The 68622-nt window shown below is 41.7% G+C and overlaps 9 protein-coding genes across 16 annotated transcripts in view; 5 read left to right on the forward strand and 4 right to left on the reverse strand.

The window, feature by feature from the left end:
* faxca (failed axon connections homolog, metaxin like GST domain containing a) overlaps positions 1-2616 on the reverse strand; it is a 9858-nt gene extending 7242 nt beyond the window's left edge. The window contains exon 1 of the mRNA XM_083528609.1: positions 1995-2616. Coding sequence (XP_083384735.1) covers positions 1995-2263 — 269 coding nt within the window. The 5' untranslated portion in view covers positions 2264-2616. The remainder of the gene's footprint in view (positions 1-1994) is intronic.
* A 1566-nt stretch (positions 2617-4182) lies between these two features.
* ccnc (cyclin C) lies at positions 4183-11541 on the reverse strand. 3 transcript variants are annotated; one of them, XR_014531379.1, is made up of 13 exons: positions 11368-11540; positions 9669-9775; positions 8973-9057; positions 8753-8822; positions 8287-8338; positions 8138-8193; positions 7348-7383; positions 7175-7266; positions 6333-6400; positions 5818-5897; positions 5099-5217; positions 4523-4958; positions 4183-4480 (listed from the first exon to the last, which is right to left on the reverse strand). XR_014531379.1 is itself a non-coding variant. In XM_083528638.1 (12 exons), the coding sequence occupies exons 1-12, from the start codon at positions 11397-11399 to the stop codon at positions 4956-4958; spliced, it is 849 nt and encodes a 282-aa protein (XP_083384764.1). In that variant the 5' UTR covers positions 11400-11541; the 3' UTR covers positions 4183-4955. The 3 variants fall into 3 exon arrangements, 2 of the variants coding, with proteins under 2 accessions (XP_083384764.1, XP_083384763.1); XM_083528638.1 differs by having other exon boundaries at positions 4183-5007; positions 11368-11541; XM_083528637.1 differs by having other exon boundaries at positions 4183-4958.
* Positions 11542-14263: 2722 nt separating this feature from the next.
* On the forward strand, positions 14264-20618 carry ngs (notochord granular surface). 2 transcript variants are annotated; one of them, XM_083528562.1, is made up of 11 exons: positions 14264-14744; positions 17016-17175; positions 17262-17411; positions 17488-17607; positions 17837-17932; positions 18799-18933; positions 19028-19138; positions 19238-19348; positions 19416-19540; positions 19946-20176; positions 20259-20618. In XM_083528562.1, exons 1-11 carry the CDS (start codon positions 14551-14553, stop codon positions 20347-20349), a joined length of 1524 nt encoding a protein of 507 aa, XP_083384688.1. In that variant the 5' UTR covers positions 14264-14550; the 3' UTR covers positions 20350-20618. The 2 variants fall into 2 exon arrangements, with proteins under 2 accessions (XP_083384688.1, XP_083384689.1); XM_083528563.1 differs by having other exon boundaries at positions 20264-20618.
* A 414-nt stretch (positions 20619-21032) lies between these two features.
* pgm3 (phosphoglucomutase 3) lies at positions 21033-26510 on the reverse strand. 2 transcript variants are annotated; one of them, XM_083528477.1, is made up of 13 exons: positions 26317-26510; positions 25229-25437; positions 24809-24993; positions 24645-24712; positions 24373-24506; positions 23820-24015; positions 23140-23297; positions 22648-22731; positions 22457-22555; positions 22251-22370; positions 22001-22123; positions 21501-21674; positions 21033-21308 (listed from the first exon to the last, which is right to left on the reverse strand). In XM_083528477.1, exons 2-13 carry the CDS (start codon positions 25433-25435, stop codon positions 21219-21221), a joined length of 1638 nt encoding a protein of 545 aa, XP_083384603.1. In that variant the 5' UTR covers positions 25436-25437; positions 26317-26510; the 3' UTR covers positions 21033-21218. The 2 variants fall into 2 exon arrangements, with proteins under 2 accessions (XP_083384603.1, XP_083384602.1); XM_083528476.1 differs by having other exon boundaries at positions 26313-26510.
* Positions 26511-28698: 2188 nt separating this feature from the next.
* Positions 28699-35724, forward strand: LOC310719126 (cystine/glutamate transporter; the record flags this gene model as incomplete). The annotated part of the gene is made up of 12 exons (XM_083528555.1): positions 28699-29026; positions 29360-29486; positions 29635-29750; positions 30678-30803; positions 30887-30986; positions 31476-31520; positions 31599-31722; positions 32115-32218; positions 32337-32433; positions 33252-33401; positions 33810-33987; positions 34362-35724. The coding sequence occupies 12 exons, from the start codon at positions 28699-28701 to the stop codon at positions 34424-34426; spliced, it is 1560 nt and encodes a 519-aa protein (XP_083384681.1). The 3' UTR covers positions 34427-35724.
* On the reverse strand, positions 35387-41396 carry foxm1 (forkhead box M1). 2 transcript variants are annotated; one of them, XM_083528466.1, is made up of 9 exons: positions 41259-41396; positions 40269-40655; positions 40034-40185; positions 39766-39957; positions 39559-39687; positions 39398-39454; positions 38510-38561; positions 36823-37007; positions 35387-36750 (listed from the first exon to the last, which is right to left on the reverse strand). In XM_083528466.1, the coding sequence occupies exons 2-9, from the start codon at positions 40630-40632 to the stop codon at positions 36103-36105; spliced, it is 1779 nt and encodes a 592-aa protein (XP_083384592.1). In that variant the 5' UTR covers positions 40633-40655; positions 41259-41396; the 3' UTR covers positions 35387-36102. The 2 variants fall into 2 exon arrangements, with proteins under 2 accessions (XP_083384592.1, XP_083384593.1); XM_083528467.1 differs by lacking the exon at positions 41259-41396 and adding an exon at positions 40774-40971.
* Positions 41397-41659: 263 nt separating this feature from the next.
* rhno1 (RAD9-HUS1-RAD1 interacting nuclear orphan 1) lies at positions 41660-43355 on the forward strand (the record flags this gene model as incomplete). Of its 2 annotated transcripts, none has more annotated exons than XM_083528641.1 (2): positions 41660-41836; positions 42553-43355. In XM_083528641.1, the coding sequence occupies 2 exons, from the start codon at positions 41660-41662 to the stop codon at positions 43195-43197; spliced, it is 822 nt and encodes a 273-aa protein (XP_083384767.1). In that variant the 3' UTR covers positions 43198-43355. The 2 variants fall into 2 exon arrangements, with proteins under 2 accessions (XP_083384767.1, XP_083384768.1); XM_083528642.1 differs by lacking the exon at positions 41660-41836 and adding an exon at positions 42172-42309.
* An 826-nt stretch (positions 43356-44181) lies between these two features.
* On the forward strand, positions 44182-47357 carry pex26 (peroxisomal biogenesis factor 26). The gene is made up of 5 exons (XM_083528635.1): positions 44182-44502; positions 45253-45399; positions 45829-46145; positions 46592-46738; positions 46891-47357. The coding sequence occupies exons 1-5, from the start codon at positions 44309-44311 to the stop codon at positions 46986-46988; spliced, it is 903 nt and encodes a 300-aa protein (XP_083384761.1). The 5' UTR covers positions 44182-44308; the 3' UTR covers positions 46989-47357.
* Positions 47358-47442: 85 nt separating this feature from the next.
* usp18 (ubiquitin specific peptidase 18) lies at positions 47443-54802 on the forward strand. Of its 2 annotated transcripts, none has more exons than XM_083528621.1 (11): positions 47443-48544; positions 49194-49321; positions 50328-50424; positions 50818-50954; positions 51068-51147; positions 51747-51881; positions 52342-52437; positions 52537-52689; positions 53097-53222; positions 54361-54410; positions 54497-54802. In XM_083528621.1, the coding sequence occupies exons 2-11, from the start codon at positions 49267-49269 to the stop codon at positions 54558-54560; spliced, it is 993 nt and encodes a 330-aa protein (XP_083384747.1). In that variant the 5' UTR covers positions 47443-48544; positions 49194-49266; the 3' UTR covers positions 54561-54802. The 2 variants fall into 2 exon arrangements, with proteins under 2 accessions (XP_083384747.1, XP_083384748.1); XM_083528622.1 differs by having other exon boundaries at positions 54361-54402; positions 54501-54802.
* The last annotated feature ends 13820 nt before the right edge of the window (positions 54803-68622 follow it).

Below are 68622 nucleotides of genomic sequence, written 5' to 3' on the forward strand. Positions count from 1 at the left end.
ACACTTTCCAAACCATGAATTTAAAAAAAAGGGAGGGGGGGTGTTTAGATGGTACCCAGCGGAGTACCCGCAAGTACCCACAAGTCTGTTAGAAGATTCTTTCATGATGCTGATACAGGAGGTCTGACCTTCCTATTGGCCAAACAATTTACACTTAGGGACTATAATAAAGTGGAGGTCAGAGCTCTTTTGCAGGCCATTCAAGATCTTTCACTCCAACCTATGAAACACGTATCTTCATGGAGCTGGCTTTGTGTATAGGGACACTGCAACAGTTTTGGGTCTATTAGTCCAAGATAAGGGAAAACTTCATGCCAGGTGAGGAGGTCAGGGCTTTGTGCAGGACACTAGACTTCTTCTGGAGTATTCATGGAGCTAATCAGTAGCTCATCAGAAGACTGTTTGAACCTTGTAGTTCTTGCAATGTTACAGTAGACAGAGATGTTCTAGATACAACTGTTTCCTTCATTCTGTGGTTCTAAAAAGAAACCAGATATGAAATTGTTGGTGGGGGGGGGGGGCAAATACTTTTGTTTTTATAGTGTATCGATATACATATATGAATTATATATGAACACACTTTCCATCTTTCGTCCTTCTTCTTTCGGCTTCTCTCATTAGGGGTCGTCACAGCGGATCATCCGTCTCCATACCCCCCTGTCCTCTACATCTGCCTTTTTCACCCCAACTACCTGCATGTCTTCCCTCACCACATCCATAAACCTCCTCCATGGTCTTCCTCTTTTCCTCCTTCCTGGTGGCTCCATCCTCAGCATATCCTACTGATATACCCCATGTCCCTCCTCTGCACATGTCCAAACCATCTCAATCTCGCCTCCCTCACCTTGTCTCTAAAACGTCCTACATGCGCTGTCCCTCTAATAAACTTGTTTCTAATTCTGTTCATCGTCGTTACTCCCAACGAAAACCTCAACATCTTCAGCTCCACTACCTCCAGCTCCTGCACCACTCCACTGCCCTCCCTCTCATTCACACACATGTACTTAATTCTACTGATTTTTTTTCCCCTTCTTTCCAGCACATTCCTCCACCTCTCCAGGCTCTTCTCCACCTGCTCCCTACTCTCACCACAAATCACAATATCATCCGCAAACATCATAGTCCACGGAAACTTCTGTCTGACCTCGTCCGTCAACCTGTCCATCACTACTGAAAACAGGAAAGGGCTCAGAGCCGATCCTTGATGCAGTACAACCTCTGACACACCTGACTTTCTCGTACAGTACCACAACTCCTCTCTCCACCCTGTCTATGCTTTCTCTAAATCCACAAACACACAATGCAACCCCTTCTGACCTTCTCTATACTTCTCCATCAACATTCTTAAAGCAAATAATGCGTCTGTGGTGCTCCTCCTCGTCCTAAATCCTTCCTCCTCTATAATCCAAACACCGCGACATAGTCGCTGTCCATCCCGCCCTGGTGCTGAAATGCGCACGTACCGGAAAAACATGATTATGAATCAACTTTATGTGATCTGTGTGACAAAAAAAAAGAGGAGAAGATCTCTTTTCGGATCTACCCAAGATTCTTTCCTGAACAGCAATCAGAGAAAAGGTCAGTGAAAGGTCACGCTGACAACAACAACGGGAGACATTTTCCTCTAAGGGACGCCATTGGAAAGATGTTGTCCTCGGAGCAAACCATTATATGAGCAGAAATGGGGGGGGGGTAGACACTATAAAAGCTGTGCATTCACCATGCATTACTATTTTATCACATTTTTCTCTCTTCCGGTATCAGGTATCGTGTCCTAGCATCATGATTATGCACGTCATCATTTGCTCAAAACAAGCGCTGATCCGCTCTACCCCTGGTCCATCTGTTCACCGTGTTCTCTCAAACCTCACTATTACGTAATAATGTATGTTAAAATGCGTTCCCCGAAAACAATCCAAACACACACACACACACACACACACACACACACACACACCGAACGTGCCGCATGCAAGCAGCACCGCGCATCTTACCTGACGACAAGCAGCTCGTGCAGCAGATAGGCGGCGGCGGCGAGCAGCGCGCCCCCGGTGATGTACAAAGTCTTCCGCCACCACGAGTCCGAGCCCAATGCCGCCATGATGCCGCCGTAGTCCTGCAGCGGATACGCGACCACGTAGCCATAAAACGAGAGCTGCTCGTCGTGGCTATTGCAGAGGCCGAGGGGCAGGAGGCTCTTGTTGCGGCCGAGGTCGAGCGCGCACGAGCGGCTCCACGCCAGGCCCACGCGCCAGTACACCATCCCCGCGCTCCTCGTTCCGCGCTCCGGCGCCGGTCCGCGTCGCCTCTCGGGGCGTCATGGGCGCTGCTCGGGGGCCTCGGTCATGGCTTTCTTGCGGAACGGATTAGAGAGGGACATCACTTCCCTTCAATCCGGGTCCGTCCCCTGCCCCAGGACCAGCACCAGCACCGCGTCCCTGTCCTTCTCCTGCTCACCGCTGCTGATGTTGCTGGAAGGGCGTGACGTCACCACGCAGAGGAGGCTGCGCCCTTCTGTGTGTAGCGTCAAGGATCGGGCTTGCTGAGTCAAGTCTTCAGAAAGATCCTTTTCACCCGATCACAACAAAAGCCGATTCGTTCTCCACAAACACAAGGAAATCTGTTTCCATGATTCCTGATCCGGGGGGGGGGTTTGTACAGCGTTGTTTACAATGGAAATTGTCTCAGTTTTAAACAGATAAAGTGGTAATAAAAAGCGGTATATAAAATAATAAACGAATATTGCCTCAAAAACCTTGCTGCATAATGTTCTCAATGGAGAAGGACTCCATCGAGGTAAGTCAGGATGTACCAGGAAGATCCGAAGAGAAGAAACACTGGAACCTCAAGGGCATGTTTACACGAGTAAATGAGTGAGTGAGTGAGTGAGAGAGAGAGAGAGAGAGAGAGAGAGAGAGAGAGAGAGAGAAAGAAAGAAAGAAAGAAAGAAAGAAAGAGGGGTAACAAAGAGAAACATTTCAGGTTGTTAAGCACTCTCTCTAAGAAGGACCTAGAGACAAAATGCTTGACTAAATAAATGTCTAAACTTGAACACTGAGACTGTCCGAGCCCCAAAATCTAATTGGAAGGCTGTTGTATAACTGTGGGTCTTTGTATGAGAAATCCCCTTCCTGTAGTCTTCATTTTAGGTACCAACAAATAGCCTGCACCTTTTGTGGTCATGGGGGACATATTTCCTCGTTATAGTAAGGACCCTTGCTACTGCATTCTGGACTCTCTCAAGTTATTTATGCACTTACTAAAACATCCAGAAAGGAAAGTGTTACAGGAGTCTTTCTCAATCGAAGAAAAGCATGGAGTAATTTTTCTGCAAGGTTACACACTAAAACAGAAAGAGATGCTACGAAATCTGAAATTTTACTTCTAGCTGCATGTGGACTTAGTAAACGTACCTTACGTCTTATCCGAGTTGAGCAGAAGGAAGTTATCAAGCATCCACTGGCTAATGACCTTTACACACTCCTCAACATTGTTCTCTCTCTCATCTGGATTTGCTGAAATATACAACTGTGCATCATCATAGCAAAGGAGGCGAATAATTTTTATGAAATTTAATGGAAAAAAAAGAAAACTGTCTAAAATTCTGTCGGTTTTTAAAGAAAATCATAAGCCCAGATTCTTTGGACATAATAGGGAACCCATTTATTTGTGCTAAGATTTACTTTTGGGGCCCCTTAACCCCTCAGTGCTCCATGGGCACTGCATCATGTCTGACCCCAGCTTCCTAACATCGCTGGTATGTGTGGAGAAAACATTTCTCTCTGCTGTAAAGTTCATAATAGAAATATAAAGCACATTTCTTTTCTTTAACATTTGTCAGTATGTTTCTGGAGTCTGAACCTCCTGGTAGAGGCAACCCAGAATTGGGACTCAATTATGCAGATGCTTAAGAGAATCAATTGCACTAATTCTCCTTTCCAGAACTTGAGATTTTTCACCATAAAGCAGCCCTGAACATCAAATATCCTAGTAGTTCACAGCAATGCAATGGAGGAACCGTTTTGTTTTACCAAAGAACAAAAAAAAAAAAGAAAAAAAGAAAAAAAATGAAAAGACAGTTAACTAAATCTTACAGTAACAAACAAGGTCGCAGAAAGCCATATACGGAATATGAAACAGTTGGGTGTCCGAATACTTTTGCTCACGTCGTGAAATGAACAATTGGGTTTAAAGGTTTTTATTTATATATACATTTACAAAGCATATGTACAATGGCAGGTTTGTGAGAAAAGGATGGTGGAAACAACTTGTATGCTGGTGTTCACGGGGTGCACACACGTGACGAACCACAGGTAGGTGTGTGTGTGTGTGTGTGTGTGTGAGAGAGCAGGAGGACACAACGAGAGGTCCAAGAGGATCGGTCTTAGACTAGAGCCGTTTCCCTGAGGAATGCAAACTGTGATGTGGTTGACAAAAGGCATGTGCACACACACAAACACACACACGCTCATACACATTCCTGCAGTTCCAAGCTCTCCCTCACACAAACACACACTCATACACATTCCTGCAGTTACAAGCTCGCTCACATGCACTTCATCACACAAACACACACGAAAATGCAAAACATGATCAAGTTTCCTTTTTTCCTCTCCAAGATGGTCAGAAGCCCTAAATGCAACGCAACTGAATACTTTTCAGACACGTGTGTGTGTGTGTGTGTGTGTGGGGCGACAAACCAGCACTTCGCTTCACACAGTGTGGGATCACACCTGCTTTCCCAGACCACGCCTCTTCCTCAGTCTTTAAAACAAACGGATTTGAGCAGAGCCTCTTGGTGTGTAGAGTGTGTGTGTGTGTGTGTGTGTGTGTGTGTGTGTGTGTGGTGTCTGGGATCTCCATTGCGTGTCCACCACGTGTCTTTGTTCCACCAGGGGGAGCTCTAGGACTGGCTGTAGGAGCTGCTCTGACTCCCGTTGGCGCTCTGCTCGTTCTCACTGCGAGAGAAGAGAAAGTGCGATAGTGAGGTCCGTTTCGTCTCCGTTCCTGATGGACATCAAGGGAATTTCACAGCATGAACGAACAACACACGCTACACAGACAAAAGTACGTAGTGCCAACATCGGGTGTTTCGTACCTGTTGGGTGGCGGCTTGGGCTTCGGCACCTTATTCAGCACGGTGGGCATTTCTTTGCGGTCGTCAAAGTTCTTCCACTGATCGTACAGCTTCAGGATCACGCGGATGATCTCCAGGATCTGCCCAAAAAAAACGCAGGATCAGGGAAAAAGCCGGGTTTAAATCAACACCATGACTGCACTTCATTAAAATGCATTTCGAATGATCACAAAATTCAAGATATGGGGCCAGAAATTGTGTACATTTATATCCCTTCATATAATCAAGATCACACGAAAAGTGCATTTGTCATGCTAAAACAGATTTTGGTCCCTGGGTTCAAGCAAAAATAAAATTTCATGCCATCAGCAAAAATCCATATTGATGGTTTCGGGATGCGTTATACAGCACGAAAGCGGCCTCTAGAGGTGAATCACTGACACTGTGAGCGGTTTATTTGAATTGTCTACTAATACTATATAATTAATAATAATATATTAATATTTTCCTCAATGTTTATTAATTTACCTTTTTTTCCTATTTAGCACATTTTCTTTATTCAGTACTGCTTTTTTTATTTGCATAATAAAGTGCAGTACTAATTTACATGGAGGGTTTTTTTTTTTTTTTTTTTTTAAACAGTATCCATATCCACAAAAAAAATTAGGACCACACACACACACACACACACACACACACACACACACACACACACACACACACACAATATACACTCCTACCTTATCCATATCCACTGAGAGCTCGGCAAACCACTGCCGGGCGTCCTTCTGCTGCACCACGCACGCCACATGCAAACAGGCTAAAGCAGAAAATAACATTTTGATGCTCCTGTGTGGTTTTTTTTATTTACACACCACCAAACTACGCTAAAAATACCTCATCAGACACACGGTGTGCGCGCTGAGAACACGATCGCTGAGCAGCCAAAAGAATAAAACTGCGAGAGGTGGTGAATAATCCGTTTTTGAAATCGACGTGTTGAAAGTGGGGGAAAATGGGCAAGCATGACAAAAATTGGGCCGTCTAGACGCGCAGGTTAGAGCGTCTCTAAAACAGATCTTGTGCGTTTGTGCGTTTTATGACTCCTGTAGTTAATATGTAAACACCCTATAGATGGCACTGCATGCCTTTCAGAGAACAAAGCTGTATTTTTTTTTTATTTTATGCAATGGCTGAAATTATATATGGAGAATAGTACGTAAGAAGTGTGTTTGATGCGCAAAAGAGAACTTACCCAGAGCGATCATGAAGGGAGGGTAGAGAAGGCAAAGGTCTGTCCTGTACGTGTCGTTTACGATCCTCCTGCAAAAGAAAAGGAAAAGACAGATGTCTGTCCACTTTAATACTTTATATACACCGAATATCATCATCATCATCATCATCTTTCGGCCTCCCCCCCATAGGGGGCGCCACAGCGGCTCATCCGTCTCCACACCACCCCTGTCCTCTACATCTGCCTCTTTCAAATTAGCCACCTGCATGTCTTCCCTCACCACATCCATAAACCTTCTCCTTGGTCTTCCTCTTTTCCTTCTTCCTGGTGTCTTCATCCTCAGCATTCTTCTACTGATATACCCCATTTTCCTCCTCTGAACATGTCCATCTCCACCCTGCCTGCACTCTTTTCTTCACTTCTCTAACACACTCTCCATTACTTTGCACTGTTGACCCCAGGTACCTGAACTCCTCCACCTTCTCCACCTCTTCTCCTTGCAACCGCACCCCTCCACTGCCCTCCCTCTCATTCACACACATGTACTGTGTCTTAATCCTACTGACTTTCATTCCCCTTCTCTCCAGCACGTACCTCCACCTCTCCAGGATCTTCTCAACCTGCTCCCTACTCTCACCACAATTCACAATATCATCTGCAAACATCATAGTCCAGGGAGACTCCTGTCTGACCTCGTCCGTCAATACAAAAAAATATATATATATATAATATATATATACACACACACACACACACACACACACACACACACACACACACACACACACACACTGTACACTTTATATATGTAACCAGAAAAAAGCCACTTTAAAATCAACTTAAGCTCAGTCCAAAGATCTTACCATGCCAGTGGGAGGAGCATGTCCTCCTGCCCCATGTCCTGCACATACTGCAGTAACGGTCTGTACGGGTGATACACGATCAAACAGCAATCCTGAAAACACACCCATGTACTTGGATTAGCATCACTGACTGATTCTAGAAGCACAGCTGAGAGAGAGAGAGAAACACTAACCATCAGCTCCAGAAGGTAGAACTCACATTCCAGGATCTAGAAGTTAAGAGAGGAGAGAAAGTGAGTGTGTTACTACAAAAAAAAAAAAATATATATATATATATATATTTTTTTTTTTCTTTAATCCGATTCTCACTCAGTGGGCGCGTTTAGTTTCGCACAATCATCCGGGTGCTGATAACGAACCTGAAATTTAGACTTCTCTAAAGGAAAAGGAGGTCGTGTGATCCCCATTGTCCGTGGTGCGTTTCCAGGTGGGCGGAGTCAGCGGGTGCCAAAATTAATGAGTGTCAGGATTAGGAGGGTGTGAGCTCACTGCTCATCGCAAAACACTTCGCATGAGCATGTGAGAGGAGGGAGGAGCTCGATTTCCAGGCGGACACCACTTCACCAGGGCAATGAGATTTTCACACCGGGGCAATGAGAGGTGTGTGTGTGTGTGTGTGTGTGTGTGTGTGTGTGCGCGCACACAGAACTCATTACAAAATAAATGATGATGCACGGTGTATGAATAAAGAATGACCCATCAGCGAACACACTCTCACACACACACACACACACACACACACACACACACACACACACACACACACACACACACACACACACACACACACACACACACACACACACACACACACACACACACACTCACTCCCTCGTGCGCGCGCGCACACACACACACACACACACACACACACACACACACACACACACGATCAGGACGTCCAATCACACGATCCGAACGGGAATCGGGAGATCCCTCGCCCGCGACCCCTGGGTTACTTACATGGTTCATTCGGTAGGGAAACTCCTTCGGAAAGGCGTATGAGAAGCGCGTTTTCACTGCGGAGATAATCGTAAAACGGTTTTTAGCACCAAAAATGCAGCATGAAACGTTATCGAGTGCAAAAAACGTTTTCCAGCTTCTTCACTTACGCACGGATGTCGCTGCCGAAATGAGGCGGGTGTTCGAAACGACGCCGAACTCCTGCAACAGAGTATGGAGAAAAAAAAAAGGAAATAAAACTCTGAAATCAATCCTGAACAAAGCATTAGCTCCCAAAACACTTTGTGGTTCTTCCTGAAAATGTTCCTACAAGCTTGTATTCGCAAAATGGTATAAAGCGTCTAGACAATTGTTCTTGCTGCTCTAGAGCTAGAAACCGTGTTGAACACATTTCGGGATGAATTTTTCATGCTGGCTGAACCCCTGGGCCTCAAATGCTAACTAATTGTGTCTGAATGAACCGTCACAGTGGAACATCTCCCCAGAAGAATAGATGTTTATTATAGGAGCAAATGGAGACTAAATGTGAAATAAGAAGTTCTAATGTCTTATACTCGAGTGTCCGCAAACTTTTGGCCATATGGTGTATGTATTAGCGCGTATTTATTTGGTTACCTCGACTTTAGAAGCGAGAAACACGCAGGTAGGAGCCATCAAGACCGGATCAATACTTTTCAAAGAGTACCTGCAATCAATCAAATCAATTCATCAATCAATCAAAAGTACTATTTATGTATTAATGCAACAAATGTTGCTGCTTGGACTCGTATTTTTTCACTCAGAATCGCATCACACACACACACACACACACACACACACAAGCACTACAACTCACCTGGCATAAAAGCGTTTGAAGTACACCGTTGCCGTGGCGATGACCTGCTGGCGGAGTTTCAGGTGCTCTCCCAAAGCCTGGATCACTGAAACGTCATGTCACGCTCGATTACGAGATCGTCTCGACCATACCTGACGCATCGATCAATCGTCGCACTTATACACTAACGACCAAAAGGATCAGTGAACCAGGAGATTTGGACCTGTGATGGTGCTCCTTGTGCACAAATCCAGCTCCATGACCGTATGGGTTGGAGTGGAAGACCATGGAGAAGCCTGCTATGGAGCTCTAAACCTTATTCAGATGAATTTCTCTACATCATCTCACCTCGCCCTGATTTTTAACCAACAGCTGAACAAGATGGAATGGGAACTACACATAGAACGAGATGATTGAAAAAAAAGTGATGGTTGGGTGTCCACAAACTTTTGGCCGTTTCCTGTAAACTAGGAGCTCCTCCTTCAGCTCAGGATCTACTGGAATTGGGGACTGAGAGGGACGAATGTAATAAAGTGAGAAAGCGGTCCACAGCTTCGAGTGGGTTCCCCGAAGCCCACTAGAAGCTGTGGAATGTGAAGAAAAAAACAAACAAACAGATTTACAACAAACAGTGTTCGAATCTCTTATTCACATTCCCTTAATAAAATATAGGATAAACATTTTTAGAACGAGGGGGAAAAAAAAAATTTATTTTACCGTTCGCAAAAAAGATCTGCAGCTTCCAGTACTCCTCCTCGGTGAGGAACTTTAGGTCTTTCTGACGTTCTTTCAGGAGATCCTGCTTATCCAGCACCCACTGCAGGCTAGGAACAGAGTGAGAGAGCATTACTAAACCTGGGGTATATGTAATAAATAAATAAATAAATAAATAAACAACAATAAAAACTCTAGCGCCCTCACCCTGATTCGGTGCTGCATTTTAAACAAGCCCATTAATCTGATGATTTAGAGTTTAAAATGCACTGTGTGGCCAAAATTTTGTGGACACCCGAACGTACGATTGCCCCTTTTTGCACATCCCATAACTCCTTTCGTCCCGATTTACTCTTATAATAACCTGAAAAATTCATCCCAGAGATGCTCAAAAGGGTTTACAGCTCTACAGAAGACCACACAAGATCTCTAGCTCATATCTTCATCTTCAAAGTCTCCGAAATCAAGTGAAGGGAAAACCTAATGTGTGCCTCGTACCTTTTTTGGGGAGGAACCACATACGGCAAAAGTCGGGTGTCCTAATAAATTTGGTCCTAGAGAGCGTATTGGTACTGTAGATGTCTTTCTGAACGTTCCGTGGCGAGTTTCGATCTGTAGCAGAACGAGCACAAAACCTCCACCATGATCTAGTGGAAGATCTTTCACAGAAGAGGGTGGGACGGGAATCTTTGTTGTACGCTCGGGCGTCCATAAACTTTTGACCCTAGTGTCTGGGGCGCGATTTGCGCTAACATTTTGAGCCCAACCTTGACCACGCCTGTATCCATGAAACCACGCCTGTATCCATGAAACCACGCCTGTATCCTTACAACCACGCCCACATCCATAAAACCACAAAAACCACGTCCACGTCCATAAAAACCACGCCCACGTCCATAAATACCACGCCCACGTCCATAAAAACCACGCCCACGTCCATAAAAACCACGTCCATAAAAACCACGCCCACGTCCATAAAAACCACGCCCACCAGATTTTTTTTTGGGGGGGGGGGTTAATTTATTTTTTTTTCTAAAATCAGGGTTCACTCCATTTTTACGGCGTTTTATATATTATACAGATTCACATAAACAAGCAGGAAAGGTACTTTTTAATTAAATTTTAAATAAGAATTGACTTGAACTGTACTTTTTTTGTGATTTACATTAAGACATTGTTTTACTTTTTTTTTTTTTGGTACTATGAACAAAACTCTGACAAGAAATATGACTCTCTATTGCAAATTCATTGATAAAGACTTACGATGTTTTTGGAGGTTTTTCACCTGAGAAACAATAAGAAAGTATTTCTTTTCTTTGCGATTGAATTATTCTGCTTGCAAAATATTAAATTCGTAAATGTATCCATCAAAACTATGAATGGATGATCACATTTTGTTGTTTTGTTTGTGTCGTTTTCTTCTTCATTTCTTTCTGTATGTCTGTGTGTACACGCATAGTAGCTTTGTGGGGGAGAACTGATACCTTTTAACCTTTAACTATTTAATTCTTCCAATTTATTCATTTATTATTAATGTCTTTAAATCTCATTATTTACCTTTCTTACTATAACTCGCGATATTCCCTGAACTATTAAAATAAATGTGTCCTTTTTACTGATTTTCACGGATTAGCCCTAACAACAACAAGCTAATCCAGGAAACCGAAGTGGAAATAAATAAGACGAAATAAATAATACTTACTAGTGTGAACTCTGCCAAAAGTTCCCTGCCATTGCGGTTAAAACTGAGGTAGAGATTTATCTTTAAATTATTTTATATTTCTAAAAAAAATACAACTTCAGTGCTAAGTACCTCATAAAACCCTCTGATTATTCCTTGTCCGACCGTATTAGTTGTCCGGGGAAACAACGTGAGACCTATCAATGGTTCCGCAAGGATTTGTACGCTAAATACTACGTATTTGAGATTAAATATAACGTAATATAAATAATAAGTATAATAAAAAACAATCAATCAAATAATACAGAGTTTAGCATTTTTATGCTGCTTTAAGCCTATATTGTACGCTATATACAGCTCTATTCTTCTCATTAGTCATTGGCACCAACTGAATAGTAGTCACTTCTTAAAATTGATGTATTGAGGAAAAATTGGATTGTATAGAAATAAAGGGGCGTTTATTTCATCACCTATCACAGCTTAACGAAGGAAACCACTCATGATACACCGCAACTGAAGCTAAGGGCCTTTCTTAAGGACCCAACAGTAGCAGTATTGCATGCAAGGCTCAACCCCTGATCAGTAACCCAGAACCTTAACCGTTGACCCGTCACTTCCATTCTTACCATGAAGCTACTTTGAAAAGTGGCAAATGGTGATATCTTGATGTCTGGGTTGAAACTTCTTTAAAACAGCAGATCTTGAGATGTTTATACTACAGTTTATGTCAGTCGCTTTGGAGCGTTTCTCGGAAATGAAATTCCCAACACGACTCGTTCGACCCCCCACATCGAGTTCAAATCAATAAAAGCAATTTTCCGTAACTTCGTAACTCGTAAAATCGCGAATGCTTCTGTACATTTATGTGATTGATTGTGTACAATTGTCTGCTGTTTTTCATACAGTTTTTTTCTGTTGCTATGGAGGACTTTTCCGAATCCTCCTTGATATTTACATATTTGCCAAAAAAAATGTACTTTTCTTAAAATCATTCGTTCATCTCTTCAAACTTAGTCATTGTTCATAAACGAGATTGTCGAAAAGTTTAGCCGTGTTGCACGCTTATAGTATTTCCTGATGTAAACTACAGTTTGGATCCCAATAATTGAAAATGAAAGTCAAGTCAAGTTTATTTCTATTGCGCTTTTCACAACGGACATTGTCTCAAAGCAGCTTTACAGAAATTAACAGTCAAGGTGAATGGTGTGCATTTATCCCTGATAAACAGCCGTGGTGACTGTGGCAAAGAAAAAACCCCTTAGATGTCATGAGGAAGAAACCTTGAGAGGAACCGGACTCAAAAGGGGAACCCATCCTCATTTGGGTGACATCAAGAGTTTGATCATAAATCTTTCAACAATACAGAACACTGAAGAGTGAGAACTAACATGATTACTGGAGTATGTGATTATAAGTAATGTTCTTTCTACAGTCTTATACAGTCTTCATGTTTATAAAACTAGGAGCTACTGAGCTCAACATTTGTGATCATCACAGATCCAGCACCAGCTTCTCAATGCCAAAGCCTTTAAACACAAGGCTGAAGGCATATATGAATTTCAACAACACAAATGTACACATTACTGTACTGTATATTGTTTGCAAGAGACCAAACAGGATTCACACTTTTTCTCTACTGTACTAGTGTTCGTTCGTTTGCCTGTTTGTTCGTTTTTCAGAAATTATAATTCTGTGTTTTGCTTTGTCTGTATACGTTCACCAACCGAGGCTTCACGAGTTGATCTGATGCCGTACGTTAGATCGGAATCATCCCTGATATTTGCAAACCAGTGCATTCTTCAAAACAGTGTGTACAAACAGCACAAAACATTGGATTTCAAATCCTGGCAAAAACCTGAACTTTTCTCAAATCCTCAGTTTATCTCTAAAAAAGTAAGTATTTGTGTCAATGCCCCTTTGTCATTATTCAAAAACAACATCATCAAAATGTTTAGGCATGTCGTCAGTGTGATGGCGCACACTTTCAGAATTTCTTGATATAAACTATCAGCGACTGAAAATGCTTGAATTTCTTCTGTCTGGCATCCAGAATTTTAACACAAATTTATTTATTTGATTGCCTATTTGATTTATATTGATTGCAAGAGACCCGAAAGGATTCGCACTTTTACTGCACTGTATTAGTGTTTGTTCATTTCTGGGTTGTTGTTCGTACATTTTTAGAAATTGTAATTCTGTGTTTTACTCTGTTGCCAATTGAAGGTTCACGAGATTCACCTTTGACCTGTTTTAAAGAACTGGTTGATCATCGGTTGATCTGATGCCGTTCACTCGCCTTCATCAGTGACATTCAAGATTCAACTGCACATTTAATCAATTCAACACGTTTACACAACAAAAGTTTAATAGAAATTTTAGATGACAGATTCTGCCAACTGTTTGCAATTTGATCAAAGCAACAAAGAAATGTTCTTCTGATGTACAAGTGACTAAATGACGTGGAGGTTGAACAAGGAGTTTTGAGAATTTCATTTCTGATTTGAGAAAAAGCTCCAAAGCAACTGAGAAAAACTGTCTTACATCTGGTTGTAATGATATCGAGATGTTTTGGGGGTTAAGACTATTCAGGTGAGAACCAGTAGGCGAGAAATTGCTTTTATGACGCGAACGACATGACGACATGATGTGGAGGATGAACAAGTCGTTTTGAGAATTTAATTTCTGGTCTGAGAAACACTCCAAAGCAACAGTAAAAAAAAATTGTAAGAGGTGGATTGGTTCAGGTGGGACACCACTGAAGGTCTAGGAATGAATGATCACTAATACCCACAGTCACATCCCCAAAGTCTAGTGGAAAGCTCTTTCCAGAAGATTGAAGGTTATGATAATAGTAAACACAGCAGGTGGAAGGTGTGTCATTATTTATTACTAGATTATGAAGAACACATATAGGTGTGATGATGAGGGGTGCACATACTTTTTGCTCTGAGGGAACGTTTTATGAACAGCACAATTCTCATACTGATGCCAGTTATTCCGTCTATTTGGAGCAGGGAAAATCTTCTTCACAGAGGAGCGCCAGATGGCTGAGTGATTCGCCTTCGTGTTAAACTGAGACTCGACATTCCTCAGGGCGACTCGGGAGGGTGGATATAAAGAGGCACCGTGACTGAGGATCGACACAAACCAATTCCAGTTCGTTCTCTCCAGCGCAGCAGAGTGAAAGGAAACTCCAGCCTCAACATGAGTCGCAGCCCGGAACGCATCTCCTCGTACAGAAGGCACTTTGAAGGAGCTCTTGCCTCCTCCTCATCCACCTGCCACATCCGGGTGTCCAGTCCGAGTCCACGCAGACGCGAAACCCGTCACCGGTCCGCCAGCTACACCCGCAGCACCCGCAGGACCCGCTCCGGCTCCCGCAGCGCTCGTCTCACCGGGTAACACCACGGCCCTTTTTATCTTATTAACACGTCTCATGGTTTAGGAAACCCACAGGAACCTGACATCTCCTCAAAACTTCTAATCTGATAATCAAACAGGTTTAGAATATCCCAAAGAACGTTCATCGATCTCTACTCTACTCTACTCTACTCTACTCTACTCTACTGTACACTATTACTCTATTTTGCTGTACTTTTACTCTACTCTACTCTACTCTCACTGTATTCTACTCTACACTATTACTCTACTCTACTCTACTCTATTCTACTCTATTCTGCTGTACTCTACTCTATTCTACTCTATTCTGCTGTACTCTACACTATTACTCTACTCTACTCTACTCTATTCTACTCTATTCTGCTGTACTCTACTCTATTCTACTCTATTCTGCTGTACTCTACTCTATTCTACTCTACTCTATTGTACACTACACTATTACTCTACTCTGCTGTACTCTACTCTATTCTACTCTACTCTATTCTACTCTACTCTGCTGTACTCTACTCTATTCTACTCTACTTTATTGTACTTTACACTATTACTCTACTCTGCTGTACTCTACTCTACTCTACTCTGCTGTACTCTACTCTATTCTACTCTACTTTATTCTACTCTACTCTGTTGTACTCTACTCTATTCTACTCTACTTTATTCTACTCTACTCTGCTGTACTCTACTCTATTCTACTCTACTTTATTGTACTCTACACTATTACTCTACTCTGCTGTACTCTACTCTATTCTACTCTATTGTACTCTACACTATTACTCTACTCTGCTGTACTCTACTCTATTCTACTCTACTCTATTCTACTCTACTCTGCTGTACTCTACTCTACTCTACTCTGCTGTACTCTACTCTATTCTACTCTACTTTATTGTACTCTACACTATTACTCTACTCTGCTGTACTCTACTCTATTCTACTCTATTGTACTCTACACTATTACTCTACTCTGCTGTACTCTACTCTATTCTACTCTACTCTACTCTACTCTGCTGTACTCTACTCTACTCTACTCTGCTGTACTCTACTCTATTCTACTCTACTCTACTCTATTGTACTTTACACTATTACTCTACTCTGCTGTACTCTACTCTATTCTACTCTACTTTATTCTACTCTACACTATTACTCTACTCTATTCTACTCTACACCATTACTCTACTCTGCTGTACTCTACTCTATTCTACTCTACTCTATTCTACTCGACACTATTACTCTACTCTACTCTACTCTACTCTAGTCTAGTGTACTCTCACTGTATTCTACTCTACACTATTACTCTGCTGTACTCTATTCTATTCAACTGTTCTCTACGATACTATATTCTAATCTACTCTACTCTCACTGTGTTTTACTATATTCTACTCTACTCTACTCTGCTGTACTCTTCTCAAATTGTATTCTACTCTATTCTACTCTACATTACTCTCACTGTATTCTAATGTACACTATTACTCTACTCTGCTATACTCTACTTTATTCTATTCTACATTTCTCTCACTGTATTCTATTCTACTGTTCTCTACGATACTATACTCTACTCTTCTCTCACTGTATCCTACTGTAAACTATTACTCTACTCTGCTGTACTCTACTCTACTCTACTCTACTCTACTCTCATTCTACTATACATTACTCTGACTGTATTCTATTCTACTGTTCTCTACGATACTAATCTACTCTACTCTCACCCTGTTTTACTATATTTTACTTTACTCTACTTTGCTGTACTCTTCTCATATTGTATTCTACTCTATTCTATTCTACTCTACTCTACATTACTCTTAATGTACTCTACTCTACTCTACATTATTCTCACTGTACTCTACCCTAAATTACTCTACATTACTCTCACTCTACTCCAATCTACATTACTCTTACTGTACTGTACTTTACTGTACTGTTCATTGTTCTCTACTCTACATTTATCTTACTGTAATCTACTCTACTCTACTCTACTCTACTCTACTCTACTCTACTCTATATTATTCTCTCTCTATTGTACAATGCTATACTTTTACTTCACTCTAGTAGTTGTATTACTCTCTCTCGACTCTACGGTATTATGTATTACTCTACATTATTCTTCACTCTACTCTCCATGGCTCTCACTTTGCATTATACTCTATAATATTGTATAATCTCTACTACTTTTACTTCACATTAGTTTCACTCTACATTATTCTACTCTGCTCTACTCTCACCTGTCGGTCTACCATTCACTGTATGTTGCTTATTTTCTTTTGCTATAACTCTTACAGCAGCGTGAGCATGAGCGCTCTGTGTGTTGGTATGGGTCTCGGAGGAGCCCTGGACCTGGAAGCTGCTTCTGCTGCCAACCAAGACTACCTAAACACGCGCACAAGCGAGAGAAAGGAGATGATCACCCTCAACGACCGCCTGGCTGTCTACATCGAGAAGGTACGTCTGTGTCGTCTGTGTTTACTCGCCGTTCCCTGGTGCACTCTGCTGTACACCTGTAATTAAGTTGAGCAATGTATGTGTAGGTGCGCTCGCTGGAGCAGCAGAACAAGCTGCTCGAGACCGAGATCGAAGCGCTGAAGGGCCGCTACGTGAAGCCATCTGGCTTGCGCATGATGTATGAGGAGCAGCTGAGGGAACTCAGGAGGGTCTCCGATCAGATGAGGGTCCAGAGGGTAAGCAAATGAGACAAAATAAATCAAGTTGTTTATTTAAACAGTTGTCACAATAACACAGAACTCTTCCCTGAAGGACATTGCTTTAGCTGCCAAAGACGCCATGGTTGCGCAGCTGGAGATGATCAAGACCAAGTATGAGGAGGCGCTGGAAACCAGGAAAAAGGCCGAACACGACATTCAAGCATTCAAGCCTGTGAGTTCACTCCAATATCTCATTTCTGAGAGACATAGACCAGGAGTTTCATTACAGGCTTCACAGTACGACATGAAAATGACTCATAGACTTACAGTTGAACATTTTTCTTAGCCTCTTATGAGCTTAACCATGACCTTGTTTACATCGATAACAGCCTGGTGTCAATTAAATGACAAAACCCTTCACATGATGCTGAATGAAAATGTTTTGCTGTTTGGTTTGACAGGATGTTGATGCTGCTACGGCCGCTCGCATTGCTCTGGAAAAACAGCTGGAGAACCTGGAGGTAGAGATGGAGTTTCTTCAGAGGATTCACAAACAGGTGAGGCTGTCTTAATTTCCTGCTGTTTTCTCACTATTCTCTCACTCTACTCTACATTACTCTCATTTTGCTCTCACTCTATTGCGTTATGTTCTACTCTACAGGACTCTCACTATGCTCTCTCCTATTCTCACCCTTTTCTCACCCTACTCTCACTCTATATTCACCTTATTCTCATTTCATTCTCACTCTATTGCGATATGTTTTACTATACAGGACTCTCACTATGCTCTCACCCTATTCTCACCCTATTCTCACCCTACTCTCACTCTATATTCACTCTTTTCTTATTTCATTCTCACTCTATTGCGATATGTTCTACTATACAGGACTCTCACTCTGCTCTCACCCTATTCTCACTCTATATTTACTCTATTCTCATTTCATTCTCACTCTATTGCGTTATGTTCTACTATACAGGACTCTCACTCTGCTCTCACCCTATTCTCACCCTACTCTCACTCTACTCACTCTATATTCACTTTATTCTCATTTCATTTTCACTCTATTGCGTTATGTTCTACTATACAGGATTCTCACTTTAATCTCACTATTCTCTCACCCTATTCTCATTTGCAATATGTTTAACTTTACAAAACTCTCATTCTACTTTCATTCTACTCTCACTTAAATGCATTATGTTCTACACTACAGAACTCTACAGGACACTAACTCTACTTAAACTCTACTCTATTCTCACTTTACTCTCACTTCACTGCATTATGTTCGACTCTACAGGAATCTCACTGTACTCTCACTCTCTTCTCATTTATTTCTCAGTATAAAACGTGACTTCTTTTTTTTTTTTTTTTTTTCGGCTGCATTTCCATTCACGTGACATAAAACCTTGTTTGAAACTTGCTCAGGAAATCGAAGAACTCATGGCTCAGATTTACGAAACCGTGGCTAAAGTGGACATGGCCTTCGCTCTGCCTGACCTCGCGTCCGCCCTCAAACAGATCCAGACTCAGTACGACAGCATCGCAGCACGGAACCTGCAGGTAGAATCCGAACGACGGCTGTAGTTCCTGCGTTGCTTAATAAAACATGGCGCCGACTTATTATGTCTTCTGTCTTATTATGTCTTTTTTTTAGGATATGGATGCCTGGTATAAGACGAAATTCCAGGACTTAAACACGGCGTCGACGCGACACGTGGAATCGGTCCGCGGAATCAGGGAAGAAGTCATAAACTACAAGAAGGATGTTAGTGCAGTACTACTTTTGCTCGTTTCTATCTCACGTGGACGTCATGTATATATGTGTGTATGTATGTACTGTATATAAACGTGTGTGTCTTGATAGATTCAAAATAAGCAGCGAGAACTGGATGCTCTTAACACCAGGTACGAGACGCTGTTGGCTCAGATTCGGGACAACCAAGAGAAATACAGGAAGGAGGAAGAGGAGTTACAGGTAAGCCAATCTTCTGATGCACAGGCTCAATCACGTTGATAGAGGCTCATCGCGATGTGTTTTGCAGACCCGCATCGAGACCCTGAAGCAGGAAATGAAGTCAGTTAAAGAGAAGATCACTCTGCTGCTGAAGGAATATCAGGACCTCCTCAACGTGAAGATGGCTCTCGAGATTGAGATCACCACGTACAGGTACATTTTAATGAGCACCTGACTTGTACCATCTATAGTTCTTCTGGAAGCTGTGTAGGTGTAGATGTCTTTCGAAGATCTTGAGTGGCCTGCTATAGATCAGTAAAGCCTACTGGACATCTAGGGGATGATTTGGAATGCTGAGTGCACCTCAGACCTCCTGAATGAGGTCTGAGTGAATCAATGATCTCATTCATAAAACTATACAGTTGATGGCTGCTGAAGGGTCCAGCAATGGCAGCTTAGTGGTGCTAGGATTTCTCGCAACCTTCTGATCGGAAGTACAACATCTTGACTACTGAGCTATACCTTTGAGATATATGTTCTAGATATTTGTGGAAGTCTGAAATGCAAAACTTTCCCAATTGCACCTATAAATAATATTAAAGCGTTTTTCTTTTTCAGGAAATTGATCGAGGGGGAGGACACCCGCTTATCCACGATGGTCCAAGGCATGTCTTTGATGAGCCTCAGCCTCTCCGGGAGTCTCAGCACCGCAGGAGTGAGGGTGAGTGGAGCCTTGGCTGAAGGAGTCGGAAGAGCCGGAGCGTCGTCCTCCAGCCAGGCCACCACCAGCGAGGATTTCTCTCACGAGCAGGCTGTGGAAATGACTGAGAGGAAGACCGTCCTCATCAGGTACAAGTATCCATTCATACACCACCTTGAACCCCGTATTCATCTCCTGAATCCTTCTTGACGCTCTTCCAACTTTGTTCAGAACAGTTAAGACAGACGATGACGTCATTCAGAGAGACACGCAAGAGCGCACCATCACCATCTCCGGAGCCGCCGACGAGGCAGACGAGTAGCCGCAGACGACGTCGAGCTCAGAAATCCGCTCACATGACAGCCGTTTAATAGCCAATCATTTCTAGCCATTATTACTATTTTGGAATTGTTTATCAGAAAACACGAACGGACCTGTATTACAGATGTGAAGCTCCGAAATCCGATCTTGTGTCGTCCGACGCAGCTCGTGCGCTTCGATTAAACCGCTAACGCACGTCTTCTAGCTTTTAACCCTCTGGTGTCATCTCTGGTTCAATCACACGCGTGAAATAAACATGACTGCAAAGCATCTTTTCTTTATTGTCCGCCTGCTTTTATTTTATACACATGACCAATTAGACGTGATAAGGTCAAAAGTATTGTCTCTCTTTTCCAAAGTGTTCCCACAAACTTGATGTTTTTGGATGATTTTCACATCATTAGGAGACCCAAACCTGTTCCAGCATAACAATGTGCAACCTGCAAAGCAGCTCCATGAAGCAATCAGTTGGAGCGGAAGATCTCCAGCAGGTCTCCTATAGAGCTATAAACCTCATTGGGGATGAAATTGATTCGACAAAATCTAGTGGAACATCTTACCAGAAGATTGGAAACTTATTATTAAAGCAACTTTGTGTGGAATTTGAAAAGCACACACACCCTGACCTTACGGTCGGGTGTCCACAAACGTTTGGACTTGAGTAATCAGAGATCAAGCAGAAAATTTTACAAGATTAGTTTTTTTTTTTATTGTAGTTTTTGTTCTTTTATGATTTTTTTTAATACCAAAAATATGTTCACAGTTTATATTAAACCATACAGTACGTGCAATCAGGAAGTGCAGCAGTGAATCGAATTGAATCGAATCAAATCAAATCGAATCAAATGATCAACGAGTTCACACTCTGTGTCAATTCAAAGGCTTCGGTTCGTCTCCGACTCCTCCGGCGAGCCGATATACAGCCAGACTGACTTGATGTGCCAGGGCGTCTACGCTCTCCTGCATGACACACATACACACACACACACACACACACACACATACACATACACATACACATACACATACACATACATATAACTGATCTGATACTAAGCAAAAAGACTGATCGTGAGAGATAGGATAGTGTGTGTATGTGTATGTGTGTGTGTGTGTGTGTGTGTGTGTGTGTGTGTGTGTATATATGTATACCTGGGTGTTGGCTTCAGCATACACCCGGACCACGTCCTCGGTGCCGGAGGGTCTCACAAAAGCCCGGGCTTGTCTGTATTTCTTGACCAGAGCGTCTATGGAGTCTTGTAACCCGGCCGGCGTTACGGCACGTCGCTCTGCATCCGTCGTCTCGATCACCCGCCTGTCTGCTACCTGAACGTAATAAAATCAAATAAAACAATGAAGAGAAAAAAAATCATTAAGGTCTCTTTACACAAGGTGCTGTGCTTAAGTGCTCATTTTTTTGTCATACTTTTGCAACAGATTTGGCGTACAATTTATACTTAAGACACATTAAGTAATTGCACGTCATTAGATGCCATTTAAAGTATGCTTTTTCGACTGTATGCAAATGAATATTTAAAAATGGGAAAGTATTTGAAAAAAAAAAGGAAACAAATAAATAAATAAATAAAAAGGCATTTTAAAAACTTAAGATTGGAGAAGAAAAGCTCTACAAAGAGGCTCAAACAAACGACCTTGACTTTGAGCTGGCGGTTGGGCAGGTCGGTATAAATGGAAGCCCAATCCTGAACACTCATCCCTCTGACGGCCAGCATGGCTTCGATTAGGAGCATATCAGAAATGGCGTCACCTGTAGCCTTCAGCAGGAACACCACATACAGCGGAGATATTAGTCTCAATTTTGGCACAAAAACAATCCATGTCCATTTATACTAGTTACAACAACTTGAAGTGATAAAACAGCTGGTGCTGGTGTTCACGGACCTGATTGATGAGGTTCACGGTGCTCTTCAGAAGCTTTCCCGCACGCTTCTTCTCATCGCTCGCGTTCGACTCTTCGGCCAGCTCCCGGATCTGCTCCTCTGCTTTTTTACTGAAAAGAACCTTCACCGTAGCAGAAAGCAAAAACTAATCAGATTCTACTTTAATTTGCCCTCAAACGGCCGGGATGTTGTGCGCGTTATATTTACCGTCCCGTGGCCGTTGGCTTCGAAGTAAACGCCGACGTCGAATTTCTGAGCCTCGTGATGCAAATGTTTCACTCCCGTCTTTGTACAGCAGACGGTAACCTAATCGCGTAGAGGAGAAAACACCCGTCATACGTCAGCGAGCGGGACGTATCTCCTAATAATGCGTGAGAGGAAGAGGTCTTCAAAACCACCTTCATGACGTCTTCGAGGTATCGTGTAGAGCTTCCGTTGGCGTACGCCGTTTGAACCACGGCGACCTGCAGGTTCAGCCCCGCCTACGGAAACACGTGTGTGAAATTAAGGTGAAGCATCATGAACTGGTCAGGTACTGATGCAGGTGACATCAGGAGGCCTGGGGGTGTGTCCCAATTCATCAAATTATTGAAATCGAGATTGCAACACTACGGAGGCCGAGGCGCGTCCTGAGAGACGCATAGAATACAGTTTAACATGGCAGAGGCAGAGCTGCGTCTTCCTGAGGACGTCCCATACAACCGATTTATCGGAGAACTCATATGAGCGGGTGTCCGAATACTTTTGTATTTTGGCCGCTGTATGGGTCGAGCTCATGATTTTTATATATTTTTTAAAAATACATCAATATTTATTTATTGTCATTATTGTGTCAGAACGAATCCCAACCGGAGGATTCGTACAGAACGTGAGACCGCATGCGTTCGTACCTCCGTCAAAAGCTCCTTGAGGTAGGTGCTAATCAGGGTAGCTATTTTATCGCCGTCCAAAAGATGGAAGCGTGCGTCGGAGTCGCTGTAGTAGTAAACGATTCGGTCCGCGTCGCCGTCGAAGGAGCAGCAACGCTGACCCGGACTCATCTGCATACCTGGAGAGTTAAACAAAGAACGAGAGAAGAATCTGTTCATCCTTTCATTTATTTATTTTTAATGCAGGTGTTTGTTTGTTTGTTTTATATACACGTCACTATGCATTAAAATACATCGTTAAAACCGATACACAGAAAATAAATAGAACTAGAAATTACACGGTAGGACCAAAAGTTTGTGGACACCTGGTCGTAAGATTTGCATCTGCTTTTCTCGCTGATATAATAACCTACGCTCTTCTGGGAAGATGTTCCAATCCCAGCCACACTAAGCTACCTCCCTTTAGAAAGACCCATAACCCCATAGCTGCTTAGATGTACAAATGAGATCATGCCAAATGTAAATTATCGGAAGGTTCACATCCGGGTATCGTCGAGCGAGGGTCTATTGACCCTCCGTGCTGTATCATGGCTGACCCCACCTTCCTAACACAAAGATACGTGAAGAAGGTATTTCGCTGTGATAAAGTTTGTAGAAAGAAACACATACGGCTGGAAAAGGCCGGCCGGGATTGCGCGTACCTCGCGGAGCTTTCTGCTGCACTTTCACGTAATCGGCGCCGCACTCATAGTTGAGTCTCCCGCTGCTGCCGTCATTAAAGATCTCCACCTGCAGCTCGGGCTTCAGGAACGCCTCCATTTCTCTCATCTTCAAGGCCCCGATCCCGTTAGCCCCGTCCACCAGCAGCCTCTTCTGGTCGAGGGTGCGCTTCGTGGCCTGGGGGGAGACACGATCCGGATCGACTTGATTAAATTAAAGCGTGAAGAAAAAGTTTAACCCAAAAGTATTGGGACACCAGACTTTTCCAGCTACATGTGTTCCTCTAAAAAAAAATAAATAAATAAAAAAAAAAATAAAAATAATAATTTTACCAGAAACTTGAAGGCACACGATTGTATATGAGGTTTTAGGACATGGGTTGGAGTGGAAGATCTTATGGAGCTCCACACCTTGTGGAATGGGATGCTCAAGAAACTAAGCACATCCCATGCTTAAGCTCGGGTGTCCCAATACTTTTGCGCAGAAAGCGTATTCGCTCCTTGTAACCGATCGGAAAACTGATTCTCATCTTACGTTCTTCGTGAGCTCCGCGAACGCCTTGGAGAGTTTCTCGTAATATCCTTGGGTCGTAGCGTCTCCGTAGCAACCGCCGGTGTTGCGACACAGGACCATATAATGCAGCTGAGGTGTGGTCACCAGGCCAAAGTCTTTATTAAACACACACACACACACACACACACACACACACACACACACACACACAGAGACCAACACGGAGCGATTCAAATTTGAATATAATACAATTAAAACCTAGTTCTCTTAATGAGCAGTATCTGTGAGCGCACCGTGACTATGGCCTTCTAAACAGGAAACGCCATCCAGCACGGCCCGGGACAAGTTCTCACTGCTTGGCCTTAGCAGAAAAATGTACAACCAGTCAGTTTGTACACGTCTACACTTCATTTGCTTATAATAATAAAAATAATAATAATACAGCTCTAAAGGATACCTGGTGTCTCGGCCGATTAAGACACTCGCTGCCTGAGCCATGTCGACGCCTTCGCTCTCGACGATGCCCTTCAGTACAGCGCACAAATCATCCTGGTCCGCGTTGGCCAGCTGAGTGGCGTAGCCTTCCCAAGCCGGAGTCACCATCTCCCCCATCGGGTCGATCAGCTTCACCCCGTTGTCCTCCTGAGATCGCACAAAATGAAAGAAAACGATTTTGAAAAATTACAAAAGTTTGTGGACACCTCAGCTCTTTGACAGAACCTCCACTCAAGATCTTCCACTCCAACCCCATATCTTCAAGGAGCTGGCACAGTGTCGTCGAATTCAGTGCCATTCAAAGACGTCCTAAACATTTATCTGCTATTTGAATAGTCGGGTGTCCCAATACTTTAGGCCACACCGTTGACGCACCACCCACCTCTGGATTGTGAGACGCCGTGACCATGACGCCGATGGTGGACTTGGTTTGCTTGGACCTCAGCGTGGCTAGCAGGCCCATGCGGAACATCACGTGGTCCAGACGATCGGCGGAGGTCCGGAACCCGGCCGTTCCGTACTGAAACGTCAGCCCCTTCGGTTTCGGGTGGAGCGCGGATTTCTGGGAAACGTCCTCGAACTGGGCCATGGCTAAAACACAGAAATTAAATACACTTTATCTATTTTCATAAAGCAGAATATAGGGTAGAACCAAAAATATATGGACACCCCACCATCAGACCGAAGACAGAAAGTAGATATTTAAATACAAAAGCATTATCTAGATCGAAAAGGGTCTGCGAGGGTCTTCCGGTTCATTCCAAAGGTGTCCAGTAGGGTTGAGGAGGTCATAGATCTGTGCACAAGTTCTGTATGGAGGTCATGTGGTGTCCAGGAGAATGGTGGAACACAATTTGGGAATCTGAGTGCTTAGGGAAATTGTAATACTACAGCGAATGGAGACTAAATACAGGATGGTCCTAAAGAGTAGAACCAAAAACCAGCTGGTATTCCTGCCGACCTGCCTCATTTAGACAACTACACACTATCGGGCCAAAAGTATTCAGGCACACAACTTTCCCCATACGTAATTTGTGGTTCTTTACTGTTCCCACTGAAAGGCACACAATAGTATAGAATGTCTTGGAAATTTTTCCCATTTATTAAACTAAAAACCTGGACAAAAACCTCCTGTGCACAATTCCAGCTCCATGAAAAATATGGGTAGGAATAGAAGATCTTTGAATTCTTATTGAACACCTCTGGGATGAATTGGACCTGGTCTGGTGAAACATCTTCCCAGAAGAGTGGCTCTTATTATAACAGCAATTGTGGAATGGGATGTTCACAAAACACAAAACAATCACAGTCAGGTGTCCATAAACTTTTGGCCATGCAGTGTAAATCCAAAAAAACACGTTAATTTAGTAACATATTTATAATCCTTTTTATATACAAACATCTTCATTTATAATACCTAATTTTACAAATTAAAAAAAATTAATCATTTCTGTTGTTATACTCACTCACTCGGGTGTTGTCAAACCAAATCTGAAGTGAATGGAGTTCCTGCTTCCGGGTTGATGATGTGGCCGGTTGGCGCATGCGCAGTCATAAATAAGACCGTCCTCTCTTACTAAGTGCACTATGTAGAGTGTAAAATCAGAGCTCTTTTTTATCGCTTTTGGGATCCGGCCGACTCGAGGGGCGCGTTCATGGAGACTGCGCATGCGCCGATCTGTCTGTCTGTCTATCTATCTATCTATCTATCTATCTATCTATCTATCTATCTATCTATCTATCTATCTATCTATCTGTCTGTCTGTTAATCTAAATGTCTATCTATCTATCTATCTATCTATCTATCTATCTATCTATCTATCTATCTATCTATCTATCTATCTATCTATCTATCTATCTATCTATCTATCTATCTATCTATCTATCTATCTATCTATCTATCTATCTATCTATCTATCTATCTATCTGTCTGTTAATCTAAATGTCTGTCTATCTATCTATCTATCTATCTATCTATCTATCTATCTATCTATCTATCTATCTATCTATCTAGCTAGCTGGCTGTCTGTCTGTCTGTCTGTCTGTCTGTCTGTCTGTATGTATTCAATAAGTATGTGTGTAAAAAAAAGTCAGTAGTTTGTTGTTTGTGTTCACATTTATAGATTGTTGAAAATTCACCTTCAGCTGTTTAAACAGAAGTCTCGCTGTACAGCATCTTACTGAAGGAGACCTATTTGTGCATTTAAACTTTGTGTGTGTGTGTGTGTGTGTGTGTGTGTGTGTGTGTGTGTGTGTGTGTGTGTGGGGGGTGTTTTTCTAAAAGAACACAAGAGTCGCAGCTGCACTGGCAAGGCACAAAAATGTGGGTCTTTATGCTGGATTCCTGTCTCATGCTGTGCTCACAGACACACACACACACACACACACACACACACACACACACACACACACACACACACACACACACACACACACACACTCTCTCTCTCTCTCATCAGACCTGTGGCTTCTACTACAGCTTAAATTTAGCAACAAAGAAAAAAAAATGCAATTAAAATAATTTAAAAAACATTGACAGTAACAGAATGTTTTTAATGGTTATAATGGGAATTTTATTGATTTGAATTGAAACTGTAATGGTGTAATGTAACCCTGTAGGTGTGTACTGGTATTATGTTGCCTTCTATTGATATCAATACCATTAAGGACCAATAGAACACATTTAGGGACCATTGGGGTCCCCAAGTCCCACTAGTCCCAGTTTTCTCAGTCTTCTCACAGGTTTTTGTTTTCACTCCGACGCTCTACAGTCCTGCTGTCTCTTAGTTACGTCTGGAAGAACAAAAGTCCAGCGAGATTTAACAGCAGGGCCGAGACAAAGATCGGAAAGATTGAAAGAGGGCAGAAAAACGAATAACACAAAATCTTTTTATACTTGGGATACAAAAGGGATAAAAAAAAAAGTTGTTGAATCACTTGCTCATGAATAAATCTTCATGCCCCCTTTGTGCTCTCTCTCCGTCTCTATTTTTTTTTCTCTGAGGAGATAACAAACCAGAATTTTAGGATAAACCAGAATTTGGAGATTCTCTGATTTCAGAATTTTCGAGACAAGAAGTCAAAATTCCGATATAACCAGTACGGATTTTTACTTAATAATAAGTCAGGAAAGTTAAAATAATAAAGAATTCTAAGATAATAAGCAGAATTTTGAGATAAAAGGTTACAATTTTGAGATTAGTCTGAATTTTTAAGATAAGTCTGAGATAATGAGTAAGAATGTTTTAAATAAAGTCCGAATTTAGATTAAGTAAAAAAATTTAGATCATATGTCAAAAATGTTAAAATAAGTCAGAATTATTAAGACAATAAATCAGCACTTTGAGATAATAAGTAAAAATTGTAAGATGTCAGATATAGAATTTTTTAATATAAAACATAAGAATTTTGTGATAATAATTTAGAATTTAGATAATAAATAAAAAAATCTGAGATGATAAATCGGATTTTTATAACAAAAGGTAAGCAAATTTTAAGATGGCAGAATTTTTTGTCAAAATTCTGTGATGTCAGAATTTTTGAGATAAGAAGTCAGATCATTCTCAACATTTTTGAGAGACAAGTCAGAAATCTGAGATAATTAGTGAGAAATCTTGAGATCATAAGTCCAAAGTTTTGGGATAATGAGTCAGAATTCTGAGATAAATTCGAATTATTGAGATAATGCGTAAAAAAAAAAAAAAAAAAAAAAAACGAGATAATGAGTAAGAATTATTAAGAGAGATAATAAGTCAGAATTTTGTGACAGTGCATCAAACAGCCCAAACAAAAAGTTGTTAAAGAAATCTTTGGGCCCACCCCCCCATGGCCTCGCTCCGACCCCCTAACCACATGTTTACCTCCACTGTGAGGGTTGTGCTGTTGCTCTGCTCGGCAGCAGGAGGTTCCTCTCTTTCTTTTCGTCCCTCTTTCTCTGAGGAGATGTCAGTATTGAAGGGATCTGAAGCAGACATGGCGAACCAGAAAACAGAGGATGAAGGGACGGATAATCGGGTCCACCTGAGGCGCAGCATTAGCCTGGTGCCTGCGGTGTCCTTCATCGTGGGCAGCATGGTGGGCAGCGGGATCTTCATCGCCCCTAAAGGAGTGCACATCAACACAGGCAGCGTGGGGCTCTCGCTGCTCGTCTGGGCGCTCTGTGGACTCCTGTCTACGTTTGGTATGTTTGATAAAGTAAAAACAGATAACCGATCAAATGTATAGGGAAGGATTGGGATTTTCTTTTCTTTTCGCTTGAAAATATTAGATACCTGACCATAAGATAAGATGTGCATAGTGCATGTGTGTATAGTGAGATGGATGGTCTAAGATCCAAGATATTTATTTGAGATACAAAGAGCAGGCCTAGAAATATCAAACTAAAGAACTGAAATATACACAATGGGAAATTAGGACACAGGTGCTAATAATCACAACATGACACAAGTCCACAGGTTGAGCCTCTTGTCAGGATGCCAGGATGTAAGAAATCATAGAATGTTTTTGAATTCAGGTGCCTTGTGCTACGCTGAGCTGGGAACCAGTTTCAAAAAGTCTGGTGCCCATTACACGTATTTGCTTGAGACCCTGGGGCCACTTCCTGCTTTCCTGAGGCTTTGGTCCGAGTTCATTTTCATCAGGTATGTATGGATTCTAAATTTACAAGATCAATAATAAATGACATGAATTGCTCTGATTTGGGATGTTGTGAAACAGGAAGTCGATGTGAAAAGACAGCGATTTCAACCTAATGTTTGGACTTCGGGGTCGCTGCTTATCTTTTCGCAGACCCGCGGTGACGGCGTATATCGCCCTGGCTTTCGGACACTATGTCGTCGAACCCTTTTTCACGCCATGCCCAGCTCCTCTGCCGCTAATCAAATTGACCAGCTTTCTCGGAGTCAGTGAGTGAAATTTCTGTGCATCGAATTGTTCCCATGCCGAGGTCCTGCTAAACAGAATGACGAGGAGTGTTTTGCTTTATCAATGTATGTTTCCTTTTAAAATCATGCTGATAGATACTATTGGGACACCTGACGCTTGAACTAGGAGACCCCAAACCTCCAGCCTGACGATGCCTCGTGCTCAAATAGCAAATAACAACAAATAAGGACTCAAATGCTCAGTCAAATTTATATCCCAGTGTATATCCCAGACTTGTCAAAGTGCAAGGTCAGCCATGATACAGTGCTCCTGGAGCTGAGAGGGTTAAGGGCCTTGTTTAAGGGCCCAACATTGGTTGGACTGCGGCCTGAATCCCTGTCCTTTCAATTAGTAATCATAAGTTCTAACCATTGAGCCACTACACACCCAAAACACAGCTGTGTGCATTGGTCAGGGATTGAATACCTGGTTTTAGGTGTCCGCGAGCATATATATATATATATATATATATATATATATATATATATATATATATATATATATATATATATATAATATATTGGTTCATCTGCAGAAAAGTTAACAATGTGATTTATTTCTATAGAATTATTAGTAAATGCGCTATACTTTTAACCAATTATTTATGACCAATATTTGCTATGTAGATCGATTTCTCCTAAACCCAAAACTACAGAGGACGAGGCGCGTCCTGAGAGTCACCTTGAATACAGATTAACATGGCAGAGGTAGAGCTGCAACTTCCTGGAAACCGAACAGGAAAATATCCTCTGTTTTTATCTCATATTTCAAAGGGGCCATGCGTTAGCAGTCAGAAGGCACTGACTGTTGTTTGAAGGCGAAGAATAAAAAAAAGCGAACTTTCTGTACCATATTGTACAGCATCGTCTTTTTTCCAGTGCGTCGTATCACTTTCTGCTGTTTTTTAGCATTTCTGGTCGCCGTGAACTGCTGGAGCGTATCGCTAGCCTCTCGTATGCAGGTCGTCCTCCTGATCGTTAAACTCTTCGCTCTGGTTCTGATCATCGTCCCAGGAGTTATGGCTCTGGCCCAAGGTAGCGCAGATTTTATCGCAGGAATATCATTCCAACGTGGAACGTAAGATCCTGCTGTAACGCTCGCGTTTATCTCCATTCAGGGCGAACCGAAAACTTCGAGAACGCTTTAAAGATGGAGTCGCTCTCGCTAGCAAAGCTGCCGTTAGCCTTCTACTCGGGGCTTTACGCCTATTCTGGATGGTAAGTAACAACTTCTGATTTTATTTAATTTTTGGAAATAAATCAGAATTTGCAGCTCATTATACAGTTCATAAGAGGTTATTTACATGTAAATACATATCTGAAGTATTCAGACACATAGTATGTGGTTCTTTCACGAATTGTTACCCCAAAACCAAACATGTGTTCGGATGCACTAGAATGAAATGTTAAACCATGCTGGTAGATATACTTTATGAGCAAAAGTATCAGGACAACAACAGCCAGGGTTGGAGTGGAAGATCTAAAGTGGCCTGCTATAACCCGTACTGAACACCTTTGGGTGTTGTGAAAGCTGGATGGTGAGGAGGGAGGGGGTATAAACTTTTGAGCAGGATGATACGTGCAAATTGTTGTACTGCAATACAAAAAAAAAATATTTTGGTTTAAAACCGAAAAGCAGAAGCTCAGAGGTCCTGGTTTTTATATCTTTATCCATGCTCGTAAACTTCTTGCTTCGCTTTCTTTCAGGTTCGCGTTAAACTTCGTGACAGAAGAAGTTATCGATCCAAAAAGGTACGCCGTGCTGGTGGATTATCAGATTTTTCAGTTCACACACGTTCGTAATTATGTTCCTATGTGTGTATTTTCCAGGAACATTCCGCTGGCCATCAGTTTGTCCATGGTCACGGTTACTACTTTATACGTGCTCGTAAACGTCGCGTATTACACCGTGATTACCGAAGACGAGCTGCTGAGATCGGACGCCGTCGCGGTGGTCGGTATTTGTAGAATTTCTGTGATTTATTTGCATCGTACTATGGCGTTTTTGCAGCCATATGACATTATTTCTGAAAAAGTCCCCACAAAGATGCTACACAATTGTATTGACATCTTTGGATGCATTAACATGAAAATTCTCCCTTCATTTAAACTGCAAAAAACTTTTTTCCTGACCCTGTGTTAAAACCCCGTGTGGAAGATCTTGCTTTAGAGCTATAAGAATGAATTTTCTATATTGAATGCACCACAGGTCCCCATAAACTCATTCACCAGAATTAACACACATCTCCACAAAATGTAGAGAAACATCTTTTCTGAAGTTTTAAGGATACTTGAACTGATAATAATGAGATGTTTCCACAAACTTCAAATCAATATTTTTTTCAGACATTCACCAGCAAAGTCCTGCCCAGGATGGTGTCAGTGGTGCCCCTACTGGTGGCCATGTCCTGTCTAGGGGCCATGAACGGAGGGATCTTTTCAGTACCGAGGTACAAAATCAGTTTGAAGTAAATGTAACTTTGTCTGGTTAATAGGTTTTCTCAGTGTGTGTGTGTGTGTGTGTGTGTGTGTGTGTGTGTGTGTGTGTGTGTGTGTGTGTGTGTGTAGAATGTTATTTGTGGCAGCCAGAGAAAGGCAATGGCCAGCTATATTTTCCATGATACACATACGAAGAAAGACACCGATGCCTGCTGTTCTACTGCTGGTAATCCACTGTATTTCAGATTCTTCATTCCTTCTTCATCATCTGTTCATTTTTAATTTCCCACAATACTTCTGCATGCTCAATTCTGATTGGCCAGAAGGTCTTTTCTCCATAGTATTCATTCTAATAAATTATGACCTCTGTAGTAAAAAAAACATGGTAGTGATGAATCGTTAATAAACTGTTCATTCATTTTGAACGAGTCTTTATCGTGACTCAGAAGAACGAGTCATGATTCGTTTATTTTTTACTGGACGCACATGAGCAAAGCATCGCAGAATCTCTGTAGGTTATGTACAGGATGGGACGTAGTGGAGTGATGGGAAGATCGAATCATTTTTTATTGACTTTGATATTTGAATTTCGTTCATCAAAATGAACAAAAAAAAATGATTCGTTCATTTTGATAAACGAGATTCAAAGAACCGAGTCAATAAAATGATTCAATGTTCCCATCACTACTTTATGGAGGACAGGCCATATCAAGGAGTGAAATATTTGTGTGTGTGTGTGTGTGTGTGTGTGTGTGTTTGTGTGTGTGTGTGTGTGTGTGTGTGAGAGTGTTAAAAAGAGTATCATGTTCTATTTAAATACCTGATTGTAAAGAAATTTCAGGCTGTGAGTAGAAATGTGAGGTGTGTGAAGATTAGTTAGAGACAAGTTCACCTTCTGACCAATCAGATGCAAGTATTGTTTCCAGAAAATTTTTAAGTGCTATAAAAAAAAATTATGATATTGTCCTTCAACAATCGCAAAATCAGACCACATCTCCATCATCTTATCGTCGTTTGTCTCACCTCGTGATGCTATGGTTCCAGTCTCCTCTGGTGTTTATCATGCTGGCAAGAGAAGACATCTATCAGCTGATCAACTTCGCCTCGTTCTCGCGCTGGCTCTTCATCGCCATGGTTACGCTTGGGCTCCTGGTCCATCGCTATCGATTCCCAGACCATCCGAGGGCCTTTAAGGTGTGCGGCTATCGATAACGATTAATACGGTGCCAAAAGTATTGGGACATCTCTATTTCTAGCCATATGTAGACCTTCTCCAAACAGTTTCCACAAAGTTGGTTAAATTTGGAGACCCAAACCTGCTTCAGTACAATGACATAAAGCACAAAGCCAGCTTCATGAGCATATGGGTTGGTATGAAAGATCTTGAGTGGCCTGCTATAGAGCTGTGAACCCTTTGTGGCTGAATGAGCACCACTTCCATTTTCCCAGCTCATTATAAAAGCAAATATGTGGAACAGGATGCTAAAAACATGCAGTCAGGTGTCCAAAAACTTTTGTCTATATAGTGTCTTTTTCAGCTATTAATGATACTTTATTGACCATGATTTATGTTTTTTTTTTTCATACATTCATTTTTTCTAGGTTCCTCTGGCGGTTCCTGCGATCTTCACGGTGGTGTGTTTCTTTATCGTGGGTCTGTCTCTGTATTCAGACCCCTGGAACACAGGCTGCAGTTTGGCCGTCACTCTAACTGGAATCCCCGTTTACTACCTGACCATAAAGCACTCGTACGTCCCGAGCCGGTGGAGAAAAACCTTCAGTGAGTTACACCTTTTTACCGTCTCATTTGGTTCCTGGACACACTTTTTTTTCACTCAATCATCTCCAATAAACACTTTTTAATGGGTTTTAATGGATGTTCAGGGAGTATTGGGTGTGGGGTGGGAATACACACACACACACACACACACACACACACACACACACATTTGGGATGTACTGAAATGCTGATTGTTGTGAGCTAGTGGTCTAGTGGAACATCTTCCCAGAAGAGTGGAGGTTATTAGTACAGCAAATGTGTTCTCAATGTGGAATGTATAGTCAGGTGTCCACAGACTTTTGTCTGTATAGTGTATTTTCTTCTCCCTAACCAGATGTTCCACTCATATCAGTTTCTTCTCTTGATCTTTTCAGATTATTGCAGCAGACAGCTTCAGATCTTGTTGGAGGTGGTGCAGCAGGAAGTTCCGACATACTGAATACACTTCATCCCAAACTTCTTCTACATAAGTTCTTTATGAAGAACTTTTAACATCCCTGAAATATTTCGATTGCACAAAAAGGGTCTTCATACGCAGTAATCTCAATGTTGATCGTGTAGAACGTCATAGAATGTAGTTACAAAACCGATTGTACGAGGTGATAACAAAAGGTTTCAAAACCTGGAGGTCTTTCTTTTCCAAGCACCTTCCGCAATCTGCGCCAGATCTCCGAAATCTCGTCAAAACGCAGAGCATCTTCAGGACCATCTTCTAGCACTGCTCCCGATGTACATTACACAGGACCACATATTGACTTAAAGACTAATGAAGGTCGGCGCTCCCTGTGACTATGCGTGCAGTCTTGTGCTGCCATCTGGTGGTGTATTAAGGAACTAGCCTCAAAACTTTATAATATCACCCTATATGACCGTTCAATCGATTCATAATTCATGTTTGAAGTCCAAAATTGTCCCCCCCCCCCCCCCATATACATTCAAATTTTACCATTAATAGCAAATCTTCACTATTTATAGATTCTAACATAGTTTTGATCCGAATCAGTGCTAAAACAAAAAGCGGTTCTTTGGGAGAACCGAAAAATCACCTTGTCAACTGATTCTAAATTTATACTGTCTTTTAACTAAATACTCTATGGTCAAAAGTTTGTGGACACATGATCGCCAGCTTGGTATGCAAACAATTTTTGACCTTTTGTTGTTATAATAAGTCCACCCTTGGGACGACGTTCCATGTGATTTTGGAGTGCGCTTGTAGAGATTTGAAGATCTTCCACTCGAACCCCTTATGTTCATGGAACTGGTTTTGTGCACATGCTGGAACAAGTTTGAGTCTCCTAGTGATGGGAAGTGATGGGAAATAAAACAATTTACAGTTGGAAAAAAAAAGTCAGGTTTCCCAATCATTTTGTCCATTTATTGTAAACTAATACACAGAAAGTTTAAGGATTTGAATACGATTTTATTAACAATACACACAGACTGTGATGATGATGACAATGAGGTTGAAATAATAAACAGGCAATTTTTTTTTTTTCTTCAAAAGCCAATGCATGCAAGAACCATAGAATCCACCGAGTGCCAATATCATATCATATAACAATATAATGTATTTCGCTCAAATCATACGTCTAAAAATAAAAAATCTCAGGTCTATTTCTCGTTGAAGAAGCAGTAGTGTCTGTTAAACTCATTTACACACCTGAAATCCATATACAAATATTACAAAATTGTGCAAAATTCCTAAATACATTCCTTCCACTGGTTGTTTTGTCCCCCTGTCCCTCATGCATCCTTTTTTACAGTGATCAATACACTCTGACTGGACGTATGTACAGTAAACAGGGACAGGAAAACACAAAAACAAAGATGCGTAAAGGGACGGAAGAAGGAGAGCAAGACATAGATAAATAGAGTGAGCAGATTATGGAGGAATGTGTCGCTGGAAGCGAAAAAACCAACAAAGAAGACACTGACGTGGATAGAGAAAGATTGGCAGGCTGTAGAATGAAAGGCAGAGGTTTAGATAAAAAAAATCTAAGGATTTATTATATTAGGAAAAAAAATACGAATAAGAAAAAAAAAAAGAAGAGTAATCACTCCTAGGCAGTGTAAAAGCGGGTGAGCAGCTTGACAAAAAGAAATTGCGCCGTGCCATTATTTAAACTCGGGAATTAACTGCGACCAGCTGAGGTTGGCCATGCCGAGGTCGTCGTCCTCCAGACATGAGAAGCTGATGTCCACTAGGATTTTGCTCAGGCTGTCGTTCATGGTGTCCAGAACGAGGCCCTCGGTGAGCGAGCGGTTTTGTGGCTCGCGCGAGCAGGAAGTGAGCAGCTCGCGGGGCGAACTGAACAGCTGGAGGTCTTTGAACGGCGTCCCATTGAGGCTCAGACCGCTGAGCTCGTGCTTCTGCGGCGTGCGGATCGGGCTGAAATCTAGCACGCTGCGGCCGCCTTTGCCCAGCGGCGTGATCCTCCACGGCTCCAGCGCCTTGCTTGGGGTTGAAGACGCCGGGTGGCTCGCTTTGACGGGTGTTTTGAAGGTCTCTCCCTCGGGCCGGGGCTCCGCCTCCAGCTCCACCTCTTGGAAGGTGGAGCCGTCCAGGGCCAAGCCCGAGTCGAAGAAAGTGCTGTCGGGGAAGAGCAAGACGGGCTCCTCCGTGGAAGGCGGGACCAGGCGCTGTTTACGGCGCGAGCTGCTCGCCTCCTTACGTTTGCTGACACGGGAATCGGGGACGCACTCGTCCTTCATCTCTGGGAACGGGGTGGAGATCAGGACGGTGCTGGATTCGCTCTTGGAAACCTTTTAGAACAAAAGTAGCAGAGTTAAACAGGGAAGTGTTTTCTCACGGGTTTCTGAATGAGCAGGATTTACCTTCGGAGCGATACAGAGCCTCTTGCACCCCGATTTCGAAACCGGATTAGAGGCGGAGGGGCTCTGCTGAGAGGTGGACAGAGGGAGCGCCGCCGGGGAGGACAGGAAGAGCGAAGGAGTCAGAGGAAGCTGAATCGGTACGAGGTACGAGTTGGTACGTGGCAGGAGAGGCTTCATTTTCCTTTCTGGAGATAAAATATAAGAATACATCAAATATCATTGTCCCTTTTTGCTCTACCTCCGTTCTATCGGGAAGATGTTCCCAATGATTTTGTGGAGATTTGCAGCTCCTTTAGCCACACCAGGTCAGGTACCAATGTAGGGTGAGGTGAGGAGGCCTGAGGTGCGGTCAGCTTTAAAAATTCATCCCAAAGGTGTTCAATGGGGGTTTATAGATTTATAGCAGACCACTCAAGATCTTTCACTACTATATGTTCATTGAGCCGGTTTTTGTACAACTAAAGGGAAAGTTTCATGCTACAACACCCAAAGCCTCCAACTTTATGGGAAGAGTTTGGGGAGGAATTACATACAGCGTACAGCCGGTGTCCCAATACTTTTGACCATATGTGTATATATATATTTTTTTTATATAAATCTTTAATTTTTAACGTGTCATTTTGAGCGTATTTGCATACCGTATTTTCCGAACTATAAGCCGCTACTTTTTTACCATCCTTTGAACCCTGCGGCTTAAAAATTTTTTAAGGATTTTTCCTGGGTTTTTCCCGGTTTCACAATCTTTATGCTGCCAAAAAACTGAGCCCCATAAAATTAGACCAATGAAATTGCTGAATGGGTTCAGGTAAACCAATTAAACTCTTTATATTAAATCAGATGCGCTCCCACTGAATCGGGCCGCACCACATCATAAATATGGATGATGTTCCTCTGAGGTTTGACCTGCCGCTCACTCGGACCGTCTACAGGAAATGTGAATCATTCGTCACGCTGAAAACAACCGGGCATGAAAACACACTTCACCTGTGTTCTGAGCTGCACGGCATCGGGAGAAAAGCTTCACCGATGGCGATTTTTAAACGCACGACGATGCCAAAAGATAAACTCCCGAGAGAAATAGTTGTGAAAGGAAGGAGGAAGACAGTGAACAATGACTTTCTTGGTAGGCTACTGTTTAGATACAAGCCGTGTAACAGACACTGTCGTTCATTAAAGCCTGTGTAAAGTTCATTAGTTTCAGTGTAGACACGCTTGAAGCGGCTTATAGACAGGTGCGGCTTATTTATGTTCAAAATAAAAATTATTCTATATTATTATTAGTTAATGCGCTACACTTTTATTATTCTCTCAGCACCGCCGCTGCTACTTTTACGTATACGACGCATAACAACACTACGGCGGCCGAGGCGTGTCCTGAGAGTCACATACAATAGAGATTTACATGGCAGAGGCAGAGCTGCGTCTTCCTGCAGTCAGAAAAGGAAAAGAACGTCTGGATTTATTTCATTTTTTTGCACAACAAGGGGCCGTGCGTTAGCAACCTGAAGGCACTTAATAAAGTAAATTGATGATCTTTTGTCTGTCTGGTGCGAAGAAATCAAAGCAAACCATCTGCACCATATTCACTTGCGTAGCATCGTATTTTTTTCCATTAAATTGCATTGTGTGTGAGTTGACTGATTTAAAGTAAAAGTCTAAGCAACGACTTTCATGGATGTTCACCTACCTGTGGTGCAAGCGGTCAGCTTTTTCGGATCGGGGACAACTGGCTTTTGTTGCTGTGGAGACACGAAATCCTGTCAGTTTTGCAAAATCTAAACGCTGTATCCGCAGTTTCATGCATAAAGCTCCAAAGCTGAGCAAAAAGTCTGGGGAGATCTGAAGATATGCTTTTTCAAACATCCGGTTCCACATTTTTTTTTCCCCCGAAGAACATCCACTCTTTGAGAAAGATGTTCTAATAGATTTGAGGAGATTTTTTCTAGAGGTCAACGACACCAATGGTTGATTGCTGTAACTATCAGCAAAAAAAATCCATACCAGTGGTTTTTCCGGGTTGCATTCTACAGTACGAGAGCGGCCTCTAGAGGCGAATCATTGACACCACATGCTGACGTAACTCTCATTTTCCTCAAAGTTGATTAATATCATTAATACAATTATTTAATTTAACATATTTTCCTGATTTAGTACTGCTTTTTTACTTGTTTTAATAAAGTTCAGTATTATTTAACATGGAATTTTTATTATTATTTTTTTAATGAAGTATGCATTTTAAAAATATATCTGCTAGCTGTAAGTACGATCCAACCCGTTTCAGTCGACCTCTAAATTTTTACTCATTCAGATTGTTAATTCAGTTGTGGGAACATTATGGAGAAGAACCACATACGGCATATGGAGGGATAAAAAATCATTTTAAAAGTCAGGTATCTCGATACTTTTGCAAATTTGTGTCATTAAAACACATGGATATGAACATTCTTCCTGAATTGAACTTCATAAATCCTGGAATAAAGTATACGTGGATCATTCTGAGATTCGGAAATGAGCCATGTGTCCTCTCTGTAAAGCAGTGTATAAAAAACAAACATATAAAAAACAAAATTCTTACTTGGTAACAGACTTGCATGGTTTGTGCGAAAGAGCGAGTCGCCGGATCGAGTTCAGGCTGCAGAGGGGGGGCAGGAGGGAGTGGTGGGGGACAAAAGGCAAAATAAAGTGTGAGATAAGGGTTCTGGAGGTAAACTGGACGAGAAGGAGGAGGAGGTTTACCTTGTACACCTGCTCTAAGGTCAGACAGCGGTTCGCTTCGGGTTTGATGGTCCAGAAGGAGGTCTTGCCGTCGGGGGTGCTCTCTCTGACGAACATGTCGTGCAGCGAGAGGTTATGGCGAATAGAGTTCTAATAAAGGGGAGAAGGAAACGCTGGTGAAGTGCACGGTTTTCACTGCGATCGTGTAGAAATTTCAAAGGATGTTACCTTCCAACCGGGTTTGGCGACATCCCGGAAGTAGGGGAAATGATCCTCGATCCAGGTATAGATCTCCTTTAGGGTCATCTTTTTATCTTTCTTGCTGTTGATCGCAAACTGGATCATGGCCATGTAGGAGTAGGGCGGCCTTTCTGAATGCGGACCGTTGAGGCCGCTCGGTTCTCCGTCTCCTCGCTGTGCCTGAAGGGGAAACACGATCTTGTTTCCACGACAATTCTGAAATTTGTACGTAGCAAGAACGAGAAATCAGCGGTACCTGTTGCTGCTGGACACAGGGCTCGATGTTCTCTTTATCGGAATCTTTCTTTTCCGGCTTGGAGACGTTTGTGACGTCCGTGTCCATTTTCCCCAGCCACTGGATGTTCGTCAGGCTGGTGTCCAAGAGACTGCGGTCCAAGTCGTTTTTTACTAATGATCAAGCAAATGGTAGAATCAGCAAGAAATCAAGTGAAGTGATCATCTATATATACATATACATATGAAACACGTACATCTGAGAGCTTTGCTTGCAAGCTCCTCAGGCCCGAGGTTCTTCCCCTCATCACCAAGAGCTTGGACGCCGTCCTCCAATCCATTATTTCCGCTCAGCAAGATAAACTTGTTAGGCCCCCGAGGGCCACTTTCCTTCCCTTTGGCCGTCAGAATGTCGATGACGCTCTGAAGATCTGCCGTTTTTGGTATAACCACCACTTGCGTGTCCGCCATGGTGGGATGGTCCATGATGCAGACGCCATCAGAGGCAGGCCGGGACCCCTGCGCCGGGGCGGATTTACTCCGCGGCCCGTCGGCTTCGTTCCTCTGAAACGGCAACTTCCTCCTCTTGAGGATTAACGGCCTCCTGGGACTCTCCCTCATCCTGTTCACAGCAAACCAGATCCCTGTAAACACAGATTCCACATTAAGTGACAATGGATTCAGATCTCAGATACCAAATCTATTCATTTTTAAATCAGAAACCTGGGGGCCCTCAGGAATCAAATGTTATCCATCACACACCTTGGAAATCCGAACAAAATGTCCAAGTTTTACAATTCAACCGACTCGAATAGGTTTAACCGACCATTATTGTTTTTTGAATATTAACCAACGTGGTGACGTCACTCGTCTAGAACAGAATACGGTCATAATCCAATCGGTTTAATGATCGGAAATCAGAAACGTACGAGCTCGTGTTTTATCTCGGGTTCTTATAAGCAGCAGCCTGCGATCGGAGAGCGTGTGTATGTTCAGTACAATACAATGACGTTGATAGGGATTTCCTCTGCACAAAACGACTCACGGTTCGGTTCGGTTGAGATCTGAAATCGCAATTCTTGCAGCTGGATTTAATTGTAAAAACCTGCCCACTTGCTATTTCTATACTTACAAAAAGCACCCTAGATAGACACCATCATCATCATCATCATCATCATGGTTTATCTTATCATAAATCCGTAGCTACTGGTCACCAATGTAATTATTATTTATGATGGCAAACCAACCTTCATATTATGACAGATCTTAGGTTATCCTGTCGATTTTTTGTTGTTTTCTTTTTTATTTTTGCTTTAATTCTCCCCGCTTGTAAAATGATGAAAGCGTAACCTCCTGGATGTCCCACTTCCGTCTTCTTCACTGTGCAAGTTTGAATTTTGGCGCAGGCCAATCACCGTAGGTCACGTGATCTGGTTCTGTCCAATCAGCGCACGCCGAGGAGGCTTCGCGAACCAATCCGAGTAGATGCGGAAGTGCGAACGGATACAAATGATGAACAAAATAAAGATTGTAATAATGAAAGAAGAAAGGGATGCGCGCCATATTTGTGTATAAAAGAGTAGGTTTGAGGAGTAGACACGATAATGGCTTCTTCACGTGGTTTCCTGCAGGGCCACGATGAGGTCTGATGCCTCGCGCCACGCGGAAACGGAATTCCCTGAATCCACGCAAGTCTCAGCTGCGGTTCGTGGAACAACCAAGAAACGGATCGAGACATGACTATGGAGCACAGCTGCGAAGCGCAATCAACCCGAAGATCTCCGTGTCACATACATCACGGCAAGAAGTTCCAGGGGATTCGTGGGTAATTGGATCTGTGCTAGGTTTTATTTTAAGGGGCAATCGATCAGAGAACTAAAAAAAGTCCCTCCATGATGTCATTTGTGCATAAACAAGTAATTGATCCTTCAAGTGATGGGCTGTCATGGTCCAGCAAGGTCTTCACTGCTGGTGATCAGAATCGCCGACTTATGTTTTTATCAAATAAATTTTTTTCTGCAGTTTCTGTCCAATCAAATTTCAGAATCAACAGTGTAAAAACCTCATGCTGTTTGAAGGCTGTTTTTTTTTCAACCAATCAGATCGCAAGCTACAGTCACTGGGCCACCTAACCGGCGTCCAATAACGTCAACATTTTTACGTCCTTCGATCGGATAGTCCGAGAGCGCACTAGGACGTTTACGAGACGGAATATAAGCTGGACATCTCTTCCTACTTTCGTGTTTTCATTCCTGTAGAATGCGCGCAAGAGGATCACATCGAATCCCGAGGAAAAACGTAATGCGTGGGGGGGAAATGGTGTCGTTTTATAAGGATAAAATCGCTGCTCCTGCTGGAGATGATGTCTGCAGGAGGTGTAGCTGTAGCTCCAGTGAAAAAACTCCTCAAAGGGTTTCAATAGGGTTTATAGCTCTATAGGAGGAGATGTTCCAGTCCATGATGGAAATAAAATCATCATGGTGATACATTTGGTTGAATAAAGTGACTGTTTTTACAGTGTGTGTCGTTTCTTTGCTGTAGGTCTCTCCTCAGTTTACCTCCCTGGAGGACACTTCGGTCAGATGTGGTGGACGACGTAGGAAGAAGACGACGAGCAATCATCTCCACGTGAGCACCTCAAACAAAACGGCGCTTTCCACTCAATCCAGAAGACCGACTGTTTGCAAATACCCGGCTCTGCTGTTCGAAACGCCCAGGTGTCCAGGAAAAAGCATCACGGCACGTGTGAGAGATTTTCCAGAAGTAAGACCTCGTCGAAGTCACGAGGACGGCATGGTTCCTCGATTGAACCGCGACGACGTTCCTGATACTACACTAGGAGCTGAAATACGCCCCGAACCCAATCTGTCTGGAAGTCTGACGACTCCTAGGTCTGATCCAGGACATGCCTCCAGCAGCACTCTCGCTCCTCCTCATATAGAGACTCCGGAAATGTCGCGCTCCCAACCTGCCGCTTCATCTTCGCTTCTTGGCCTCCTGTTTTCCCCAAATCGACCGAGAACTCCGAGAACGGAGAGCTTGTTGGTGAGGGACACGCCAGAGGACGACTATGGCCTAAAAGTGACCTGGAGGAGGAGGAAAAAGCTGATGCGGTTACTCACCGAGCGAGGGCAGCTCCTGCACGCTGACGTCCTGATCAACAACCGCTGGCCAGAGATCATGTGAACGGGGGGGATGAATGTAACTAAACGATTTGGGGAAAAGTTTGTGGGCACCTGATTTATTCGTATATGCCTTTTCCCACACATATAGTCCATATTTTTTGTTATTTAACCTCCAGTCTTCTGGGAAGATGGTCTTGTAGATTTAAAGCACTCAAGATTTTCCACAAACACTTCCAAACCATGGAAAGCATATCTTCATGGAGCCACCACATCCAAAAACGTCCTACACTATACATGTGTGTGCCTCCAACTTGTCGAAGATCCACACAGTATGACTAGAGAAAATTGGGTGTCCTATTACTTTTGGCCATCTTGCATATTAATATAAAGATTTTTTTTTTTTTTTCCCCTCTCATCCTGATCTCATCAAATACATTAATGTTTCTTGAATCGGAGGAAAAAAAAAAAAGTAATTGACATGTTGGACCTCATTGCAGCCTCAAGAACGTGTTCCTCACACAGATCTTGGAGAACTTTGTACGCTACTGTAAATATTTTTATATCGTATATTAAAGACGACCAATCTGTGTGAGCACTTAGTTTGTCTTTGAGATATTACTTTATTTCTTCTTTAAAAAGTTTCAAGAATAGATTTGTAACCTGCACTAGATGGCAGCACAAGGCTGCACGCAGTCACAGGGAGCACCAAACTTCATAAGTCACTGTGGAACTTTGATACCACCTCATAGCTACAGGTGTCTTTATACTTTTTAAATAATAATGTATAAATATATAATAATGGAAAAGTAAAAAAAAAATTGTTGAGTTAAAGTTACAGTAATATTTTTTTTTTTAAATGATTATTATTTTCAAATATATGTATATTTTTTAACTCTTGGAAGTAATAAGTGGGACTTAAAATTAGACTTTAGATTATCATTTTTTATGATGTATAATTATTTTAAAAATAAATATTTATTGCTTTAACTCTTGTAAGTAAAAAAAAAAAAAAAAAAAAAGGACTTTAGATTTGTCTGGTAGCCCGCAAACCGGAAGCGGTAAAAGTCACGGCGGAAGTTTAAACTTGTGTTCACTGATAAATCGATTAGGTAGGTTCTAGAAGACGTGTTTTTCTACTCGCTTCTACAGAGATGTATACGGATTAATTCGCCATGCAGGGCGGGTGTTTAGCTCCAGCTCCTGCCCCAGGAAGTCCTGGCCAGTCCGTATTATTGGCTCCGGGTTCAGCGCTGATGGACTCCGCCATCCACCACTTCATCATCCGGAAGGATTTCCACGCCGCGTTTGAGGCTTGTGAGAAGGGATTGGAGATCGTATCTAAAACTGAGGAGCAGGAACCAAACTGGTGGGTACGATATAAAAAAATAATCAGCTTTTATAGTACTATATTGAATGCTCGATTCTGATTGGTCAGAAGGTTCATTCAGGAATATGTCCATGTACGCATGCGTGCACTCGCGTTAATAGTAGCAGCTCATTCCCTGGGACGTACCATTTTCACATTGTTATTTGTACCATTTGTTTACGTGTTTACTTGTTTGTTTATCTTGTTATTGATTAAAGCGTATGTTTATTTAATGTACATTACATCTGACTAAAAAGTATGCGCACCCCTGACTTTCAAAATCATTGTATTACTTCAAACGCTTCCTGTTAAAATGAGCTCTTCTCCTCAGGGAGGGCGTTGCACTAGGGTTTTGGGGGCGTGGCTATATGGAGTAGTAGTTCTTCAATGAAAAGCGCATTATTGAGATGATGATGATGACGAGGAGAAGGAGCAGAAGGTCTGGAGCTTCCATCTGTGTTTCTTTAGTGTTTCAGTTCATCCCAAAGCTCTTCAGGAAGGGGTTGAGGAGATCAAAGCTTTCTCTGTGAAGAAGATCTTCCATTCAGACATCATTGAAGTCTACATGGAGCTCGCTGTGTACAGGAGCATGGTCTATGCTGGAACTCAAGAGTTACTATAATGAGATTATAATATAGAGTTTGCAGAGAAGAAGCATATTTATGTGATGGTCAGGAGTGTAGATCAAAGTAGAAACTGGTTAAGATGCTCGTGGACGTTCCGATTTGATGTGCTCCTTGTTTTCCGCAGTCCCAGGCACGGAGAGCTAAAAGCGTCGCTCTGCATCGTTGGAATTCAAGCTCTGGCTGAGTTAAACCAGTGGCGTGACGTTCTGACTTGGGTTTTGCAGCATTACGGAGAGTCAGAGCAAATTCCTGCAAAGATCATGCAGATGTGGTAAAAAAAAAAAAAAAAAAGTTACACATTCACAAATTCCAGAGATTTTAAAGCCATATGTGGTTCTTCATCAAAATGTTCCCACAAACCTGGAGGCACATAAGTAATGAACTAGGAGACCTGAAATCCAGCATGACGGTCCTGTGCACAAAGCCAGCTTCATTAAGAACATTTTGGGTTGATTTTGAGAGGAAGATCTTGATTGGCCTGCTGTAAAGCTCCTCAATAAGTTCCAATTTATCCCATAGGTGTGTAATATGGTTTAAAGCTTTACAGCTCAAGATCTTTCACTCCAACCCGATTGTTCATGGAGGTTTTGGGCAAAAGGACATGGAAATCCTGTACAATTGTATATCTTTCACTTTGTGGTTTTGGGAAGACCCACATACACGTGCTTGGGTGTCCTAATACTTTTGTAAACATTCGCAGCATCCTCCTGTACACCAAGGTGGAGGAGCAGGTGGAGGTTCGGGAGGCCACGCGATCCTGGCTGCACCACTCCTCCAACAGGGGCCTGCCAGGTTATAGCAGCGTGGCCGAGCTGTACGTTCTGCACGTCCTCCTGCCTTTGGGACAAACCTCCGAGGCCAAGGAGCTTCTGAGGGACGACGTAGGGCATCTCGCCTTCACCAAGGACCAGAGGCAAACCGCTCTGAGCATCCTCGAAGACCACGAGGCGAAAACGACCGACCAATCGCATCCAACCCCCAAAAACGTACCTGCGGAGGAGAAAAAAACGACAGAATGTACGTTCGGTAGCGTGTGACATTAAATACAAGGTGTGGCCAAAAAAAAAATTTTCAGCCCCTCGTGGTATCAACACGATTCGAGACTAGTTTTGTAACACACCAACAGAGGGCAGCAGAGAGCCTCACGCACAGTCCCCAATTAAAAATCAGGTTGACAATTTTACATTTACATGAACATCATTTTTAAGTTTAATAGAACTTTAATGTAATATTTTTTTATGATTTAAATATTCTATCTTTAATATCTTTACCCATGTTTATCTGTTTATTTACATTTTTTTTATATATTTGATTCAACATTAATTAGCGGGTCCCCTGCAGTACTGCCGCAGACCCCTAGGGGTCACAGGCACCCCTGCTTTAAAGTATTAAAGTCACGTTAAGCATTTTTATTTTTTTTTTGCTTGTTTTATCTGAAATGAAATGACTCAGTATTGTTTCAGGCTCCGTGGCACGGAGGTTAAACGCCGTCCTGAGGTTGTTGTACAGGGGACTCTCTTCGGCCGGCGCCACCGCCTGGTCGCGCATCATCCGCAGAACCGCCGTGCTGTTGGTCCTGCTGTACCTGCTGCTCATACGCATGGACCCAGGTGAGGGGACAAAAGTTCCTGTTTGCATAGTACATCCATTTAAACGTATACTGCACGACCGAAAGTATTGGGACACCCGATGTTTATAAAATTTTTTAGCAAATGTGGAAAGGGATGTTTAAAAAACATATATATATATTCTTTCTCCTCAGCTTTGCCCTCTGCTTACGTGTGGATCCTGCGGCTGTATGGACTCTGGCAGCAGATGTGGAATGCCATGTTTGGCCCGTACTACAGGGCTTCATCCTGAAAAAGATTCTTCATCCTGAAACTATTGTGCACAATAAGATGTAGCTAAACACACGATAACGATGTCAAAATTTGTTTATGATGTACAGTGTGTGTGTGTGTGTGTGTGTGTGTGTGTGTGTGTGTGTGTGTGTGAGAGGCTGCTTGTACTGAAAAGCTCGGCTGTTCCTCGTTTGTGTGCTCATAATTTTGATGATTGTTGATTATATATTCATACAATTTATACATTTCTGTTGTCATTTGTTTGTGTACGTTGAAAGCTTACAGAGGGTTTAAAAAAAAAACAACCTCTTTTTCACATTTTGATCAATTGTAAATTTTTGGATTATTATTATTTATTTATTTATTATTATTTTTTACTTTCACTGGACTTCTGAATCTGCCAAAGTCAAAAAATGTATAATAATAATGCAAAAATGTAGAATTATTCAAAATGTGAAAGTCACAGATTTACTGGGATAAAATCTGGAGGGAGAAAAGACTCAGGACTTCACTTTTTGCTCCACTGATTCAATGCATGCATATGATGGACACCAGAAACAAGCTTCATATCTCACAGGTTCTTGATGTCACAAGATGTGGAGGAGAAAAAAAGAGTTTATTAGAAAGAAAGTGCAGGTAGGACGTTTTGGAGAAATGGAGTATACCGTTAGACGAATGCTGAGGATGAAGCTCACCAGACAGGAGGAGAAAAAAAAAAAAAAGGGGCCAAGGAGGAGGATTATTAGGAGACGTGGAGAGGGAAGGACATGCAGGTGTTTGTGGTGATCTGGAGATGGACAATCCGCTGCGGAGCAGGAACAGGAGCAGCAGGAAGAAGAAGAATTCCAGATGTTTGGGACATTAGACCCATCCTGAGACGTCCTGTACAATGCTTCAAAGATTGTGGGGACGGTTTTGGAAATAATGGCATATGGAAAAAGTCCCAAATAGATTTGCCCAAATAGTGTATGTCGATAGCAGGACCTCTTTTTTATTTATTGTTTTTATTTTTTATTATTATTATGGACCCATTTGCCTTCTCTGGTCTGCTTGAAGTGCTTAAAAGACCTCAGAATCCATGACCTGTAAAGGCAGACCAAACCTGATCCAGCAATAACCACTTACATCGTGAATATTTAATTATTAATCTTTGGTAGACGTGGAGGTTTTATAACCACAGGCATCTTTTACTAGGTCTGAGTGAGGTTGGTAGACCTACTGATCCTGTATGAACTTGGTGATTGAACAAGCTGGTCTTCACTGCTGTCTGCTCAGCTGGTATTTCCATGTGGTTTGTTCAGTTTTCTAAACTTTCAACAGGGAAAGATGTGGGGTGGGATCCATAATCAGGATGGACTGATGGTAGGGAAGGGAAAAAAGAAACCAATCATTAACAATGGGATAAATGAGAACTCTAGCACCTCTAGTGGACAGACTGTTGCTTCCTCCCAGAACTGAAACTTATGAATGAAAGGAAAGTGAAAGTGTCTTTTTCCAGTTGAGATTCGCTTTTAGGAAAGTGTTCACACCAGAGCAGTTCTGTCTCACTACATTGGACGAAACACTTCACTACAGGTCAGTGCTTTAATCTCCTACCATAAAATTTTTTACTGTTTAATAAACCTAAACCCATTGCTAAGTCTATTGTATGGCCAAAAGTTTTTTGGACACCTGAGCACAGGATTGGGATGTGCCTTTTAAACATCTCGTTCCACTCTTATTATAACCTCCACTCTTCTGGGAAGATGTTCTACTGGATTATGGAGATTTGTAGCTCGTTTAAAGACAAGGGTGGTAGCAAAGAGGACTGAGGGGTGCAGTTTGAAAAATGGAAGGTGTTCGATAAGGTTTAGGGCTTTACAGCAGCAAGATCTTCCACTCCAACATACATCTTCATGAAGCTGGTTTTGTGGAGGGGGAGCACTGTCATGAACAGGTTTTGGGTTTTCAAGAAAAGGGACAATTTAATATTTGGGGAAGAAGCTGTATGGAATATGGAAAAGTCGGGTGTCCCAAAACTTTTGGCCATATTATGTGAATAGGGAGATGAGAGTCAGGTGACATTCAGATACACGAGAAACTACATAAAAAATAAAAAAATAAATATAAAATATGTTGAAATAATGTTTTTTATTCGTCGTATTATTTAAAACCACCTCATGTTTAAAATTCAAATGTTTCTGTAATAATAAATAAAATATGAATTATTGTTTCTGTCTTCCAGTTGCAGACCTGGTGGATTAAAAAAATTATAATAATTATATATATATATATATATATATAAAATTCTTTTTTTAATGGGAATGGCTTGGAGTACAAGACATGTTTCTTGCAACATATCTAGAACCACGGGTAAGTTTTCTTTAAGTTTGAATAAAAAAAATGTATTTTTTCTTTTTTAAACAACAATAAATGGATGTAAATCGTTCACACGTGCCTGTTAGAACTGCGAAATCTTTTGTGATAAAAGGACAATTCATATCAAATTGAATATCATATTAAACACTTAATGATAATAATGATAAAGATGATCAACCTTGTGAAAGAAAAAAACTCAACCTTTCTATTTGACAACAATTCTTCAGCTTTATTCAATTCTAAAACCTCCTGTACACAGCGCCGTTCAGGTCGTTCCATAGGTTATTGATATGATTCAAATCTGGATTCTGATTGGATCATACCAGAGGCTGATCTTTCTGTTTCAGAGTCATCAGTTGGTATCGCAATTGTAAACTAAAACAGCAGTGTATTAATTGCGTTCGAATACAATTGGTGATTCTGAACTTTGCTACATCCATCATCATCATCATCATCATCATCATCATCATCAAAGAATATACACACACTTTTTTTTTATTATTCATAATACAATTAAACAAACGAAACAATGTCTCTTCCTTGAATCGGCAAAGTTGTTGATGACGTGATGTGTTCTTGGTTACATTTTTGTTTTATCTCACCAAAAAAAATAAAATAAACCACTATATCCACAATATATTATGTGGTTAAAAGTATTGGGACACCCGATTTTTTGCCACCCACATATGGTTCTCTCAATAAACATCGAGGCACATAGTCTTCAGGTGTATTAGCAGGAAATTTTGCCCTTCACTGTTTTGACCCAAACCTGTTCTAACACTTCATTAACATATGCATTGGAGTGGAAGACCTTGAGTGGCCTGCTACAGTAAAAAAAAAAAAAAAAAAAACCCTGTTGAATTTTTCATGCTGACTGCATCATTTGACTATTGTCCTTGTGGCTGAATGAGCACCAAATCTCTACAAAATCTAATAAAATATCTTCCTAGAAGAGTGGAGGTTATTATACCATGAATAAAATGATCCCTCGTATGTGCAGGTGTGAGAGGCCTCTCGAACTGCGGCCTCTCCTGCTGTGTAAATGCTTTACTGCAGGCTTTCGCAGCCACCGCGGAGATACAGGAGCTGCTCAGCAGGTAAACGAGGAGTTTACAATAAAACAACCTTTATTTTTAAAATAATTGGCATTTTATTTACTCTAAACACAGAATGGCTTTAAGATATGCAAAGATAACGAATCTTAACTATATACACTGTGTGGACCAAAAGTTTGTGGACACCTGAGGATAAGATTTGCCCTTATATATGAGTATATTATAATATACATTTGATCATATAATATAAAATATGTACAAGTTCAGATCTGCTAGTTTCTCAAATATCTACAAGGACATTCCTGTACAATTGTGTACCTCCAACATGGCATATGGAACAGTCAGGTGTCCCAATTTTTGTTCATACAATGTATGTAGATAGCCGTCCATTTAAAAAAAAAAAAAAGAAATAAAACCATATTTTCTTTCGTTAAGATGGCAGCCGTCTAACAATCCAACCATCTCCAACGTTCCCCTGCAGCTCAAAAGAGCATTGGAAGCCATGAAGGATAAAAAACAGGCCAATCCACATCAGGATTTTCTGCAGTGCCTTCACCATAACAACTTTAGCCGTACGCGATCTGTCATATTTTCCGAAACCAGAATAATTATCTCGGTGTCGAGTGACAAGTGCATGAAAAAGAATATCTTGAACATTTTTGTCTTTCTGAATGTTTCGCTTTAGGGTTAATACAACACGACGCCGACGAAGTGTTCCACGGCATCCTGAACCACGTTCGGAAGCAGATGTCCGACCAGCAAATTGTGCGTTTCGAAGTGAAATCTTTACTCTTGCTACATAGTTATTACCAGTGGTGGACAGTTACGAAGTAAATACGTTACTAGGCTTAAGTAGCGTTTTTACGTATTTGTATTTTACTGACGTATTTGCGTTTAGGGAGACTTCAACTTCAATACGTTTCAAATATCTTACTTTGTACTCATACATTTTGTCCTTCCTTTTTATTTATCGGTATTGAACTTGTTCTGATCACCGCTTGGTGGTATCTTCTCAGCACGAACATGTAGTTCAGAGCAGAAGTATTTGGTCTCATGATCATTTGAATAGATATCAGTGTTTGAGCAAAGAGTCATGTGACATAAATGATCAAAGGAACATTCTAGACATAATAAATCGTAGTACTTGAAGACGTAGGTATTTGAAGGCAAATACTTTTGTACTTTTATTCCAGTGAAAGTTTAAAGGGACACTTTTACCGTGTGAATCTCTATTTTTTTTTAAATCTCAACTACATGATTCGTGTACTTTGTCCACCACCGGTTATTACGACCGAACCTCAAAGATCCTAACGATCTCATCTCCTTCTGGATTGTCTTTAAGTTTGCGATTTATTTCACCGCAGGCGGCGGAGATCGAAAAACTTTACAAGATTGAGGTGGAAGGATGTTGCCGGTGTTTGAATTGTGAGAACGTACACCGTGTTCCCAGCTACTTCTTCAGCTTTCCACTACATCTCTGTGAAAACAAGAACACATTGGTGAGCTGGTGATTTATTTAAAAATCTTTTTTTTTTTTTTTTTTTAAACATCCCATTCCTCATTGATTTCCCAAAACGCACTGTTGTAATAAGCTCCACTTGATTGTGTGGAAATTTGTAGCTAAATAAAATGCTGATGTAGGCGATGTAAGAGAAAAAAAAATCTATTTTTACCATCGTGTGTCTTCATCAGCTTGCAGAGGAACCACATATGACATATATCCAGAAATGTCTGGTGTCCCGATACTTTTGGTAGTCCGATTGAACAGATTTGGGATTCAGATTGAACCGCTGACTGAACCGCTGCGTTCTTTTACTCTACATCAGCGTGTGAGCGAAAAAATCTAGTGGGACATCATCCCAGAAGAAGAATGGACGTGATTTTAAGAGCAAATGGGGAACGGGATGTACCGATGACTCGGTAGCGAAACGAGCTCAATAATACTGTTTCCTTTCCCAGGAGGACTGTTTCCGAATGTTTTTCAACTCCCAGAAGTTGGAAGGCAGTGAAGCTTTTTACTGCACCAAATGCGAACAGAAGACGCCGTGTATTCAGGTCTTACACTTGGATGATGATGATGATGATGATGATAATGATGATAATGATGATGCTTAATTATTGTGATTAGTATGATTAGCATGGTTTGTTTCCTAGGGGGACAGGCTTGTCTCGCTGCCATCTATCTTGTGCATTACTCTCAAGAGGTTCAGGAACATGAACAGCTTCACCAGAAAGCTGAACACCAGAGTCAGTTTCCCTGAAACCATTAACATGGATGAAGTATTTCCTGAGGAACAGCCCCAAGTGGTAAATCATCACAAAATTTTGGGACACCTGACTTTTCCATATGCCATAACCGCTAGTTCGTATGTTTAAACATTCCCACAAATTTGGACACAAACGATTATATATTCAAAAAAATGTATCTTTGCTTGAACTAGGAGACCCAAACCCATGGACAAAGCCAGCTCCGTGATAATATGCGTTGAATTTGTAGATCTTGAGATCTTAATACATCAATACCTGACTTTACTAACACCCTTGTAGCTGAATGAGCTACAAATCTCCAGAAAATCTTCTGCAGAAGGTTTTTTTAAGAGCAAATTGTAAACACATCCCAATCTTATAGTCAGGTGTCCGCATACTTTTGGCGATACAGTGTATGTTTGAAGGTTTGTTTCCTAATGACATTATTCTTGTCTTTTTATCCTCAGGGTGGTCTGTACAGACTGTACGGAGTAATAGCCCACTCTGGGATAGACAGGTGCGGGCACTACACAGCATACATCTGTTCCCAGGATCACCAGTGGTTTCATATCAACGACGGCAACGTGTCCCAAGTAAGAACGATACTATTACGTGTAGCCAAGTCAAATCAAGTCAAGTTTATTTGTATAGCGCTTTTCACAACAGACATTGTCTCAAAGCAGCTTTACAGAAAACAACAGTGAAGGTGAATGGTGTGCGTTTGTCCCTGATGAGCAAGCCGTGGCGACAGTGGCAAGGAAAAACTCCCTTAGATGATATGAGGAAGAAACCTTGAGAGGAACCAGACTCAAAGGGGAACCCATCCTCATATGGGTGACATCAAGTAGCAACGCAAATACGTTCCGTTAATCGTCCAGTCAGGTTGCAGCAGGAGAGCGCGTGGAAATCCTGCAGATTCAGGAATCAAGAGCTTCGGTTCATTTTTCACTCGACAGTTGACCCAGAGTGGTGCAAGAAACAAAAAACATCCAGTGACTAGTAGTTCTGGGGTTCGAAAACACCTTCTTATTGATTCGGATCAGCAGACGAAGGATCTGTACTTTATTAGATGGGTTTTTTTTGTGGATTGGAGACTTTTCCTCCCCTCCATATAATTTCGTAATGTTTTAAATGTGTAATGTACTCCTCTACAGTAGAAAAAATACTTTTTGTAGATAGATAGATAGATAGATAGATAGATAGATAGATAGATAGATAGATAGATAGACAGACAGACAGACAGACAGCAGACAGATGTGCATATATAAATATATACCAGAGCAGACCATATTGTAATACCTTGGTATGTGCATAGCTTTTCAGTGTTTTAACGGTTTTGCCACAATTTGGGAAACACTGCCGCCAACAGGTGACCTTTGGAACAGCAGCGTATAAAATACAAACTTATGATAATATAATTAGAAATTTAATATATACCGGTATTTTTACCAGTACTGGTATACCACACACACACACACACACACACACATATATATATATATATATATATATTTATTTATTTATATTTATATTAGGGATACCTACATATAGTAATCCTCTGTTTATCGTGGTGGTTACGTTCGAAATCCACGTGTATTACAAACGTGCTGAGATGAAAAGCATCTCTAAACCAGTTGCACGAATGAGCACATGTTCCTAATAAAGTCACATTAAGTTTACAGCACTGAAGCTTCAGCATCTGGAGTATTAATCCGTTTATGATGTTTGTAGGTCAGCTGGAAGGAGGTTCAAGAAACGTACGGAGGAAGCCGAGTGTTCAGGTACTGTATGTTGCAGCTTTTTTTTGACAGCATCATTATAATACGCAAGATGATGTCCACAATGCAATTCCAATTTTCTTTTGCAGTGAGACTGCTTACTTGCTGATGTACAGGAAACAGAGCTCAGAGGAAGCCCCGAGACAACATTAAAACAACTGAAAATAAAGGCAACACTACAGAAATACACTATGCAGACAAAAGTATTGAAACATCTGACTTTTCCATACTCCAAAATCAACACCTTCCCAGAGGATTGGAGCTTATTATTAAAGCAAATGGGAAGTAAATAGATAGAAGAGTGTCACGTGTCCACAAACTTTGTCTGTACTGTATAGTGTTTTTCACACACACACACACACACACAAACACACACACACATATATATATATATATATATATATATATATATATATATATATTAAAAATACATATTTTATATAAGATATACATATTTGCCATTTAAATATTATAAAATATTATATAGAAATGATTTTTTGGGTGTATGTAGCACACGCTACGTAGGAAGCATTACCCTTTTCTTGGGCATATTTCTGAATCAAACTTAAATGATTAATAATGATTTTATTATTATAATTATTATTTATGCCTTTAAATTATATTAAATTATATATTTTTTTTATTCATCAATAAAACCTGATTTCTTCACTCGACTGTAATGGCTTCTTCCGTCCACAAGGTGTCAGTGAACTTTCAGTCCAGAGTGATGGGTGCAGTCATGCCTGAGTGCACATACATGTCTGAGATCACAGAGCAGCATGAAGTGAAGCAAGGAAGCACCTTTATACAATATAAGCATTTCGAAATGATTTCGACCAGACAGGATAGCAGAAGATGTTCTGAAAAGTCAGGGACCTTCAAGAACCTTTAGGAACCAGGGTCATGGTGGATCCAGAGATTCACTAAATGGACAAAAAGTTTTTGGACATCTGTGTCTCAAAGCTGTGTGATTTATAGCTCCATTCAAGATCTTCCACTCAAATCCATATGCTGGGTTTCTGCAGGTTTGGTTGTCAAGTGAAGGGAAGAGTTCATTCTAGGGCCTCCACGTTTGTGTGAACAGTTTGAAGAAGGGTGAAAAAGTCAGGCGTCCCAATACTTTTTGTCTATGTAGTGTATGGGTATAGGATATCTTGCATAAAGAATATGCAATAATGTCCTCTGGAGAGCTTTATGAGTGACCTACATGAGCTTTCCAACACGTCTCATTTCAGTACACACATATACACACACACACACACACACACACACACACACACACACACATATATATGTGTCAGGCTTGGCTTGACAGCTGCTGAGCTCAGCTTTCTTCACCTCTGAAGTTATGTAATGCATGTGGAGAGGAAACGGTTCTCTTTCTGCATGCGTGCATCTGGATCCGTGAACCAAAACTGTCGCCTAGCAACGACACAAGGCTACTCTCGTGCAAAAAAAACGTTAGCTAAAACCGTCGAGCTACGTGGCAAACGATGCACCAGCGTCCAACTGATTAAACAATTGTGTTTTTGGCGACAATAACTGTGGGATATTTCAGTCTCAGACGTTTCCCCTCTATGTTCCAAAAGAAGCAAATTCCAAAATCCTTTCAAGGAAGCAGCGATTTGATAACGAGCTGGAATTGATCACAATTCCACCTGAGCCTTAGGACCTTTCTTCTCAACCCAGTTCCCATCCCTCACATCACTTTTAACTGCGATCTGAAATAAAAAACCCACACACACTCCTCTGCTCTTGGCCTATTCTGGTCCCCAGGAATTTGGCTCTCTCTCTCTCTCTCTCATTCTGTCTGTACGCCTTGAGCCAAGATCAGCATAGTTACCATGTTTTCTAGGAACAGGAATTGTGCACATCCAGCAGCTGCGGCTCGGGAATCTATTCCCGGGTCTTCTTCACGTATCGTTAGGACTTTTGTGGTTGGGAAAAAAAAAAAAAAACTTTAAGACCGAACATGAAGGTGACTACAAGCTTCAAGTGCGCTATATGGACACAAGTATCGGTTCCAGCCATATGTGGCGTTCATCTACAGGAACCGTTTCTCAGGGTTACGATGGATCCAGAGATATGCTGCTAAATGTTCAAAAGTATTGGAACAGAAGGTTTTTTTTCTCCCTAGTCACATGTGGTTCCTTCCTGAGATGTAGGGCAAAGACAGAGGCATACGATTGTATAGGACGTCTCTGGATACCATGGAGATATGGGTGGAGAAGGAAAATCTTGAGTCTCCTGATTCAGATATCTGATTTCACCAACATCACTACCTGACTTGAGTATAAACCTTCACAAGCGCACCAGTGGAACATCAGACGAGCAAAGGTTTCTCAGAGAGCAGATGTGATACGGGATGTCCAAAAGGCCCCATCAAAACTCATGCTCGGGTGTCTGGAAACTTTTGGTTTAAGAAAACGGCAGCAGGAAGGCAGAACTCGATCACAAAAAGAAAGGTGCTGTTTGTACATGCCGACACATATTTCTGCACAGACACGTCTCCTGTTCTCGGTCCACATGACCTCGGCTTGTTTCTCTTTCTCCGTGTGTGTGTGTGTGTGTGTGTGTGTATGTGTGTGAATGAAACCGACACCACTGTGATAGCCCAGACAAAAGATTGTTTTGTACTATTAGGTGATTGACACCTTGTATGCGCTTCAGGTGAAAGTTTAACCAGGTTGCTTAATGCACTTTTTCTCTCTCTCTGTTGTCACCAGACTGGAACTTGAGGAATGACAGGGTATTGTGCAGAGAAAGAAAGAGAAGATGACAAGGAGAGAAAACAAGAACGTGAGAGAATGAACAAGAGAGCAAACGAGCCAAAGAGGAACAAAAAAAAAAAAAAAAAAAACTAAATATCTCTATATATAAAATGAGAATTTCTTTAGGTACTTTTTTCTACCGGATTCTTCAGACAAGATGTTGTTCAGCTCAGCTGTGCATCTCAAGACCTTTCTCCTGGCAGGTCTGCCTCTGATAAACATCTGACTTCTGCAAGTGGTCCAGAATGCAGCCGCATGAATTGTTTTGAAATTCTTTTCAAAGTTCACACCATTGCTACTTTCCTTTATCTGGGTTCTTGTATCTCCTACATCAGATTTAAATCATGGACTCCTCCATTCTCTATCACTCTTTCAATCGATCCCTCAAACATCTACAACTGCACCAGTGATCCCTTCATCATCTACCACTGCTCCACTCGTTCCTCCAACCAATACCACTGCTCCACTGATCCCTCCATCATCTGCCACTTCTCCACAATCCTTCCATCATCTACCACTGCTGCACTGATCCCTCCATCCTTTACCATTCCACCACTGATTCCTCCATCATCTACCACTGCTCCACAATCCTTCCATCATCTACCACTGCTGCACTGATCCCTCCATCCTTTACCATTCCATCACTGATCCCTCCATCATCTGCCACTTCTCCACAATCCTTCTATCATCTACCACTGCTGAACTGATCCCTCCATTCTCTACCATTCCACCACTGATCCCCATACTCTTTCCACTCCATAACTGTCCATCCTCAACCACTGCAAAACAGAGCTCTCTCTATCTTTTACCATGGCTCCACTGATCCATCCATCCTCTCCCACAGCTCCATTCATCTCTCCATCCTCTTCTATCAATATAATGATCCCACCTAAACACATATAGAAGATTTTGTTACATCAAAGCCGATCTGTTCCACACCCGGGGAATTATTTTGCCCCTAATGCCACAAAGACTTGCTCTATCTCTTTTTTGTCGTCCATCATTAGACTGAAAGGTAGAGGGTCTAATATCTGGCTTTACTGGATGTCTGCGGTTGACATTCCCTTGCATTCCAGGTGTTGCAGTTGCTAGGGTGTGCACTGAGAACTGGGCAAAACAAAAGTAAACGTTGCCAGATTGTGTGGGTTCTTTTCTTCTTCTTTTTTCGACATTGTATATAAATATTGGAAACATCTGCTTCTATCTTTTTTTTTTGTTCTTCCTATATTCTTGCATATTTCTGCACTCGGTTCTTTCACTTCGTTTATTCTTGCTTGGGGCGGTTCTCTTCAATCCTGGCTACATTACTGTTAGATAGGAAGTGTGTGTGTGTGTGTGTGTGTGTGTGTGTGTGTGTGTGTGTGTGTGTGTGTGTGTGTGTGTGTGTGTGTGTGTGTGTGTATTAAAGCATGCATAACCAGTACAAAATACAGACTTCTGCAACACACAACATTACCGAACTGACTCGCAGCAGTCCGGGTGTATAGACTGCGGTTAGAACAAGCTTGAAATATGCCTTGAATGTGACACATGCTGCATGCCACCCACTCATTTCATGTTTCCTATCCGTCACGTGCATGTGCATGTATGTGTGTGGGTGCATGAGCATGTATGGTTACGTCCAAACACACTGTGTTCGCATTCTATGTTCGATAGTAGTTTAAGGTGCATTTGCACTTTTTCGGTTTTGCATGAATTTCTAACGCCTTTGTTCGTATTTTGTATATAGAATCTGTATTCTCACGAGCGCCTGCTCTAATTCTGACTACTTTGCATTAGTCAAATAGAAACCATGTGTACACTGTAGGGTTCTTGCTGCTGTTGTGGTTTTAAAAAAGTAGGACAAAAGTAGGGTCCTTCTCGCACAATTGGGCAGCTTGAAACAAGGCTAGCTAGCAAGCTAGTCACGAACGAGCTACTGTGGTTGCAGAAAATAGCTACATAACGTTTAGCGTTATATATAAATTGCATGAATAAATCATTTGGGTTTTCCCCTTTTCCTCCAGACAGGAAGTAGACACATTTATCGTGTTTTCTGTACGGATTGAGTTGCCACAACACCGTTTAAAAAGCAGTTCAGAGCTATAAACCCTATTGAACAAATTTGGGATAAATTTGTCACTACACCGCAGGCCTCCTCATCTAAATCAGTACCTGATATTGGTGCATGAATGAGCACAAATCTATACAGAATCCAGTGGAACATCTTCCCAGAAGAGTGTAGGTTTTTAGAATTTCAAAAGGGGACTAAATGTGGAACGTGCTGCTCAAAAAGCAACATATCTTCGGCTCTGGTGTCCGCAAATTTTTGTCTATATACAATAGCACATGTATATTGTCTTATATCTGAGATTCTAGCAGGTTAGAAGTTATTGGAGTATTTGGTGCCTCCTAAAGAGGCGTGCTGATTTCCTCCTCCTCATCTGTAGCTTGTTACAGCTCTGTAACATGGTGGGGAAGAATGACATCATGTGCGTTTGAGCGATTTACCCGCCAGCCCTCGGCAGCGGCAAGGAACCCGCAAGTGGACCCACACACACACACACACACACACACACACACACACACACACACACACACACACACTGGATTTTTCCAGCAAAGCAAGAGGCCCCTTTCAAGGGAGACTAAAGCCAACTGTAAATGTCACAAACGCATGAAGGCCCCCAATTCAAAATTGAGTTGATTTCAGCTCATGCCACAGCTGTGACGTTTTGTTACGTTTTGCTGTTAGTAAAAAAAAAGGGGGGGATTAATTCTTCGCCATGTTATGACATCGGAGTAAAGAATTTTTACATGCTCCTATAGACATCGTTCCGAGTCAGGCTTTTCTTTATCTGTAGTTTGCTCTCTGTTTCTAAAATAAAAATTCAAAATGTCTTTTGGGAGTTTAAAAACACACCTCCAAGGCCCTTTTGGCATGAAAGTGTCCAATCATCTGTCAAGAACAAGCTTAAAAACACGACCGAGTGTGATAAATATTATAGACTGTAAGGATGAGAATGTATGTAAACCTTAGAATAATGTTGGAACGTTCTTTTTCTTTTCTTCTGTGAAGATGTTCCACTAGATTTTGTGGAGATTTCTTCTCATTCAGCCACAGGTCAGGTGAAGCGAGCTGAGTCAGCATTCACATCGATAACAATAGCTCTATAGCAGGCCAACCAAGATCTTCCACTCCAATCTTCTCCTAGGTTATAGCACATCCAAAGCAATCTTATACAATTGCATAAAACCTCATATAGCATATGGAGAAGTCGGGTGTCCGAAAACTTTTGCCCAAATGTAGTGTATGTAATAAATCCAACCCTGAAAATGACATCATATACAATACTGTAGATGTTCCATGATTCTCCTAATAAAAGGATATGAACGCTTTTAGAATGAGCAGCTCTGGAAAGGTCAAACTATCATCAACCCTTTTTAAGTTTGTCTTTGTGCCCACAAACAATACCCTCAGTGTGGGCACTTTTTCCGATCCCAGTGCCAAAAATACAATATATTGACATTATGGCAAAAAACTTCCCAAGGGAATATGTGCTCTGTCTGCAGGGCAGATTACCTCACTGTGGTAACATCCGATAGTGACACTGAATATCAGTGGTCTCATTCAGCACATGGGAGCTGGATGGCCTCAGCCTGAGTCTCTGCACTGATGTCATCATCCTAGCTAGAGAGCATGTTCTAGTGGTCCTGCAGGTCATATACAGTCGGCTATTCAATACCCTGAGGAGACCTGGGGTGCAGTCAGCATTCCAATTCATCCCAAAGGAGTTCCAGAGATCAATAGCAGGCCACTCAAGATCTTCCAACCCAATCCAAATCTTCATGAAGCTGGATTTATGCATTGGTGCTGTAAAAGTCGGGTGTCCCAATACTTTTGGAAATACAATGTAGAAATGTTTTGCTGAAAAGTTTTACCCTTTTTTTGCTTAGCTAATTGTGATAGCTAGCTGAATGAATGTAAGGTTCATCTGCAAAGATTAGCAAAGAACATAGCATAGCATAGCTATGTGGATGTTAGCATGCTTGTGCAATGCCTTTCTGAGGTGCCAAATGGATAGCTTATGTGATCCGAGTTTTTGTTACCTTGGTATATAGAAACGGTATATTTCTACATACATGAGCTGGATTCAATTCTTTACAGACATCACTTTCAGAACTACATTTATAATGTCCAGTTAACAAGGACTTTTAGACCCCCTGCTACTATTTATATTGAGGGAAACATGGCACCAGGAGACAAAACTCAAGTCGCAGGTCCAATCAAAACACACCCCCGTTCAATTTCCTGTCAGGGTTGCCTTAACAGACGCTTATACAAACATCAAAAGACGCCAAAAGCCTATGCATGTCCTCTCTGTACAATGTGTACGTGACTAAAATATCAGTAAAGGTTTGTATTTTCATTCATCTGTAAGGCTTTTTTCATTTTACCAAAGAAACTAATCCAACATCCTGCCGAGCAAACAGAAAATATCACGAGCACAATGTAGGTCAGAGTGATGAGACATTTCCTGATAAGGGAAAGAGTTTCCCCCCGGAGGGACAGCCACGGTCCTGGGAAGTAAAGACCAGGGATCAGAAAGAGCATGGCAGCCGAGACCCTTTTCCTTCACCCTTCCCCCTCTCATAAATGGGTCCATATCAGGCAGAGACCCCACGAACCTTTAAATGACCGTGTTAGCAAAAGTCGAAAGTCTCTTCCCGAATTGCATAGTGCAGAGAGGCGCTTCTCAGAGTCTGCTGGTGGGAAGAGTTTTAGGACTTCCTCTTAGTTGACCTTGGTGAGAGGTTCAGAATAGATTTTCCAATGGGTATCGGTTATTATTAGTTCTTGTACGAGCAGTAATCCGAGTTGTCGTGTGGGAATGTTTTGGCGAAGCCTCACCCTGAGTGCTTTCTGAAAGAAATCATTAAATAGCCTTCTGTCATTAGCATAAAAGTTAAATGCAAAAAAATGGCCACCCTCACGAATGCTTTTGTCTGCAGAATGTTTCACCTTCAGCCAATACACATTTTTTCTCAAAAAAATCCTTCAGTGATCACAGCCAGATTGTTTTTAATTTTTTTATTTTGATGGCCCAGATTTTTTGAGATACTACTTTGCATGCTTCAGGTATTTCCTTCTGTTAAAAGGTCATAGGTAAGGCTTGCTACTGAAGACTCCTCTATGCACAATCTGAGGCGATATCAAAAGGTTTCGAGACTATTGGTGCTAACTGGAGCTATTCTGACCATCACAAACTGCAAGTGAGAACAAAGAGCAAAAAAATTCTGCGTGAAACTCTGCCGCAAAGACGTTTCAGTCTTTCGAGGTGTTTTCGAGAACGCAAGAACTTGAAGACGCTCCAGACAATGAGAGATCAGGAAGACCTTCAACGAGCTCGAGCTCAAGCATTTGGCAACATTTTGGACATTTGTGAGTTGGAAGTGCTTTGATATTATTACCATTGTAGGCCTGAGGATTTATCACTCTCTGGTACTCTGGTACTCTCTGGAAAAAATCCTGATAAACATGGGATTTCAGTCCCAATATATCTTGCCGAGCTATGTTTTGATGAATACCAGGATTTGATTTAGCAAATGATGACTAAAGATTTACTATAAAGAATGCAATATAGGGTGCTTATTAAAAGAAATGACCTCGATTCAAAATGCAAACTATTTGCTCTTGGGTGTTTCTCTGCACTGCTGCCTCAGGCCGAAAGCCATTCTTGGGCGGATATGGGAGTGCATCTGCCTTTGCTTCCCACCCATTTCATTGATAAGACATTTGTTCTCTTCTGATTTCCCAATTTGGAAAAAAGTCGATCATCTTATCTCAGACCACCCAAGTCAACAACTACGACCCACCAATCTTCAATAATCTCCCGATCAAAGCATTACTGTGGAACCGGGCAGTGTGGGCACGTCACCCTGTCCTCATCAGGCTTCATCTCTCACTTTTAAAACATTTTTCTGCTGATAAGGTCGGTATGCTGTCTGATTGCTTGCGAGCGTAAATTAAGGCTCCGATCGTGATAACTAGAGTGTCAGAGCAGATTGGGTTCGCTTGTGCGTTAGTCATCCATCGGCTTGAGTTTATCTTTTCTACACTGCTAAACCTTTTCAGTCGTTTCAGTGTGGACGAGCAACTTTTAGACGAAAATGCCGTTTTGAAATTTATCCGGATTAGTGTAGACATAGCCTCAGTCTCAGCCTCAGCTCAACATAAGCTGGTTCTCAAAGTGTCTGGAATTTATTTGAGACTGAAAATTAGGCCAGTGGCGCTATGGCTAGCCCAGTGGTTAAGGCTCTGGGTTACTGATTGGAAGGATAGGGGGTCCAAACTTTGGTATTACCAAACTGCCACTTTTGGGGCCCTTGTGTAAGACCCTTAACACTTTCTGCTTCAGGGGTGTGTATTGTGCTCTAAACCCCAATTTCCTAACATCGGTGGGATATGGGAAGGAATTCAAACCAACTTGCAGTGTGTGGCGTTCGGTCCGAGCACTGACAAGTGGACCTTCTGCTTCTGCAACCTCTGCTGCAATGCTACAGCACTCATGCATCTGTTTTTTTACCTAATTCGAATTCTTTGATGGACCCTTGCGAGGTCTGTTCCGAATGGAACCCGTCTTGAAAAAACCTCTGTTTGACCCTGACCACTGCACTGTAACTCAGTTTCAGGGTGTTACTTTGTCTTTGTCGAGACACTGTGGATACTGACTTGCTAAAATATATCTAAGTTCCATTGCTTTTGTATTGCCCCTTTGGGAAGATACACCAAAACGGTTGCTGAAATGTGAGGGGTGCACTCACTTTTGTGAGATACTGTAACAACTACTGCCAGCCATGGTCATGCAAAACTCAAGGCCACCTTAAAATATATTGAGAACTTGTTCCCTAAACACCTTTAGCAGATACCTTTATCCAGAGAAACTCACAACTGAGTAGATGAGGGTTAAGACACCTTGCTCAAGGGCCCAGCAGTGGCATCTTGGATTTAATGGTATTTGAACTTGGACCTTCTGTTCCAGAGTTTAATGCTTTTACCCACTGAGCTCCCACCTCATCCTGTGCATTCTAACTTGGTGCCATACAGTTCCCTGGTCCCATACGCGAACAAACTGGTGACCATGTATTAATATGCAAGGAATAAAATGGCGCTATAGGAAAACGATGTTGTAGTATGATGCAACCTCGTGCAAAATGACTGTTACTGAGCAAAAGAGGATTATTTCGCTTTTACAGCAATTCTTGAAGCATTATTTCCTCTTCCACCACCTCAACTTGCTGACATAATGTACATTTCTTTCTGTTTATAGGTATATGTCATGTTCTTAAACATTCACATACTAAGCTAGTTCCTGTTATCACATATTATTGCCAAAAAAAAAAAAACGTTTCCTCTCCGATGTCCATTAAGCTAATAAGACAAAACCATGCAGGCTTCATGTTCTTGCAGACTTTTAGAAGTGGAAGACTGGAGGCTCCTTGAAAAGAGAAAATTACCATTCTTTTATGCTTTTTTTTCCAGGATGCTGAGTGTAAAACGGTCCTACTGGAGACAGGAAACAGGTCTGTTTGGCTCTTAGATGGGGGCTAGGCCAGCATGCATGGAACCTGGTGATTAGGCGGTGCACAAACATAAACGAAAAATGAACCAGGTGAACTAGAGGGCAAAACTTAGGCTGAAACAGGAAACAATTTACATTATGAAACAAGGTTCACGACATGCAGAGGTTAGAGTTATTGATCACAAATGGAAGGATTAATTGAAGCAAATTTATTGTGTGCCGCCTTTTATTTCGTTCGACTTGTCCCTGGTTGGAAATACACAGCAAGTATGAAATTATTCTATATCTGAAGCTGTCTAAAAAAAGGCCTGCAAGTTATGTGCCAAAATCGAAGATCATCCATGAACTTGCCCGAAGCCCCAGTCCCGGCTGAAGAGAAGCCGAACTATTGCACGATGCAACCACCACCATGCTTTACTGTAAGTCCGGTGTTCTGTGGGTGATAAATTCTTTGGTGTTTTGCTCAATACGTTTTGTATATGCGAGATTTTATAACGTCACAGAGAGTTATCGAGTCTCTTCCAGATGTTCCTGCAGCTCCTTTAACGTTGCTGTAGGTCTCTCAAGAGCCTCCTCGATAACATTTCTTGTCTGTTTTGTCATTTTGTCGGTATGGCACACTTAATGATTCAATATATATATATATATATATATATATATATATATATATATATATATATATATATATACATATATATATATATATATATATATATATACATATATATATATATATATATATATATACATATATATATATATATATATATATATATATATATATATATATATATATATATATATATATACAGTGAGGAAAATAAGTATTTGAACACCCTGCTATTTTGCAAGTTCTCCCACTTTAAAATCATGCAGGGGTCTGAAATTGTCATCGTAGGTGCATTTCCACTGTGAGAGACATAATCTAAAAAAAAAATCCAGAAATTACAATGTATGATTTTTTTTGCTATTTATTTGTATGATACAGCTGCAAATAAGTATTTGAACACCTGAGAAAGTCAATGTTAATATTTGTTTGTTTGCAATTACAGAGGTCAAACGTTTCCTGTAGTTTTTCACCAGGTTTGCACACACTAAAGGAGGGATTTTGGCCCACTCCTCCACACAGATCTTCTCTAGATCAGTCAGGTTTCTGGCCTGTTGCTGAGAAACACGGAGTTTGAGCTCCCTCCAAAGATTCTCTATTGGGTTTAGGTCTGGAGACTGGCTAGGCCACGCCAGAACCTTGATATGCTTCTTACAGAGCCACTCCTTGGTTATCCTGGCTGTGTGCTTCGGGTCATTGTCATGTTGGAAGACCCAGCCTCGACCCATCTTCAATGCTCTAACTGAGGGAAGGAGGTTGTTCCCCAAAATTTAGCAATACATGGCCCCGGTCATCCTTTCCTTAATACAGTGCAGTCGCCCTGTCCCATGTGCAGAAAAACACCCCCAAAGCATGATGCTACCACCCCCATGCTTCACAGTGGGGATGGTGTTCTTGGGATGGTACTCATCAGTCTTCTTCCTTCAAACACGTTCAGTGGAATTATGACCCAAAAGTTCTATTTTGGTCTCATCTGACCACATGACTTTCTCCCATGACTTCTCTGGATCATCCAAATGGTCATTGGCAAACTTAAGACGTGCCTGGACATGTGCTGGTTTTAACAGGGGAACCTTCCATGCCATGCATGATTTCAAACCATGACGTCTTAGTGTATTACCAACAGTAACCTTGGAAACGGTGGTCCCAGCTCTTTTCAGGTCATTGACCAGCTCCTCCCGTGTAGTTCTGGGCTGATTTCTCACTTTCCTTAGGATCATTGAGACCCCACGAGGTGATTTCTTGCATGGAGCCCCAGTCCGAGGGAGATTGACAGTCATGTTTAGCTTCTTCCATTTTCTAATGATTGCTCCAACAGTGGACCTTTTTTCACCAAGCTGCTTGGCAATTTCCCCGTAGCCCTTTCCAGCCTTGTGGAGGTGTACAATTTTGTCTCTAGTGTCTTTGGACAGCTCTTTGGTCTTGGCCATGTTAGTAGTTGGATTCTTACTGATTGTATGGGGTGGACAGGTGTCTTTATGCAGCTAACGACCTCAAACAGGTGCATCTAATTTAGTATAATAAATGTAGTGGAGGTGGACATTTTAAAGGCAGACTAACAGGTCTTTGAGGGTCAGAATTCTAGCTGATAGACAGGTGTTTAAATACTTATTTGCAGCTGTATCATACAAATAAATAGTTTAAAAATCATATATTGTGATTTCTGGATTTTTTCTTTTAGATTATGTCTCTCACAGTGGACATGCACCTACAATGACAATTTCAGACCCCTCCATGATTTCTAAGTGGGAGAACTTGCAAAAAAGCAGGGTGTTCAAATACTTATTTTCCTCACTGTATTTATTTATTTATTACTCCCCACCTGCTATGCTACACTATATTCTGTTCAACTGTAGATCCCAAGATCGGTGAATGTTGACAGAAAGAGAGAGAAAGAAAGAGGAAGAGAGAGCAAGAGAGAGAAAGGGAGGGAGTTCTGCATATCTTCCTCTGTTTAGAGATGTGAGGATATGATCTCATGCTCCAAAAATCCAACCTATGTCACTAGTTCGGCAGCCAGGCTTTCATTTACTGTGCTAACTCTTACACACACACACACACACACACACACACACACACACACACACACACACACACACACACACACACACATACACATACACTATATACATACACACAGGACACTAATGTTAAAACGACCAAGTGAATCAGTTTAAAAGTTTCACAGCAGAGGAACTTTAGGACTTCCTTCAGGGTTTGGATGAAGGCTTGTGGGTCATCAAGAAAAGGGGTGTTGGTGTGAGGAAACTGAGAGAAGCAGAAACAGACTTATCCTTTGGAAACTATCGCTCACGCTAGCAGCCTAGCGAGCAGCTACACTCGATGTAGAGTGACTTCAATTATTATGTCACAACATTAAAACTGCCCTTTCACCTAGTGCTACACCTACAGACACATCTTTGTGATATTCACAAGCACTTTTTTTTTTCGAAGAAAAATACCTGAACGGGCTAACGGTGGAATTCGGGAGCTGCCTGAGTAAAGAATAACTACGATTGGTAATTATGTAAGAATGCCAGCCATCTCTGTCTCGTCCTGTCGGGTTTGTCTGGAGCGTAATTAGTCCGCTGAGTGTACGAGCTGAATGCGTTGCAGCATTCCAGATGGAACTAGCTTACACTCCAAAACAGGTGTCTGTGCGTTGGTCTATAAACGTCGGTATGATGCCTAATAACACAGCAATACTAAAGAGCGTTGATTATTGCAGATCGTAATACTTAAACTGCGGTACCGAATGTATTGGGACACCCGACTTTTCCAACCATACGTGGTTGTACTTCGAACCCTTCCCACTGACTTTAAAGAGCTCAATTGTATAGAATGTCTCTGGATGAGCTAGCATGACATTTTCCTTTCACTGGAAACTAGACCCCCTGCGCACAAAGCCTGCTCCGTGAACAAATGCTTTGCATGGATTGGAGTGGAAGATACCCTGCTATAAAGCTATTGAAGATCTTTAAGATGAATTGGAACGCTGACCTCAACAATCTAAACGAAACTAATCCACAAAGTCAAGCGGAACATCTTCAGAAAAATTTAGTTTAATATAAAAATAAATGGGGGCTCATTTTGGAATTTAGTTATAGCATTTGGTAAATGCTCTTATCCAGAGACACTCACGATTATATTATTTATACAACCGTGCAGTTCAGGGTTTTGTCCAGAAGTAGCAGCTTATTGGTGCTGGGATTTAAACTCAAGACCTTCCGATCAGGAGGTTAATAAATCTTTTGTCACAGACTTGTGTAAGGAGT

The sequence above is a fragment of the Silurus aristotelis genome, assembly GCF_946808225.1.
Source record: "Silurus aristotelis genome assembly, chromosome: 24".
In the NCBI taxonomy this organism is placed as follows: Eukaryota; Metazoa; Chordata; class Actinopteri; order Siluriformes; family Siluridae; genus Silurus; species Silurus aristotelis.

Excerpts from the sequence above, each read along its gene's own strand:
- pex26 (XM_083528635.1), top strand. The coding sequence starts at position 44,309 with ATGCAGGGCGGGTGTTTAGCTCCAGCTCCTGCCCCAGGAAGTCCTGGC. Across the intron at positions 46,146-46,591 it reads GGAGAAAAAAACGACAGAAT|GCTCCGTGGCACGGAGGTTA; the intron begins GTACGTTCGGTA and ends GTATTGTTTCAG. Across the intron at positions 46,739-46,890 it reads GCTCATACGCATGGACCCAG|CTTTGCCCTCTGCTTACGTG; the intron begins GTGAGGGGACAA and ends CTTTCTCCTCAG.
- foxm1 (XM_083528466.1), bottom strand. The coding sequence starts at position 40,632 with ATGAGGGAGAGTCCCAGGAGGCCGTTAATCCTCAAGAGGAGGAAGTTG. Across the intron at positions 40,186-40,268 it reads TGCAAGCAAAGCTCTCAGAT|TAAAAAACGACTTGGACCGC; the intron begins GTACGTGTTTCA and ends CTTGATCATTAG. Across the intron at positions 36,751-36,822 it reads GGCTCTGTATCGCTCCGAAG|GTTTCCAAGAGCGAATCCAG; the intron begins GTAAATCCTGCT and ends TTGTTCTAAAAG.
- usp18 (XM_083528621.1), top strand. The coding sequence starts at position 49,267 with ATGGGAATGGCTTGGAGTACAAGACATGTTTCTTGCAACATATCTAGA. Across the intron at positions 51,882-52,341 it reads GTGAAAACAAGAACACATTG|GAGGACTGTTTCCGAATGTT; the intron begins GTGAGCTGGTGA and ends TTCCTTTCCCAG. Across the intron at positions 53,223-54,360 it reads ACGACGGCAACGTGTCCCAA|GTCAGCTGGAAGGAGGTTCA; the intron begins GTAAGAACGATA and ends TGATGTTTGTAG.
- pgm3 (XM_083528476.1), bottom strand. The coding sequence starts at position 26,391 with ATGCGCCAACCGGCCACATCATCAACCCGGAAGCAGGAACTCCATTCA. Across the intron at positions 24,507-24,644 it reads TTTAGAAGGCCATAGTCACG|ACTTTGGCCTGGTGACCACA; the intron begins GTGCGCTCACAG and ends TGTTTAATAAAG. Across the intron at positions 22,556-22,647 it reads ACCTCGAAGACGTCATGAAG|GTTACCGTCTGCTGTACAAA; the intron begins GTGGTTTTGAAG and ends CTACGCGATTAG.
- ngs (XM_083528562.1), top strand. The coding sequence starts at position 14,551 with ATGAGTCGCAGCCCGGAACGCATCTCCTCGTACAGAAGGCACTTTGAA. Across the intron at positions 17,412-17,487 it reads ATCAGATGAGGGTCCAGAGG|GACATTGCTTTAGCTGCCAA; the intron begins GTAAGCAAATGA and ends TCTTCCCTGAAG. Across the intron at positions 20,177-20,258 it reads AGGAAGACCGTCCTCATCAG|AACAGTTAAGACAGACGATG; the intron begins GTACAAGTATCC and ends AACTTTGTTCAG.
- ccnc (XM_083528637.1), bottom strand. The coding sequence starts at position 11,399 with ATGGCAGGGAACTTTTGGCAGAGTTCACACTA. Across the intron at positions 7,384-8,137 it reads TTCCCTACCGAATGAACCAT|ATCCTGGAATGTGAGTTCTA; the intron begins GTAAGTAACCCA and ends CTTAACTTCTAG. Across the intron at positions 6,401-7,174 it reads ATGCTCCTCCCACTGGCATG|GAGGATCGTAAACGACACGT; the intron begins GTAAGATCTTTG and ends TTTCTTTTGCAG.